This window comes from Cyclopterus lumpus, chromosome 22, assembly GCF_009769545.1.
Source record: "Cyclopterus lumpus isolate fCycLum1 chromosome 22, fCycLum1.pri, whole genome shotgun sequence".
Lineage (NCBI taxonomy): Eukaryota > Metazoa > Chordata > Actinopteri > Perciformes > Cyclopteridae > Cyclopterus > Cyclopterus lumpus.
The window spans coordinates 11,962,703-12,033,101 of NC_046987.1; the positions used below are offsets into that span (position 1 = coordinate 11,962,703).

Below are 70,399 nucleotides of genomic sequence, written 5' to 3' on the forward strand. Positions count from 1 at the left end.
GCTCATTATTGTCTTTTCCAGTCCTTGCATCACAAGGTTTTACCTTGTAGCTGAGGCCTTTGTGAATGCCTGTGAGTGTTTCCAGGAGAAGCCCCAGGGCTGTGAGAAGAGGGAAGGGGGAGCTTGGAGCAACCAGCCCCGGACGGCCCCTCCATCCTGGGCAGGCCAGACCAGGGAGGCTGGCAGTGGTTTCTGGGTCCTGATGACTAGACTCGACATTACACACCACTGAGGAAGACCTGGTGTAAAAAAGAAAATAATAAAAAAAAGAAAAAGCTGTCAACAAATTGATGGTCTTTCAGAACAAAATGAGGTTGAGAGCAAAACCAAAAAGGCAAATGCCATCAGTTTTCATTATTTAGACATTTATTATTTGACAAGGAATAACAACAAGAACTACAAGGACTACACTGCTTCCACAGTAAGGCAGACATACTTTAGGTTCTTAATCAGGCCTTGAACAACATGGTGTGACAGCAGCGGGAGGAGAACCTCGGACGCCAGCCGCTCCAGTTCCTGAAGGGTCTCTACTGGCTTGAAACAGTTCTGAGGAAGAGAGTCATGTAGTTCATGGATTCATAACTTGGTAAAGCCCACCGAGTTCAACCATGTGAACTAGTTGAGAGATAACAACACACTTATATACTACAGGAAGTATAACGATTTGTCCTAACGCGGCAGGAAGCAGTACCTGTCTGGAGAGCTGATGGTAGTAAGCTTCTAGGTAGACCAAGTAAGCTGGTATGACAGCCAGGCTGATGTCTTTCTGAACTGGATTATCAAGGTTCTTCACAAAGCCCCTCAAATGTCCCAACAAGGATGGCTGCAACCCTGTGACATGACCCCAAGACACCGGAGGAGGAGGAGGGCACTCTTCTCCCTGAGAGCTGTAGTAAAACAGAGAGGGTTATGTGTATAGGGCTGCAACTAACAAGCATTTTCATTGTTGATAATCTGTCAATTCTTTTCTTTATTAATCGATTAGTTGTTTGGGCTTTAAAATCTCAGAAACTAGTGAGAGAGGACAGTGTTGACACCCTTAATATCAACATATATCAAATTTGACAATTAATCTATTATTAGTTATAGTTGCCAGTTAATTTAACAGTTAATGTAACTTATTGATCCATTTTTGCAGCTCTAAACTTTCTAAAAAAGGATCCAAGTGTGTTGCGTGATGATTTTTTTAAAAACACTTTAATCCTAATCTGTACCTGACCATGCCAGCCTGTAGCTCCCGGTGGCAACCAGCTGTGTGTGTGACCTGCGTGAGCAGAGAAAGCAGAGCCAGGACCCGCTGGAGCTGCAGAGGCAACAGCGGATCTGAGAGGGCCAGGGCTGTGTGAACTGACTGTAAGGTCTTTGCTAAACTTGGATATAGGTCTCTGTGGAAACATAATGAAAAACAGTGTCAAGATAATCAGTACAGTAATTATGAAACGGTTCGAGGGATTCGCTGTCTCTAATCAGGCTACTTAGAAGAAGGTCTCTGTCCCTGGTGGTGAGATTGAATGGGTTCACTTGCATGTATAATGTGCAGGCCTGTCCATAGCCGGCTGCCACAGCCCACAGCCTGTAGGCCTCAGTGGTGATCCTGAGGGCCTCGGTCGGTTCCAGCAGCAGCTCACTTGGCTCAGTACTCAGCAGACAAGGCAGGTGCTCCTTCACTGCAAGAGAGTTTAACTGGAGACGGGGAGACAAAGAATAATCAAATAATTTAGATCAGAAATTGGATACTAATATGGTACACAACTATAAGTAATCCCAGAGGTTGGATTTCAGACCGATGCACATACTGTACTGGGCACAACAAATGACTTGACATGATCAATAAAGAAAGGTGTCAACAAAACACCCTTCACACACCACTGGACACTTTCATATCGGCTGCATCAGTATTGACACAGCTCATCTAGTTATTAAAGTTCTCTCTAAAACATACAGTCATTCTAAGCAATTAAACACAGAGGGCCATAATCCACTTACCAGTCTGGCACAGGTATGTCTACCAGAGGTGGCCAACACTCTCAACAGCTTCATGGCGCTGGCCAGTGGGAGTCCGTAAACAGACTGAGGAATGGAAGAAGATGGTGCCGTCCAGGAAGCTGGAAGGAACTCTGACAACACCGTCTCCATCAAACGAGGACATTCGAGCACCTGTGAGTGAAATGCAATCTTACTAAATTTGGCAAGATAACAATATAGACAACCATAATTAATTGTACTACGAGCATGTTTGACTAATAGTTGATTCAGTTAATGTTATTGTTGTCACCCGGGTGGCAGATGAGGAAGAGTGCCTCGCGATGCGAGTCAAGATCTGCAGGACGTCCTGGACCACTCGAGGAGAAGGTCGGAACACCTCGAGGATGTAACGCAGCCTGGGGAGCAGTTTCATCTTTAACAGACCCTGAAACACAGACAATAAGCATTCAATCTTTATTTTAGTTTTACAGAACTTTATACGGGACATATTTATTAGTAGTGAGTAATGGGCATACTGTAGTGTATTGAGAGGGTACCCTGTTAAACCACCGAATGGCATGCTGGGTACAGCTTGCTCTCCGTTACGCGATATATTAAATAACGTGCCAATACCCATAATACCATACTATTTAGTATGCCAGAAAAAAGATTTTGTATGTCCCAATACAAATTATGCCAAATGCAGTATGCCAAAAATACCATGATGTCCTCTGCATTCAGTCACATTTTGCAGGATGCAAGGCATCATGCTCTTCTGGCTATTCTGATTCTGACAATCCTCTGCACAGCGGATGTGAGACAGAGGGTCAAAGTTCAAGGTGCGATGTTATGACAAAGTAGTATGTCCCATAAGGACAGTAAGGACTATGTAAGGGCAGTTGCAGTATGTACTAAAAGTAAAAAGTATGCCATTTAGAGAGCCGGCAAGCTCAGCCCAGCTCGCTCTCCATCAACGTTCGCGTGCGCCTTTGCACCCAAATGACACATATACATATATTTCCGGACAGGTATGTTTTGAGTCGGCACTGCAGCTCCGGTTATTAAAATCTGGAAAAGCCAAAAGAAAACAAGTAAAAAGAAAACGTGTTTACCTTGACAACATCCTGTCTGGCCACATCATGATCAGTCTTCCTCTCCTCCTTCTCCTTAGCCGTAAACTTCATACTTTCGGGCAGCCCAGCATCCTCCTCTTCTTCCTCCTCCTGAGCAGACGGCAGCAGAGGGAAGGAGGCCAGGCCGCGAAACCAAGAGAAGGTGCAGTCCAAACACTCCTGAGAGGGCAAACAATGTACATTTGAACATGAGGGACAACACATTGGAATTTGGATACTCTTATAGATAAACAGTAACATAAAACCAAAGTGTATTATCTCTTCTACAAATCAATTGTGTGTGTGTATATATATATATATATATATATATATATATATATATATATATATATATATTGTGATAACTGGTCAATGTTACTGTGATTTTTTTGCAAACTTTATTAGTCTTTGCAGATCAAATTACACAATCACAATTGTATAGATTGTCTTACTTCATCGTCTTCACACACAAGGAGGGCTTTAAGTGCATGCACAGCCGCAGACATTACTCCCTCCACACCGTCGTCCAATGCAAAGCGGAGCAGGAAGAGCAGGCCGGCGTCGAGCAGAGTGGACACCACGCTGCCCTTCAGAACTGACAGGTACTCCCCAGCACGTGCCTACAGGGTACGAAAATCCGCCACTTGAGTGAATACAGACATGTGCCTCTGCAGTTACACTGTGTGTGTAACTGCAGTGTGTGTGTTTGTTTGTTTGTTTATATACCTTTGAGAGGATGTTGGACAGAGTGCCGAGGGCCAGACTCCTCTGCTGGATGAGCTGACTCCGAGACAGCAGGAATAGTTCCTGCAGGGAGTAACCTGCCCGCTGTAGAGAAATACTCAATGTTACGAGTAAAATCATCTCAAAGAAAAAGACCTGGAGCCTTGTCTAAAACGCTAACTTTGAGATCTATCTGGTTTTCAGTCTCACAATTATGCTTCACTTTTTTACAGGTGTCATAAAAGTAGCAATCTGTCAACGCAGAAAGTGGAAGTGAAAAGCACTTTTGGATCTATTTACAAAAACAGATCCAAGCAAAACACTGCATTCAAATGAACAAAACAGGAAATTAAAAAGACCGAGAGCAATGAGCCACCATAATGAGATTTGAAATTGCAGCTAATGTTCAGAACTAATCACAATTTAACTTTGCAATTAGCTGATACTGATACTGCGCTTTGTGAGCCAAACCCAGCTATTAAACACAAAAGAATAGATATGTTGGTGGTCAACGTTTTATTGGCGACTTTAAACATTAAGGACACAAAAATAAAAATGTACTAATATCAATGAAATGACTTATCCACTGACCTCAGGCTCCTCTCCATGATGGTGCAGGCCTAAATGTGTGGGCAGATCCTCAGTGGGTGGAATCAAGGACCCCGTGAAGTCAAACCGAGCCTGCATGGCCTATCAGTACACAGAACCACAGTTGACTCAATGTAATGCAAGCTTTAGTTTGAAATTGATCAAAATGTCCAACCAGAACCAAGAAGGTGTCCTTACCTTCTTGGTTCCTTTCCTTTTGGGTGCAGGCAAGTCTCTCATCCACTCCAGCTTCTCTGGCTCAAGCTTATCCATATGGACCCACTCTTTCTGAGGCTTCAGCAGCAGGTCCATCTCTGAATTCACACAGAAGGGTAAAAGCGAGACTCGTAACTATGTATGATTTATACATGATCTAATAATTAGTACAACTGTTGTCTGTTGTAGCCAGCACAGATAAAGTCAGAACTCTAACATGTGTCACAGCTGTAAACACAAACTACTCCTGCACTCACTGTCCTCAACACGGCAATGATTAATGATACTTTGGAAGGAGCGGAGGCAATATCTGGCTATTTATTCTCAACCGTAAAACAAGGGTTATGTTGTCTAAAAGGGAGGTAGACAAGGCAATAAATCATCCACGCAAAGAAAAAAGTAAATTGCCTTGACATGTGTCTTCAGAAAGGTCCTTGAGACCAAATAAATCGATGCAGAGGTGATAAATGGTGTGCGTGTTGCCTTCTACTCATCTAATACATCATCTTTGACCAAAATATCAGAATGACAAAACAAGCTCGCTTCATAACACATTTTGGGAAACTGTTGGTATCCATGATGTCCAAAATCTGTCTTCTTCATACGATCCATTAGCAACACTTTCATCAGGAATGGGAGTATACGTTGAATGATCTGCAGTAACTTAATTGCAGAGAGTGGCTACTTCTGGCTCAGTCTGTTCTGTCTGCTAATCAATAAAAGTGAAGTCAATGATCAGCTTTATGTCGGGGCTTTAGCCTTGCGGCAGAAGCGTTGCCCATTAATTATACGATTAAGAGAAGGGATGCTTGAGAGAAGAGAGAGTGAAGGGAGGAGAAGTGAGTGAGAAACCTCAGGAGGGAGATGAAGGCATGAATGGAGGCAGACACACAGGTGGGATAGTCTTCTTGACCGTGGCACATTTAGGAGTTTTCCCAAAACATATACCACTGATCAAAATATTTAGATAATCTCAGCAAAAAGGTTACAATTAAACATGGTGAAAGAAGAATCCAGATCCTTAATTTAAGTACTACCGCACTGTGAAATGAATTAAAAGGTATTATCAGCTAAATTTGCTGAAAAGTATCCAAAGTTAAAGGACTCATCATGCTGAAAAACTGTCACTGTCAGTGTTTTATTATTATATAAGATGTGTCTGGATTCATATTACTGCTGCATTAATGTGCATGGTGCATTTTACTGCTGTAGACGTTTACGGTTGTGATAACTTCCTATATAAACTGTTGTTCGGTAGTTTAATCTACAGCGATGCATCATTGTCTACAACATCCTCATATAATTGTAGTGACGCGGTCCTGTGAGAACCACGTATCCCTAATGAGCTCAGACAAACAGCCCTGTTTTTAGCCATGTGATGATGCATCCAAGAGGGTTATTTAATTAGGTATATATATATATATATATATATTCAACCAATATAAGGACACTTCAGTTTATCATAAACATCCATATTTGGAGATACATGGTTTCCAGTGGAGAACAATAGTGTGAGAAATTGTAATTTGAAAAGTAACTACAGCTGTCAGATGTATGCAGTGGAGTCAACAGTACAATATTTACCTCTGAGGTGTAGTTGAGAAGAAGTATAAACTTGCATAATATGTCAATATTCAAGTAAAGTACCTCACATTTGTAATTAAGTTCAGTACTTGAGTAAATGTACTTTGTTACATTCCACATCTGAAATGTAAACAAGTCTATCAAACAGTCATCCCCATAACTTTGATGCTATGGATGTATTTATATCTTCAGCAGCAGCAGAGACCAGGAACAAGGTAGACCTGATAAAAAGGTTGCTATTAAATCCATCATACCCATCACTGCAGGTGGTGGTGGCTGGTCCTCCCCTCTTTCCATCTCTACTTCTCTGGGTTTCTGAAAGTGCACAGCAGCACCAGAGGAGGCCGACTGTCTGCTCATATTTTCAAGAGGAAAATTGTCCTTGCTGCTTTCGCCCCAGGGTTGTTTGGATGCGGAGGCAGAGGACGGGACGCTCTGGGCTTTGCGAGATCTAACAAAGTCCACTAGTCTAGGATCTGGGAAGCAGAAATAATTGTGTTATACACAGCGGGACCAAAACAATTTACTTTACTAGTTTTTATACAAGCTCAACATATATCATGTCTTCATGTCAATATATATTCTATATAAATTAACCATTATGTGAACAACATGATTTCCTACCGAGCTGACATAAGAGCTTCTTCTGCTCCTGTAGTATCTCAGACTGAGACATGGCCTGGAGCTTGGCCTGGTTCTCCCTGTGGATCCTCATAGGTTCTCCTGAGCTATCTGGGGCCCCGAGCCCCTGACCAAACAGCAGACTGCGACATGAGACTGCAGTTGGCTCTGGTGAGTGGAGAACAGAGGGGGATAAAGACAAAGGGAGATACAAAATAATGTGAAGAGGGGGTTCTGTGGAGATAGATACCACAGATTGATTCCCAAATACAAAACAAAACATGTTAAATAATGACTCACGATCATCTGCAGCACCACAGTGATCTGTATCCATGTTGGTCTCAGGGGGCAGGTTCTGCCCTCTGTGTGTGTGGGCAGCTTTAGGTGCACAATGTAAAGGTGTCTTTCCTTCTTTTAGTCTCTGAGCTGCTATCTGACGTGCAAAGATACTCTTCTTTCCAACAGTGGAAGACAGTGGTGTCTGGATGTAAAGACGAATTAACTTAAAAATCAAGTCGAATGACATTTATTGTGATGATACAATGTGAGTATGGACACAGCTTGAATATTAAATCTTCATAAGTTTAAAGTATTTTTAAATAGTAACGTTTCTTACCTGACTGCTGGTTTCTGAACGGTGCAATGCTTTAGGGAAAGCCATGCCTGTAAATGCTGGTAGAGATATTGGAGTAGAGCTGGTGTCCCTCTCCTTAAAAAAAAGAGGGATGTTACAGCTCCATTGATGAAATAATAGATTAAAACTCTGTCAATTATGTCAAACTTAACAAGATGTCAGCCAACTAGGAAAAAAGTCTGCTAAACACACTAGATGCATGTATACTTGGAGAGGTTCAACAGGGGGGGAAAGCTACTTTAATAAGCACAGTCACTGATTTATACTTGACATTTGCATTCAACAACAGGTACTTACAACTATTCTGGAGAGAACAGCACTGACGTGCATGTCATGGTGGTCCAGCCTCTCCCCAGCATCCTCATCCTCGAAAGTAACATGACTGGCTTTGAATCGAGACTTCTTAGGAGGGGCTGGCGTCAGAGACGGGAGTTGGTCAGGAAGATCTGGAGGAAACATAAAAGATATTCAATAATCGTACGTACTGGTATATATGATCCATTGTTAGACATGTGTGTAACTTGTGCTTGTTAGGTACCACCGTAAACCCACTACATGTCAACTGTCGATGCGTTTTTAATCTCAATGATAAAAGAAAAAAGAAAAAAACGGACACATCTCTTACCTTCTATTGTGACGACATCCCTCAGTCTTCCTTCGTTCTCTCTGTTATATTCCCCTCCTCCTCCTTCTCCTTCTCCTCCTTCTCCTCCAGCCTCGCCTCTCCTCTTGTCAGGTCTTCGGATCACATTGGCAGCGGCCGGTGCACCGGAGGTCAGAAACTTCTCCTGCTCTCTCAGGAGGTCTGCCTCACAGTCAGATGGTTTGGGACGCCGCAACATCCCTCTAGAGGACACAAGAACATATGAAATGCATTGCCACTGTTGGGTCTAATTCTAAAGCCCGTCTTTACTTCCACACTATCCAACCTAAGCCTGACTCTGCTTCACGGAGAAACTTTAGACAAAAGACTATTCAAGTGAAAGGTGCTGATTCAAGTTACCAACTCTGGAGTAACGTTGATTAAGTTAGATGCTGCACTTCGGTTAGCTTTGCTAACCTTAAAGGCGAACCAACGTTATCTGTGAGTGGAAGAAAGGGCAGACAGCAGCATGCGTTCACTAATCAACCAAATAAATGGCAAATATCTAACGTCCGCTAAAAACCATTAACTGTTGCTTTAACATCAGTTAAGTTTAGCTGCATCCGACTCGGACCGGGGACGAGTTCAACTCAGTTAGTTAGCTACCGTTAGCTTAACGTTAGCTTGAAACGTCAACCCGTATTCAGCTGAAGGTAAAATGATCCAACATAAAAACCAAACTATGTCATTACAATGTGGCCGTATTTGTTGTTTTAAAATATGTCACAACTGTGGTGTCTAACCTTTAGTTGACGCTAAGTGTTGGGTCCGTGTTACCAGCGTGATACACAACTCTCGGTGGACCACACGGAAGATGTTTAATGTGACACCAAACTCCTCCTTCATAATAAAAGCTCGGCCCGAAAAAAAAACAGAAAGGAACGCGCAACGACGTCTTTCTCTGCATCCGACGATTACTCCCAAATATGATGAGGATAATTAGAGACATAGAAGGCATACGTAATGTATCTGAGTTGTTGACAGATATGTTAATGCATCCTCGCTGATTTATCCCATGTAACGCGCAGGGTTTCCCCCACATACCTCAGCTAGATCTCGCGTTATCCTCCTCCCTTCTTCAGGACACTGGACAGCGCACCGGCATCGGGATCATCTCGATCAACACTGCGCAGTGACCTTTTTTTGTTGTTATGTATGGTTGTATTAGATAATTTAAACTGGCCATTGACAACAATCCTCGTTTACTGCATAATGGTCAACCTCTGCTGCCTTTGCTGCGGTGAAATCCCTCAACCCCGCCCCCCTCCGTCCGGCCAGGCGGGACCACCGCGGGAACCCCGCTCCGTGCAGCAGCAGCAGCCCGCTGGCTCCGGCCCAGACGGTGTGAGGCTGAAGGGGACAACAACAAGGCGGAGCAGACCAGAGGGACCAGAGCAAGTGAATAAGAAGGATTGAGTTGATTATCTCTCTCTGTCATGCGAAAAGTGCAGCATGCTCTCCTCCGATCCGGACTCTGCGGACTCAGCGGAGGACACGGCGGCCAGTGCTCCCAATGATGCTGAGGGAGAGGAGCAGGAGGAGGAGGAGGAGGACTCGCCAGTTGAGAGTGATGTCCTGGAGGAGGTAGGGGTAGTCGTTCATTAGTTTTAAACAAAAACCTTAAAAATGACACACACCAAAATGGCAGCAGTTATCAATTGATCAGCCTCGTTACTATGATAAAATTATAAGAAAACCAAAACATTCTTGTTGTGCAATACAAAAATATATATATATATATATATATATATATATATATATATATATATATATATATATATTGTCATCTTAAGTGCAAGGTCCTTGAGCTTAGTCTGTTTAAATTAATTCCTTTAAAAAAATGCATACAGCAAATTTAGATTTAAAACACATTAGTGTAAAAATAAATATTGACATCCTCTCTGTGCCAAAGTGCAAATACTTCCACCTGCAGCCAGACAGCCTCTCTGCTTGATGAAAAGCCATAGTCCACTTCACATAGTGGCAGTAGAATCCATTGATGTGGAAAGATACTCACAAGTGCATGCATAATATTCCGAAAGAGAGTTGTTAAGCCAACAAACCAGACTACAATTTCAAGTTTTGATAAAGTGTACATGCATGTGCCTGTGTTTGCTGCACTATGGCCTCTGCCTTTACTGTCATGGAATAATTACTGTGATTCCATCTGGGGGATTGGCTGTGTGCAGCCAGCCATGCCCAGATAGTAAGAGAGCACAAATTGTATTACCTCAGAGCCATTGTCCATATAACTGCCAGGTCCTATTTTATACTACAGAGTAGATTAAATACTATTTAGTAACAAGCACGTTGTGTCTTTTTCACAAGCGTCCTATCTTTAGCCAAAAGATTTAGTTTATTAGAGATTATATTTTTGTATTGGTATAACCTTAAATTGACTAGACATGTTTCCAAGAAGACTCTTGCACATCTAAACTATGTAGTCTGTAATGTCTGCAGTCCAGAGGCCTGAACTACTGAATGCCATCCTATACACAAGAATTGCATCCCTGTTGCTCCATAAATAACTGAGGTTGAATCCGCAAAGTGACATCCTGTGTCAGCGCAGTAATGGGTGGGCTGGTTGTCAGCATAAAGTGTTTCACTCCATAAAACACCAGAGGTAGTCTACAAGAACACCCAATCTCACAGAGACGATTGTCACTACAAGAACCCAAAATAATTATTTGTTTTATCATATCCGTTAGTTTTTTTCACTTATTATCTATAAATATCAGAAAGTAGTAAAAGTTCCAAGGTGACATCTTAAGATTTCTTGTTGTTTTTTACCAACAGTCCAACACTTAAAGGTATTTCATAAAAAACAAAAACATTAAACAGGGAAAAGCAGTAAATCCTTACATTTGGAACCAAAAATATTTGGAGTTTATCCTTGATGAGTGAGGTAAATGTTTAATTATTTTTCATTTTCTGCTATTTATTCCGTGGCTAAAGCATAATTTATGTTCAAGGTGCCTATGAGGCTCCATTAAAAGATAAGCTTATAAGTAAGACGTTGAAACCCAGAATAATGTGTGTTGCTGATCAGGCTCTATTTAAACAATGAATTTTAAGGTTTTTAGGAACTTTGTCTACATATACCCAAGTGCTAACGTCTGATATTAATGTGACCACTTTAGCCAGTACATTTACCCATGTGCAATATAAATTCAATTAATTTCAAAGATCTGTGAAAACATATTTATATATGTCAGCTGCTTTAACTCATAGCCGACCAGGGACACTGGGCGGTTTAATTGATTTCCTGTGAGCTTTCTTTAGTTTGATTTACTTTGTGTTTAGGTACGGGAAAGCTTGGCAGCCTATAGTGGATCCACATTCATTTGCATTTCTACTGCATGCCACTGCCAGGTTTCATGGCCTCATTGCTTTAAGTACCTTTTTCTCATTACTCTCTCTCTCTCTCTTTCTCTCTCTCTCTCTCTGCAGCAGTGTCCAGTGAAGCAGTCCCTGGGTGCTTGCATCTGCCAGGAGTCCCATTGGCGCTGCCTGCTGCTCTCTCTGCTCATGTACAGCTGCCTGGGCGCGGTGGCCTGGTGTCAGCTGACCCGGGTCACCAAAATCAGCTTCAACTCCGCCCTAACCTCCTCCTTCACGGCCTCTTTCACCTCCTCCCTGCGTGGGGCCTCTGGGTCGGGCGTTCGAGGACAGTCAATGATCTACCACGACAGCCCTTGCTCTGACGGCTACATCTACATCCCTCTGGCCTTCCTGCTCGTACTCTACGTCTTATACATGGTGGAGTGCTGGCACTGCAGAGCCAGGAGCGAGCTACAGAACAAAGCAGACGTGGACAATGTGTATGAGCGTGCACTGCGGATGAGACAGGCCCAACCTTGCATATGGTGGAAGGCTATCAGCTACCACTTTGTGCGACGGACTCGACAAGTCACTCGATACCGTAACGGGGATGCGTACACCACCACTCAGGTGTACCATGAGAGAGTGAACACCCACGTGGCTGAGGGTGAGTTTGACTACAGCCACTGTGGGATGAAAGATGTATCGCATGACCTCATAGGCTTGGAGGGACACCCGGCAACTCGCCTGCGCTTCACCAAATGCTTCAGCTTCACAGAGGCCGGTCCAGAAAATGATTACCTCAACCAGAGAGCCAGGTTCTTCTCTGAAATCGAGGGTTTGGACGATTACATGGAGGCCAGGGAGGGGATGCAGCTGAAGAATGTGGACTTCAGAGAAAACCTAATAGCCTATATAGATCCAGACAGGATGCCTTGGTACACTTCCCAAGTTGCCTTCTGGCCGGCAGCTCTGCTGATGTTGTCCTGGCCTCTGAGAGTGCTGATAGAGTACCGCACTGCTTATGTGCACTACCGCATAGAGAAACTATTTGGGTTAGAGTACAGACCCTCTCCTCTAGATGAAGACAGGCCTTTGGGGAATAATACTGGTTGTGTTATTCCAAGAGTAAACACACTGGACAGCACTGAGATGGAGTGGCACATACGCTGTAACCGCCAGGTGATTCCCAGCTACTCAGAGGCCATGCTGATAAACTTGAGCACAGCAGACTCATTACAAGACACCTCGTCCTCAAACTGCTTCCTTCTGGACAGCAGCCAGACTGCTCAGAGTTACGGCGCTCTGCAAAGCCAGGAGGACTGTGAGCAATGCAGGGAGCCCAACGGGCGATGTGATGGAGGAGGCAGGAGGAGGACCATCACCAGCTCCAGCTGCTCCTCCATCTTCTCCTGCCGCGGAGCGCTGCTCCGCTCGCACCTCTCCTCGGACACGTCTCGATTCTCTCTGTGCCGCATGTACGGCTCCCATCGCACCGTGTCTCTGTGGAGGAGCCACAGCAGCAACCTGACTGACCCCTGCTGCATTGAGGAGCAATGCTGCCAGTCCGACTCCAGCCGGCTGGCGCTCAGCGACAGTCCACCGACTTATAGGGACGCCCGGTTCTTCCCGGTTCTCATTGTGCATCGGTCTGAGGGCTGTGGCAGCGAGGACGGGAGGGAAGTGAGGCGATACTACATACGCAGAGGGTCGTCCTGTGTGGAGACGGATCTGTGAAGGACACAGAGACACTTATTGATGAGTCAAGATAGAATAAAACCAGTATTCATGGATGGTGTTGGTCACTGTTTTCTCCATAGACAGAATTACATTAATGAAGATTTATGGAACTCTTTCAAAATATTCCACTGAAGTGAAAGAATAGTCACTTCTACTTTTTTAACACAGTCAGTAAAAGGTCAAAGAGTCCTCGTATTGAATTTTACATGTCTATATTACAGGTAAATTGTCTCTATGAAAACAGACGCAGGTGTGGTCGTAGTTAATCTAAAGCATCACCTCAGCAGTGCCGTACCCTACTTGTCGGTTGCAGTGTGTATAATGACAATAATAATCTGATCACATGGTGCAGACATGAAAACGGCTCGACGTCAGCATCCGACTGTTTTCATCCTTCATATTCCTCAAAAATCACAGGATGCAAAACTTCCCCGGTTCTTACATTGACCTTGTATGTGTTATTGTACATGTGAGGATTGTGCTCCTTAGAGGTAAGAATAAAAGTTGCATGTCATAAGTTATTGTCTTTTTAGCTGATTTATAGTGGAGCCAAAGACATGAGTTTGTTATATTTTGTTTGTTTTTCCAAAGACTTTTATTAAACACCACAACACTTTTATTGATGAGGGATATGATGAGTAGAAGCATGAATTAAAAGTCAAAATGTAAGCAATAAAAGTATTTCTGATGAATTTATGTTGTACAACAGTATTGTGACTTGTACCATGTCAAATTGAAGGGAATAATGGTGTTTTATTCACTCAAATTAGTTGTGCTATTACTGTGGCAAATTTTTATACTTAAATTTTTGGTTGCAAACAAATGTATATGGTCCCTGTTGTGTGTGCTGATAAAGAAGAAGAAGAAGAAGAAGAAGAGAGAGAGGTTTCTACTGTGATCATGTTGATCTGAGGCGACAGATCCTCAGACTTTCAGCTCACTGGCTCCTCAAGTACAACTGGAAGGAAAGAAGCACTGGAATGACTACGCTGACATTCACAGATTTCAACCAATAACCATTATTTGTGGTTGCAGAGTGTGGTTAGTACAAACAAATAAATAAATTATGCAAGCACAAGCTGAAATGCAGCATGTTGTTTGAAATAACAATACTTTTACAATGATAAAAGCAATAATGCAAAACACATTATTATCGTAAGTATTATCAGAACAATATAATTATAAAATGTTAAAATACTACGCACTAGATTACTTTCCTGGATTATTATTACCAATGTATGAATGAGTATTTAGCATTGTAGTGCTGTTGCATCATGTTTATATAAGATAACCGTGTGATTTATATTGAAAATCTGAATCTGAATACATATATCTGCCTGGTATTTCTTTCTGCTGACCACTGGATGCCACTATTGCTAAGGACTATACTAATTTATTTATATTCATATTTGTATATATTTCATCATGGGTACAGTAAAGAAAGATGAAAAAATGTAATTGCTTCTCAATTTTCCTCAGCAGTTTTTGCTCAGTTGTAGAAACTTCAGTGAGCAACATGCAATAGGCGGGAATGTGGACTGTTGAAAGCCCCAGAAAACACTTGTAAGTACACCGTGAGTTAGGGAGTTTTATCAAACCTCTATTGGTTGCTTTATGATTAGCAAGTCAGCTAATAATGTGGACTGGGTGAGTGACATATAAGTCTTTGTTCTTAAATGTGACTGCATTAGAAAATATTAAATTGTCATTTTTAAAACTACCACATAACCCAGTGGTAAAAGTTGGCTATTCAGCGAAGGCCCATTGCAGAATAGCCTATGATATAGCCTATACTGGATTAAATTAGTGATGCATTAGGTGGAGGGTATCTTGACATAATAATACACGCACACACGTGTGTGTGCGTGTATAAGTGTTGTGCATATGTGTATATGTGTTGATTATATTGCGTATTATTATGTGTATATGTGTTGATTATATTGCGTATTATTAACCTGAATGTGAAAAAGTGATTAGTAACTAAAGTTAGCAAATAAATGTTGTTCAGTAAAAAGTAGGCTACAATATGTGTAGTATACTTAGTGATCAAAGGAAGCGGCTGTTGTATTGATCGTTTGTTAAAAAGTAGTTGGAGTCGTCTCTGGACGGATCAGGATCAGGGTCTGTCCCGCACCTCTTAAGCGCGCGCCCCGCGCCGAGCGCTTCCATGACGTCACTTCCCACGCGCGCGGGATCTCATGCTAACGGTGGCTAACCAGACCGACTCAACAGAGAACTATCCGGGGGCCTTTGAGCGTTTGTCAAGACACCGTAGAGCTCCGCGCGGTTGACCGCTGACGACTCGCTTCCCCCGCGGTGTGTAGAGCCTCTGACAGCCGGGTCAGAGGCAGCTGCCCCTCGGTAGAGACCCCCCCGGTGTCCGGTTGTTGACATCCATGACGAGGACGTGTGCGCTGTGCCCGTAGCTCCAGCACGTCACTGGCTCAGCGGTACTTCTCCGCGGAAGTTTATTCTCTCTCCCTCTGGCATGCATTTAAACCCTCGCGTGGCTCCGACTCGGCCTTAAACTGGACCTCGGGTGTTTGTGTTGTCTTCCGCTGGGATGAAGCTGCAGTGTGACGTCGAGGTGGTGAATCGGATGCTCCCCTCGTTTGGGATGAAGAGTCGAGGGAAGGGGATGAGAGCGGTGCTGTCCATCGGGAAGCACTTGGACAAGACGAGTCAACGCAGCAACATCTACATGATGATCTGCACCGCTAAAGACAGAGCAGGCTGCAAGTACAAGGTATGTTGTTGTTGTTGTTGTTGTTGTTGTTTGTATGTTCTGTATATGTAGGATCTGTTTATACTTCAGTCCATCCATCCAGGTAGGGATCTTGACCCCTTTGCAGCATGTATTTGCAAGATCAATTCACCTACCAGTGGTTGACTTGAGTTGCAAAGTTTCTATTTAAAAAGACTTAGAAAGGAGAAGAAAAGTAAAAATCCCAAAGTCCATATTGTGACTGACCTCAAGAGAATGAAGAAGAAAAAAATCCCCCTCCTTTCGTTTATTGGTGTTGTATGTTTGCGGCGCAATATTATTTGTGTTTGAGTTAATGCACCTTGTTGTTGTTATTCGTCTCCTTAAACTATAATTTGAAAAAAATGTAATATCTGGATCCAATAGGGCTGAATAAACATTTGTTGAATGTAATTTAACATTTTGATACACAACATGCTACATCCAGTGTATAGGTCACATTATAACAAAGCATGTTAATGCCTTTTCTTTTTGCTTTAAGTATAATTTAATAAGACGGTAAAAGCGTTCATCAGGTCAGGGTCCTACTGTAACTTTTTTTTTTAAATAGACCGTATCAAACATTGCATTAGCAACACATTCCAGCAACTTTGACCGTTTTTGGTTTTCAGTCAACTCGAACCCATGCCATTTGACAAATGTACTTTTTTATTTATCTATTTATTACTCATCGAATGCTGCCTTCAGGTGCTCTTTAGGGGCTTCTGATTTCAAATGGCCATTTAAATAGCTCAGTAAAAATATACACCTGCATGTTGAGGAAAAGGTTCCAAAGCTTTCGCTATTCCTGTCTCCACTTGTTGAGACCGTGAATCACTCTTGGTTGAATGGCAACGTGTTCCCGCCCTGCTGTTGCGTCGTGTATTTTTCCATCACTGACATTTGCCAACTTTGTCTTGCAGCTTAAAGACAACATAGAGAAGTTCTTTACTTGGTTTGTGGAGGAAGGCAAGGCCACTGTGAGGTTAAAGGAACCTGCTATTGACATTTGTTTGAGCAAGGTATGACTTATAAGTTGTTGTTGTTGTTGTTGTTGTTGTTGTTTTCTTTAATAGATTTTCAGGTTCATGATGAAGCAACTTTAACTCTTATTTCCTTGAATGAAATGTCCCAAGACTCAACCTACTCGTTCATCAGCTAGACAGACACAGTCAGTGGTTTTGACTGCAGCTGATGCCTGGACAGTCACCATAGCAGCCTCATTGTTTCCAGTTGCTGTAAAGCCCTCCTCGCTGTTGTGAGGGCCGCGGTGACCTTTCACTTATATTCTAACATGATTCAACCTGCCACACACATGGCAGGCAGGGAGCAGGGGGAACAGAATGTCCTACATTGTGGGAGATGTGGAACACAAACTTCACACAACCTACAGGAAAAATAAATAAATAAATTGACCAGACATTTAAATGAACACCCTGATATGTCTTTGGGTGTTTTTTATCTGACGGTCTATTATTGTGGACTGCATTGGATTGTACATGTATTTACCAAAACCTTCATCATGTTTATTCAAATAAAGTGTCAAGATACTAAATTTAGATATTTCAAGGAATCTAGTCATACACAACCACCTGATACTGCGTTTTCCTCTGACTTATGAATCCATTAATCCACCTGTATCTTCATCTATTCATTTATTTATAGGCGGATGCAAATAGCTTGAAGAACTTCCTCTCGGCGGCTCGTTTAGCAGACAGAGGAAGTGACGCCAGTAGCCTTCCTCTCTCCACGCTCACTCCTGTTCGCGCCAGAGACGTAGAGCAACCCAAGAAGAAGCTCACCATCGTCTCCAAGAGGGACTACCCCCTCACCTCCAACTTCCCATACTCTCTGGAGCAGCTGCAGGTCTCCTACTGCAAACTGTCCCGGGTGGACATGCGGATGCTGTCACTCAAAGGTAGAATTAGCCGACGGGGTTGTTGGCTGCACACCTGATTTTCATTCTGTTTTTGAACTTTTAGAAGATTAGAGGGCATTAATAAGTCAAATGTTAATGAGTTTCATGGTATGCAATAGTGTGTGCACTACTAAATGGCTGCATTAAGTTGTGGTATGTATGTTTGTTTTTGTTTTTACAGCACTCCGCAAGCTAGACCTCAGTAACAACCACATCAAGAAACTCCCCGCCACTATCGGGGACCTCGGCTGCCTCTCTGAGCTCATCCTCCACAACAACCACCTGGAAGCCTTCAGCGAGGCCCTCTGCCTGTCCACCTTGCAGCGGACCCTCCTGCTCCTGGACCTCAGCCAGAATCGACTGCAGTCCCTCCCCGCTCAGTTCTGCCAGCTCAAGGAACTGGTGAACCTCAAGCTGGACGACAACGAGCTCGTCTGTTTGCCGTTCCACGTGGGCCGACTCTCGAAGTTGAGGTTCCTGTCAGCGGCGCATAACCAGCTAGCTATGTTGCCCTCTGACTTCCGTAAGCTTAGTCTGGAGAACCTGGACCTGTTTGGGAATCCGTTTGTCCAACCTAACCCTCTGGACCACAAAATGAAACTTACATTCCCGCTTCCACTCCAAGAGTTGGCTTCCAGAGCGGTGGCCAACCTCAGGTAAGAATTAAATATGCCAGTACGTCACACTGTGTGGTCCCTGGGGGTCTTACAGCGACCTTCTCATTGTGTCCTTTCTGATTCACCTCACAGGTTACCATACGGACCTCACCTCATCCCTGCCCACTTGTGTCGGGACCTAGAAGTTGCCAAGATGTGCGACTGTGGCCGTGTCTGCATAAATTTCTACATCAAGACAGCGGTCAGCATGAACCTGCACCAAGTCTCTCACACGGTGGTCCTGGTGGACGACATGGGGGGCACGGACGCGCCGGTGCAGCAGCACTTCTGCTCCCTCTCTTGCTACTCCGAGTTTTTGGACAACTCGCTCCAGAGAGGAATCAGATGAGGAAGAACAAACTCTTTTGTTTGACAGGAAATGGACAAAACTGCTGGAAATTGCTGTGGATTTTTGCAATAGATTGCAAGTTAAGAGATACTGTTGGAGGATGCAGTTTTCTGGTAATGCCTTTAAATGAAAGGAGAATATTGACTTTTTAAAAGCTTTTTTAAAGTGCTTGGAGCAGCCGGTTTTACACTTACATTCGACTTATATTGCACTTCCTTACTTCCCTAATTTTATGTAATGATAGCATCAGCCACACTGACACAACATGACTGTTTGTCATTGCTGCCGGTAAACGTCATACATCGTCTTTCCTGTTCTTCCCACCTCTTCGAGCACACTGTCGGCTCCCCTACTGACCTACTTCTACGAGGCAGCGGAATAAAACCATTAGATTCATTGGAGTTTCTTCCTGAACACAGTCCCTCTGGGTCTGTGAGCATCGGTCGAAAGGGAGTTGTTTTTTACTGTGCTAATGACCTACACGTTTTATATTCATGTGAAAAATGCAATAAAATAAAAGTATTCACATTGTTGTCCCAAGTATTTTATTCGGGGACATTTAAATGATATATGCGTCGTGTACTTGAATTAAGTGATTGAAGAGAAGGGTCAGGTTTTGAGAATAAGAACATTTAATATCGTTGAATTAAACAGTACAACTTCCATTCAAACCTGCTGTGATACAAGAAAACCACTTCACAGCCTCGTCTAAACCCTCAGTCGAGCTCATAGATCAGGGAGTTCTGGAAGATAAACCCAGCAGATGTGGAATGGTCACTAATGATCTTTTCGTTTCCATCTTTATCGATTTCCCTTAATAACACAGGTGGTGGCTCGTTGTCGCGCTCTGGTTTGTGAAGGATTTGCACCTTTGGCGGGTCATCTGGGTCGGTATTCTTCCTCCCAACCTGCTTCATTTTGTTCTGGCCATGAGGTTCAGCAGCTGTGGAAGTTTGGGTTTCCTCACTTGATTTGTGATTTAGAAATGCAGCGTCCGTTTCCACCTAGAACAGAAAAATATGAACAGCTTAGTTTGACCACACATTTACCTTCTCGTCTCCACGGTTTATGACTTTTCACGACTTCTCTCACCTCCTCCTCTCTGGCGTCTGAAGTCTTCATTTTGGGTGGTGACTCCAAACAAGAGTTCACATTGACTCCTCCCTCTTTTTCTATGCAGCTTAAATGTTCAGCAGGGATTAAACCAAGCTGGTTATCTGTTTCAGGAGTGTCCTCAACCCTCTCATTATCATCAGGCGAGGAGTTTTCATCTTCTACAGAAACATCAACGGTACCCCATTGAAAACTTAGACCAGAGTCCGTGTTGTCTTTAATTTGCTGCTTTTCCTGTTGGTTAGAGTTTCCAACCTCTTTGTCATTTTCCTGTTTCTGATCTTTCAATATCTCATCCTCAACTTCTTGGCCTTTTCTTTTCGGCTTTTTCCAGTGTGCCTCTTCCCCCAAACCAATGTTCTCTTCTTCACTATTTGCTCCTTCCCTTTTTCCTTCCAGTGTTTCCTTCTCACCCATTACCCTTTCCTCCTCTGCTACACCTTCCTCCTCTTCCCTCATCTGCTCCTCTCCTTTCTCATGACATCTTTCACCCTCTTTGTCAACATTCTCTAGCCTTGTCTGCTGCCTAAAATCCTCCTCAACAGCTCTTTGCTCCTCACTGTTCTTGCTTTCCCTCTCCTCCTTCCACTCATCCTCCTCGTGCACCTCTCTTTTCTCCTCCTGACTCTCATCATCACTAACACCAGCCGGAGCAGACCCTGAAGTGAAATCGAACGCTTCATCAGAAGGAAGAACAGACAGCGTGACTGTAAGCTGTCCTCTCTGCTTGTTGAACTTGGCCTCTCCTTTATCTTCATCCACAGGGTAGGCTAAGGGCAGCTCCAGTCTGTAGGCTGGTTTCTTAGACGACAGCAGCAGCTGCCTCTCTTTTACCTCGAGGCTGGCGTCTGAGGCCGCCTTCAGAAGTGGCATGGCGACGGTCACCACTATCTCTTTGGGCCTGGGGCTTTGGGCGGAGTCTCTCGAGTATCTGAAGTCCTGTAGATCCACGAAAGATCGATATTTTACTGTGTAGTTTGGCTTGGTGGGCTCTTTGACTTTCTCAGGTTGGACCCGTTTAGCTTCCGCATCGCTGCTGTTTTCCGTTGCAGCTGATTCTGTGGGCTTCATTTTCAGGGACACAGAAGGCCTTTTTTCATCCGGGTATGGGAATGCAAGAGGGTCCGGCTCCTCTGAGGGCTCCTTGGATTTGTATCCGGGTATGGGTTTTCGGAGGACACAAGGCTGAGGGGCACCCTTGTATTTAGTGCTCATCTCCCTCACATTGTTTTTATCCAGAGTCACTTTGAACGTGTTCTGGATTCCCTGAATGGCTGTGCTGTCCACCAAGTCCATAAACCTTTTGTTTTTGCTTGCCATGTGGACGGTGTCAGGGTGGAAGATGACATCGTGGATGTGGATCTTGTTCCCTTTGGGGTCTGTGTCTTGTCTCCCTGGGGGCAGACTGTGAGGCAGGGACCAGCTCTGTCCTCTGCGGCCGTCCTCCGACACCCCGCACTTACACGCGGGCTTTCCAACGTGTTCACTGACGCAGATGTTGATGAAACACTTCTGCGTGCCGTTCACACTCGTCCTGAGAGACCGAAACGGTTTCGGGTGGATGAACTCAATCGTGTTTCCTCTCTCCTGCTCCAGGAGTTTGATCTCCTCTTCATACCTTTTCTTATTCTCCGGGTCCGACAGTTCACGCGCGTAGTCGCGCAACATTTCCCCGAATTTCTCGTCTTTGAGCGCTTTCGTGAGTCTGTCCACTTCCTCCGCCGTCATGTTGAGATCTTTCAGCTTATCTCCAACCTCCATGCTGATGATGACGAGGAGAAATAAACGTCGTAGAAAAGTCCAGAAGCGAAGTGAGCTAATTCAAGAATGGTACGAGCTGGTGTGGTGCCGCTTTAAATGTCCGTGTGTTTAGTTTCTGACCTTCAGCAAACGGTCCTAGTTGAGTTGATGTAACCATAGCAACGCGAAAGTCTTTGGTGCAACAAGGAAACTCTTCCCTGTGAAACTTCTTTGTGTGTGACTTGTTTAGATCCGACAGGATTTGATAGTGAACATATTTAACTGAATAAATATAATTTAAACAAGGATATATATGATTTAATTCAAAAGAATAGTTGACCAAATTAAATAGTATTATGGCTGATAAAATCACAGCTGCAGTGTTTTGTTGTGTTATGATTGATCAATTCATTAAATGTATCTATTTGTATTACCTATTGGTATTGTGAATTATAAGACCTTGTATAAACAGGTTTGCATCTTTCTAAATAGGCAATTTGACTAAATAAACGGAAACATATTGCTCTAAACACCCTTAAAGATATTTTAATATCTCGTTTATTAGTGCCAATCTCCGTTAAAATTAGTTAAATGGGTTATTAATAAAGAATAGCCTTAATAAAAGTAGGCTGCATTATGTATTGAGCCAACTTTAGACTCCCTAATCTATGTCTAGTCTATGTGAAAACCACGTATTCTTATTGTCAATTTACCAACTGCCGGTGGTCATATTTTGACATAATATTAATATTATTATCATTATGTCGTTGATTTGCTTTGTGTTTGGGTTCTTAATACAAGAACATCAATAAATGTACACAATCCAGTAAACATTTTTTGCAATTAGTACCAAATGTGAAACACATTATGATCACCTATGCTATTTAACCTTTTTAACCATGTAAAACTACGATGTTATGGTGTGAATAGCGCAATTACATAAATTGACCGCAAGATGTCACTGTGGATCACTGCTCAAGTGGCAGAGAGCCAGTGGATAAGTCGGTCAGTAAGGCAAAGGGGCGGATTCAGGAAAGGGAAGTGATTGGTCGCACCCCCAACAGTTCATATTTCTCACCGTCTGATTGAATGGGGTGTGCTGTTTCTGGGTGTGGGACCACTGCCCATGAATGTGTAGGTGAGAGGGAGGGAGAGAGGATGGAGGCAGGAGGCAGCACACAGAACCACTCTGAGGTCCAGCAGCATCTATATGGTTTCTTTTTGTTTACTTTATACATTTTCCACTTGCATCCTCCCAATTTCTCCAGGTGAAAATGTCTTCTATGTTAATAATTTATATGAGCAATGATGGCCTAGACCTTATGAACATGCCCACTTTTCTACTATAATTTGTTCATTTCGTATACATTTACTGCATAAATGCACAACCTGTTTACATTACAATCTATACATTAAACTATGACTGTACACCTGTCTACCAGTGTTATATATGGTTATAGTTTATTCCTACATTCTTTTTTTAACATATTTGTATCAGTGTTGTTGGAGGGAACCTGAAAACTAAGAATTGCACGTCCAACAAGTGCTTCAATGCTATTGTTGTGCATATCACATTACTAAGAACTTAGACTTAGTACAAAAACAAGAGCCAAATTATACCAGACTGGTAAGATTTTTCCCTGAATAAAACTGAGTGGTTTATTATGCAAGAGACACACAGCCCCACCACCTCCTTGTCCCCATGTGACAGTGCTGGATAGGCTTAAGTGATCAGTTAATAAACTCTCAAACAAGGCAAACAAATCAATCTGGCTCTGAGCTAATGAACAGGACACAATGTCCTTACATAGTCTCACCAAACAGCTTCTATAACACCTAATTTCATTCAGCCAGTGGACCAAAAGAGGGCGGTAGTGGGGGGAGTCGGCGTGTGACGCACACAGGATGTGGGCAGACACCACTCTGGGAAAGATTGCTGACTCCACCTAAATCCCACACTTAGGGTTTCTGGATAGGACACTAGAAAGGTCACAAAATGCACAAAGACTGACTCACTTAATCTTGTTTTATTACAAATATGTATTAAATAATATGAAAAGTTAGACAGGGAGATATAATCAAGGTATAATAATCATAGTACTGATGGTTAATATTCATATCATTTTCACATGTTTTCCCAAAAATGACAAATATAAGCATTTTCATAGTACAACAAACAATACATTCCCAGACAAATATATATAGATATATATGTATAAATATCACATATATATATATATATATATATATATATATATATATATCAGTATCAACACAAACAAAGAGAAAGTGTTGTAGGAGGGGTGGAAGGTGAAATGTATAAGACAAACTTCATACAAAGGCTTTGGCAAGAGTGCATTGATATTATCAAATATATCAAAGTAAACAAACGAATCCTTTAAAGAAAAATACATGTACAAATGAGCAGTAGAGAGGAATAAAAGAGTCCAGTGCATGTTTTTCTGTCATTCCCATGAGTGAAATAGCAGCAGCCTTGTGTGCTTGGCTGCTCCCGGTGTCCCTGTGGTATCTTGGGAGTGGGTAGGATGGCAGTGTTCATTGTCTACTTTGAGCCTGCAGGTACCATCATGCTTAGTGTGGCAAGGCCGGGTTTTGGAGGAGGTGCCTTGCCAGCAGCCATTTTGTTCAGGCTCCGGACATCAGCCTGCCAGGAGGGCATTTTCTTTGTGGTCATGTGGCGGCGGGCGTGTTTGGTGAGGTGATCGCTGCGCATGAATCGCCGGTCGCACACGGGACACACAAACTTTTTCTCACCCGTGTGTGTCCGCCGGTGACGGGAGAGCTCATCGGAGCGGGCAAACCTCTTTTCACAGCCGTCCCAGCTGCAGCTGAAAGGCTTCTCACCTAAGGGAGGCAAACAAGGAGAGTAGGGAGTCACTAAGTGAGTCAAACTGCAGTCATAAAAACGTTACCCCGTCTGAGAGATAACAATGAGCTCATTTTCTTCTCGTCAAGTATGACAAGATATTAATGTTTCACAAACAGGATGCAACACCCATCTGTGCTCCCAATTTTTTTCCACATCCTCACAAGTATCAACCAAACCAAACATTTCTGTATGCAGTTAACCCCTCACCTGTGTGTGTTCTTAGGTGAGCCTTGAGGTGTGAGCTCTTAAAGTACGTCTTCCTGCAGCCTGGGAAGGTGCAGACATAGTTCCTCCTGCGGGAAAAGTCCATCTTTGTTGCTGTTATACCGCAGCTGGGCCCTGCTGGCACATACACAGGGGCCGGGGCCAGAGGTAGCAGCTTGGTGTTGCCCAGAGTCATGACAGTCTGAGGGCAGTGAGTTGCCTGAGAGATAGAGGATTGAGGGAGTACCAGCATCACCGTCCCCTGGGGCATCGCTGAGCCCATGATGAGTGACTGCTGGACGGGGGCGGTGTTAGCTGAGGCCGGCTGGGGGAGGATGGGTGTGGTGGCGGTCCGAATACCAGTATTGGATGTCTGAACCGCACCAGGGATGAAGGCTGAGATTATACCCGATTGGCTGGTGACAGGGAACATCTGGCAGATGATTTGAGGGCTGGGGATTGAGGGCGGGGACAGGGCTAGGGGAGCAGAGGGAGTGGGCGGGCTGCTTAGCGGTTGCATATTGACAGGAGTGGGGGTGGAGAAACTGTTCAAACACTGTGAGGGACTGGCGTAGTGCTCTGTTCTTGAGGCAAATAATGTGGGTGTGAAAGGAGCAGGAGTAAATGGAGGTCTGGTTATCTGCTCAGTCTTTGTAATACGCTGCTGCTGCTGCTGGCAGACCGGTGCAGTCATTACTGCGTCTCTGGTTTTCTTTGGACTGGGGGCCACTGGAATGCGTTGTTGGCAGGGGGTGCTGTCTGCGGTGTGGCGGATGACGCTCGTCGCCATAGCTCTGCAGGGCTGTGGCAAAGGAGGGAGGGAGGGCGTCTTTTCAGCAATGGGTGCCAGGACAGGCTGATGGAGGCCGGAACCACAGTGTTGTGAGGAAACGGCCAGGCCAGATCTTGACAGGAGCGCTGTGCTGGATGCCTCAACAAAGCTGGGGCTATGAGGGGGAGTCATACACTGCAAAAAGAAGGGAAGGGAGAACATTAGAAGATTTACCAGTGTACCCTGGTGACATGGTGATAAGCAGGGTGTCTCTAGATGTACAGGGGAACGTGTTTGCAGGGAGAAGTATCACAGGTAGCAGTAGGTACACGCAAGATGAATGATCACTGTGAGTTATAAAGAGCTATAAACTGTGATTTTTATGACACTCTGTCTTAAGGTCAAACCACCTTACAGTCTCGTGACTTTTCCTGCTGCAGCCCCTCTCATCTGCCCGAGTCTTGTGTAATAAACCATGATCCCACACTTATCTTTCCAAATTCACATCAAAAAATCATATGGTTTAATGAAACTCTCAGGATTGTTTACTCCACAAACAGCAGTAATCTGAATGGTTTCACAGCTGTGGGATATCAGTGTCTGCTGTTGTTAAGATGTGGGCAGAACTTTATGTTGCAAATCTGACATACATATTACTCAATAGTGTGACACCCGTACATGAAAAGTCCCTTACCAGGGATGAGAGGGACACAAAGTCCTTAGGGGGCTCGGGAAGTTCTGACGGCATGAGGGAGTCACAAGAATCCGAAGCTGGGGTCAGGGGTCTGGGCTTGCAGGGGTTTGGCCTGCTGCTGCCGAGGAAGTGGCCCTGGCCCCAAGAGCTCATGCACACCAGCGCTTCAGCCGCCTCCAGGTCGGTGTACTCCAGGCCACTCAGGACAGACTGTTCACTGTCATGCCTTCTTCTCTTTGCATAGGACCCGCAATGATCCATATACTCAGCCTGAAAGGAACAATAAATGCACTTCAGACAAAGGAAGCGAAACGAAAGTACTTCAGTATTGGGTCATCGGGTTTATTGTCAACTACATGATTTGCTTTGGAATAAATGCAAACTACGGTGCGCTTTCTAGTCCATTGACCAGAATGGGGGGAAATCTCTTTTTCCAGTTATCATCTGCTCTGTCACTGTTCCTCACTCTAAAGTTCCCATCCAAACTGCGCGATGCTGCCAATAAGGGAGAGGGGGTGTTGATGACTACACCCAGCCCAGCACGCACTGCCTTTGGCTCAGAGCCAGGACACCTCCCATTGCCAAATATAGACCAAACAGTGACGTGCTGCGGAGATGAGCAACGTGAAATCCCGATAAAGCGGGTTCGCGTCAGGAAGTAACTTGTTATTACGTTATAACTTTATTACACATTTTTACAGTGAACTAAGTAGATTACTGATCCTCCACGAGCACACCAGATGTAATTATTTGTCAACAATGACAGGCTACTTGTTTAATTTAAATTTTATATGACCATATAGGCAATTACTTTTTAAAGAGCAAAATCGACAAGGTTTACATTTAATATGTCTGATTTGGCACCGCTGGGACGATGACAAGACTCATATATGTATAAATATGTTGATATAGCTTATGACAAATATGTAAACAAGTGAATGTTACTGGACGGCGAAATAAATGTCGCGCCCAAATTAAAGTAACGTTAACGTAAACAGTTAAATAAATTAATCTTACCCCGTTTGAGTCCATTTCTGTAAATTTTCGCGATGGCATTGAGGAATAAAAAGTCTAAATATCACTTTGTGGTCGTCAAAGCCCGGACAGAACAAAGAGACGGCGGTTGCCAGAGCTGCTGCCTGTGCTGGGGTAGGGTTGAGGTCGCTTTTTTCTCTGACTGACTCCCTTTTCTCTCAGCTGTGTGTGTAAAACACGGGGAGCAGAAAAAAAAAGAAAAACAAAACTCACAACACGCACCGGCGGGTAGCAACACTGAGCCAATCACAATTGAGTGTGTGAGGAGCTTCAGCCAATGGGAGAGCAGAGAGCGCGTGAACAGTGCGTGCTCGCCGGACGGTTGGAGGAAATAGGGTGCGTGGCCGTTGGTGGGCGTGTCCATGAGAGTCAGCAGTGTCAGGGTAAACCCGATGAACTGCCATCCACGAACTAGGCGAAAGGTCGATCCAGTCTATGCTGCATTTAAGGGCTGTAGGAATAACATAGTAGGCATCAGTTTTGTTAACAGATCTAAAAGCTGAGCATAATTGTTCTTGATATATTTTGATAAAGAGAAATTGCAAATATAGCCAGGACTACAAAGCAGTTCAGTAACAAATATTTTACACCAAATCTTTCTTTCTATAGATGGGCAAATGCAAATTCCCAAAAATGGCCTACTGTATTGTTGCCGTGCACTTTAAAGCCTAAATGTGTTATACATTTGTGTCAATGTAGTTTTCACAATTTCCCTACTGGGCCTACCTATTTTATAATGAAACATGAGTGTGCCTATTTGTTGTATCCTGTCCATTGTGTGGCTGCTCAGGTGTGGATTACATATCATTACGTTCCCTAACCGAGGAAAGAAAGCCCTATCTCCGTTTTTGATTTAAGATGACAAAATAATCTCAACCAGCTTTTGAAGAAGTAAGTGAGTTTATAGTTAACACTCTCGGGGGAATGATTAATAAGGCTAGGTTGATTATAACACTATATAAACACAGGATTTGGTTTTAGGTTATTATAAATTTACATATTGCACTTGACTTGATTGCATATCATTTCTACTTGCCAGTGGAAAAATATCAAGCTCTAGTGTCTACTTGAAAGTGAGGGGGCATGTTGAAAGTTATTTGTACCACGTTTCTCACAATACCTGAATGCAACACCAGTGTCTCGATGAAGCACGTTTCTGTCTTGTTTTTCAGAGCTGTGTGTGCAGCTTTCTCACAGAAAAAGCAGATAAACAAGTGCTTACATGTACAAACTGGACACACACATAGTCACTAAGCTTTATATTGAGCTAAATGTTTTTTTGGTCCATCTTATTACTGTAGCCCATAACCATCTTACCAGTGTAATAATGTTTCAATGTGATTTTGCAGCAAATCAGGTCACCCAGGAGAGGCCACCAATTAAACGCTATAAATGATATATGGCAAAAATATAGCTTATATACCATATTCTTGGCATGATTTTCACACTTGTTTTTTCTGTGGGTGTAGTAGCCACTAAGGGATTCTGGGGTGTAGTCAACCTCGGTGCCCCATTATATATGTGGACTATTGTTACATTTGCAGACAAATACATTTAGTGGAAATTCAAGTGTACAGATGCACAACTTTATGTAAACGTAATGTGCGTTGGCCTTGTTTTTTCCCTGTGGCCTATTGTCTGACAATTTCTATGAGATCATTCTCACAAGCACATGTAGGAGAACTGAAATTGGTCTTGACCTACATGTGCTGTTATATCACCAACTGTAATTGGACAAAGAGAAAATGTGTCAGAGGTCCCAATGAACTTCTGAAAGCCCTGATGTAAAAAATAAAGGTCGACAAGAATTTGTAAATATTACCAATTGGTAAAAACAATATAATTTACTTTTGGTAAAAACAATAGTAGACCCATTGTCCTTTTCATGAGCATCAGACTCACAATGTTTTAGTTTCTGCTTCTAATATTCCCTGCTTCTATATAAACAAAACTCATATGACCCCACTTTCACAACTTCCTTACCATTGGTAAATTATTGTTTGTTTGCAACTTGCCAGCAGCAGAAGGTAGTATCGCAGGTGTGTTAGCCCTGGCAGCGCCTGGCTGCTAATGGAGGCCATGCCTCAGTATGACTAACGTAAGCATGACCTCAGGGAGCAATGAGGGCTTGGAACTGTGGCCGTTTAGCTGCAGTGCCAGCAGTTAGTGAGAAGAGAGGGGAAGAGGGAGGAGTTATGAGGAAAACGTGTTTGCATGCCGGCATGACAGGCAGAGCCAGGGCCTAAGCACAGCAGTCTGTTTGTGATATAAGTGGGGCAGGCCGCTTCAACTCAGTTATGGAATCTGGAGGAAAGGTTACACTGGCCCTTTCTGGGCCTCATGCACACCTCCCCTGTCCGGCCAACTCCCCCAACTCAAGAACTCCAAGAGGGGGAAATTGCCCCAGCAGGGTTAAATATATCACCCATGGGCTATATTTCACTAAAAGCCCCAGAGCTCTGACAGGCAGCCATAGGCACTGTCATCTAGACAAGAGTGTTATTCCCACACAAAGTACATCCACCCAAAATGTAAGATGTTGTCATATTTGGTAGACCGCCATTACACGTTTGAGCACAATCAACACAAAATGTATTAATGTTATGAATTGAGTTCATAAATTCCAATTGACATTGTTTTACCATAATGTAAGAGCACACACGTATGTCTCAATCAATTTTGACCATCCTAACTAACATTGAGGACTGCAAGTGCATGAAATGTTTGCAAAGATGTTGATAAAATGTTTAAAGAGAGCTGTCAAAGTGCTAATACTTAAATTAGACCACAGAAGAGCCACAAAAGTCACTTGATTATTCAATTTATAGTTTTTTATTTATAATTTCATACATTCATTACCAAGGAAAACAGGAGAGAACCAAATGCACACCTTCGTGCTTATGAAAAGTTGTGAAATCCCTTCATTGCACTCTTGTCAATGGGTTTACATTTTTGTTGTGATGGAATGCAGATCCAAATTGGATTTTTCTGATTATTATTGAAGATAATCTAGTAGCACTTGGCTCTTATGCCTCTGAAATGCATTTTTTCATTCTAACTTTTCAAGGTGTAGTGATGATATTGTATTCACAGAAGCTAATGCCAAAGTTTTACAACTATTCACTATGTTGTCAAGCATCCAGCTTGTAGTGACACAGCAAGGAGGATCATTCATCTCCGCTTCCTTCTTTTTGTAGCCTTCATTGATTGCTTTTTTAATTTAAGATAAATGTAAATACTGGACAAAGGCAGAACAAACTAGTGGACAACTCTTCTGCTCTGTGTATAAGTAGGAAAAATGGGGCGGAGAAGCACATAGAAAAGACATTCCTTTACTATGAGCATGGTAAAGAATTTTAAAGGAAACATTCAGCTTCACATGGAAATTCCATCTTTAATTACTTACTTTTATGTTTAAATCCAACTCAGCTTTCACTTCAGCTCCTTCCTAAGATACAATATGGTCATCAAATGTATCACAAATCCATATTTATTCCAGTATCTCCTACATTTTATAGTTAGGCCATGTGTGCATACTACAAAACTAGCACAAATAATTAATGAGGTACATGTTTTTAAGACCACAATTCAATAACCTGGCTACAACATACTTGGATAATGCTGTGGAAAGATTTAATGGCAGGGTGATCTGAAACAATCAGTGGAGATAGTAGTCATTTTCATTTTGCAGAGAGCAATAACTTTATAGCCTCGGATTGTTCTTTGGTGTGGTTTCCGTCAAATTACACTGAAAGAGGCATTTTTATTTGGATCTCATTGAAATTCTATCTCACTTCTTTGAAAGTAGAGAAATAAAATGTTAAAACACAACAAGAGGTCACAATGTCTGTGTTTAAAATGCCATCTATGGTACAAAAGCACAACCACGTCTGGCAGGGGTGTGAGAAAAGCTTTAATTTCCTGATAAAATTGTTGTCCTTCTTTGCTTTTGTGATTATATTATGTCTTAAATTGATTACAAAATATGCCATGATCAGTTATTGCTGGAACGGAGCCAACACAGAGATTTTTTATAACATTTTGTGCGAGTGTGTGTGTGTTGTAGATAGTAAATATTGCCTAACAACAAACACAGATGGCCTGTTGTTGGAGCCATCTCTGATAGTCAACACTATTGAAGGATGCTTTGTGTACCACACACAACATACGTGGCCCCACCCTCTCTCCTCCTACACATCAGAATGGAGGAACAACAGGGATTCCTCTACAAGCACCTGGCTCCTGATTGGTGGGAATGGGATTCTAATCTGTTGCTATGAGACACTGACTAGTGTTCTGTTGTCCTGGCAACACAAGGAACAGGAGGCAGGGTTGCGGGCTCCCTGCAGATGGTCTGAGCATGTGTGTTGCCTAATGATGAAGGCTTGGAAAGCTGGGAAATTATTAAATAATACACTTGATCTGTCTGGATGTCTGCCTGCAGGGGGATATGTTGTTCTTCTGCAATGTCTCGCCATATAATGCTTTATGAAACAAGTATACTGTTCTTTCATCATCTCTTTTCAGAGACCTACAGTAGATTATTGAACTGTAGTCCAGTTGAAGTCTGCAAATGACTCAGGCTTCCTTTTGGTCATATTTTATTAAGTGCTTTTAATGTTAATACATACCTACAATTCACTCCTTTTGTGCAGCGATGGAGATTGGAGACCTGTGGAGCTCTTTTCAGTGCACATTATGTCTTCCAGTTAATTCCTAAAAAAAAGATTACAACATGTATTGTAAATGTTACTTACACTCCACCTCGCAAGGGGAAGCATAACACATACAACCAATTGGAATTGGTCAAATAAAGTAATTTTGTTCACCTTTTACACACTCAAACAAAGAGGCAAACTACAATGGAACAAAGGAAAGGGCCTGTAGGTGCTTAAATTAAGCCGAAAAATTAGAAATGCAGTTAATTCAACATTCAACAACATTTTTGTTTCAAGAGAGCACCTTATTTTTCAATTATATTCAATTTAGTATTTTTCTATTTTGTTTGTTTTTATCGTTTGTTTTTTAATTTTCTTATTTGAAATGTTGGAAGAAACACTGAGCCGCCGTGTTTTTTTACGTTAGGCTTGAAATATGTGAGGACACCGGAGGACCTGGAGGAAACTCAAGGACAAGGGGAGGATGGGGATTTGGCATCTGCCCGTGATGTACCACTTAAAAGGCTTGATTAAACTTTTTCCCATTGCTGAAAAACCCCTTGCAACTGTGCACGTCTTTGGTCGTGGACTGAGGAGGGCAGTCAGATGGATCTTCATATTGTGCAAACCCCAGTAACTTTCTTTGAGAGCCAAACTCCTATTCAAAGTCTTTAATAACGGCCTTGTTGATTTGACTGCAGATCCAGGCACGTTGATTTCCTTCCGCAGCTTGTCTGACAGGCGTTCGATGATGTCGTTGACGTCTGTATTCAACACGTGCCAGCTGGTTGTGCAAGAGGTTTTTGTGACAAGCCTCATGGCCAGAGCAGTGAGGAGGTTGGTGATCAACCTCTCTGTTATGAGATGAGGTACCACTTGACACTGTGAAGACTCCCTTTTCTGGCCTTGAGAGTGTCTCCAGACTGGGCTGAGGTGCTGTGTGGAAAAGAGGCCGTTCAACAGATTCAGAAGTTAGACACTTCAAAATCTAACTATATCGACATGGTACCTGACATTTAAGATCATGGTAGGTGCACTCAGTATGTCTTGGATTTCGATGAGTGCACCAGAAACATTGTCTCTGTGACTTTCTTTTTCTGAAGGCTCCTTCTCCAACCGGAGCAGCACCTGCTGCAATAACGTTCACTGTGTACTCCGTCATGGCATCTAGAACTTCAGAAGAAGACTTTGTGGCATCCACCTTCCTGAGCTCAGAGATGACAGTCTCAGAGAGATATTTTTCAGTTTGAAATATGGGAATCTGATATGTCGGGCCAGCCAGCTATCAGCTTCTTCGAGAACTTCCTGATTTTGCCACTGGACATGATGGGTTCCAGTGTTTTGCGGCCGTTTGCTTCATGTTTCCATGACAGGTTTAAGTTATTAAAAAAGCTGTCCACATCTTTTTTGATGGTCTCAAAATCGACTTGAGGAGACAGCTGCCTTCTCACGCTGATCAATGTTGGCTTGCTGCTCAGAAAGCTTGCTTCAGGTATTGGGCCTCGTAGAATCTGCAACAGCTCCTAGGAGAATGCCAGCTTCATCTTGTACGAGTCTTTGCTGTTTCACACTCACAAGGAAGTCTGGTTCTTTTGTTGTAAACCCGCTCTTCAGCTCTGCCTGCATCTTTTCAAATTGATTTTGAACAAACTTGAAAAAGCTGTGTTTTTTTAACGTTTTCATTGCCTGTATCTTCTGAGGCTAAAAGGTTGTTCACATCCTTTAGTATTAAGCCCATGTTAAAATGAGCCACATTTCTCATTGTCGTGCAGGTCAGTGATTATGCTGTTGACAATTTCAAACGTTGCAAAATGAGAATTTCATTTCATTGCTTTTTCAGTCTCTTGTTTGATTTCTGGTGTCTCGCTGGACCATTTCATGAGGACCTCTCTCACAGCTTTCGTCGTCAAGGGGACAGAGATCACAGATTTTTGCTCTGAGATGATTCACATGTTTCTGGTTCTCCTGTTTCCAGGATTTGTGGTGAAACAATCTTTAAATGTTTTATGTACCAACACAATGTCAGCTTACCTAAATATATTCTCAGTCTTTTGAAGAGAAGAGAAGTTGTGTTGAAAAGAAAGCGTTTATTTTAGAGGTAGGTTACACATTGTGCACACACACTCACAACCATTGCTGCTGTGCACACACACGGAGCACTCAAATACTCCTCTCATGTGTCGATGTGCTGATGAAAATGGACTACGTAAGTATCAATACCATTTTGTCTGTGAGTGAGTGTGTGCGCGATAATAGATGAGAGACAACGCTATTTTCTGAACCTCAGCTTCCTCTTTAATTATCTGTTTTTAACAAATATTTGCTCAATTCAATCTGCAGAAACTGATAGGAAAATGAAGTTTATGTAAAAGGTCATGGTTTAACTGTGTGGGTACAGTAGGTTTGTGTATATTTTCGGAGCTAGATTGAAATGATCATATTTTCAGGAGGCTAAATAAAATTAGACTTCCTGTTATGTCACCAAGTTCACACTTGGCAAGTGAATAACTTCAAAGCAGAAGGTATTTTTTACTTTGAAGAGTGGTTTTATTAAAAATAAAAAAAGCTATGAATCATACAAAGACTAGGTGGAACCAACTGTCTCAAACAGTGAGGACAATACCGTTTTCGTGCACTATCTGTTTAATATTAGAGGTCCTTGTTGCTGTAATTGCAAATAAAATAAAAGAAGCATTGGATGGATGATTGTTAAGAACACCTTCCAAAATAAGTTGTTTATTTCTTAACTGAGTACTACTGTATGAGAAATCAGTCTTTCGGTATGAACTTAAAAAGAGATATTATTATATTTATCTGGACGTTGATACCAGATATAGAACAAGACAAATTGGTGTCAACTTGAGAAGGATTGCAGTGTTGAAGAAGGAATTTGTTTAGTTTTCTCGAGTGTGAAACTAGAGCTGCACTCTGGATGTTTGAACAGCATCAAAGTACCAGACCACTTATATGCACCTAATCTCATGGAACATTTGAATGATTAATCAAATTATTACATGGTACATTGCTCACTTTTCAACTAGGTAGCAAAGCAGAAAAGGAGTTTAAAAAGTCAGTTGTGAAATTGCGAGCATAAAAGCATTATAAACATGGCCAAAATAAAATAAAATCTGTACATTTTAATGATATCCAAGCTTTCAGTCATAAATCATCTTAGAGATCCAAGGCAATCTAAACTGAAACACTTTATTCCAGTTTACAACCTCAATGCAAATCATCTGTGCAATCCATGCGTTAACCGCTTTTTGCAGCATCGGCTATTGAACAACAAATTCACACGTAGCAGAAGACAAGTAGGACAATGAGATTAGGCAATACCCCTAAACTGACATTGTTCATTATACAACGTGAACAATGGCACATGAGTTATACTTCGGACCAAGACCCCACTCAAGAGTTTTGTAGTCTTATGACATGGTGACTAAACAAATGGAGGACATTGGATGCAATATAAGGAAAAAAACAATTGCAATGCTATATTACAGTAACAATAATGCATTGAAAAACAAAACACCAGACAAATCCTGTCTTACCTTAAAAAACCTCCATTCACTTTGTAAGTCGTAATAAAAAACACAAATTCATCCAGACAAAAAAGCAAACAAAGGTCAGTGGATATTCAATGTGTGGCCAATACCCATATTATTCTTTGTCTTCTATGATGTTGATGTAACATTTGACTGTTAGTAGTAACATGTGATGGAAAACAAGGAGAGAGCATATGCCAGTTTCCTGAACTGGTGGGTTTAAACAAGGACAAGTCAGGAGAGAATGAGAGAGACAGTAAAAGAAAGACCAGATGGCAAGTGACTAAGTTGACTAAATGTCCTTAAACGTATACATATTAGATGGAATAGCTTATAAGGGGTCACATTTCTTCTCAGGTTATTTCATTAATGTATAGACTAAAGTGGGTGCTGTGCTTTGAGCTAAATGCTAACACAACATACCACCAGTCATGAGGATGTCTGTATCAATATTAAATGGAAATCCATTTAATAGATCAGATATTTTCTGTCTGGACCAAAGTGGTGGACCGGCTGATTGACAATATCGTTCCTAGAACCGTGCCACTAATGTGACTAAAATATCAAATAGACTATTTTAACCAAAGGGTGTATGCAGGAATTTGAGACAAGGTTTCCGACAGAGCAGCTTCTCTGCATCAGGCTGTCCTGTCTGCCTGTTTCCTGCATACAGACTGAGGGTTGATGCCCAGACATCTGTTCCTGTGGACACACACAGAAGACACTGGCATGGCAAAGTTAATCTTTGCTGCAGCTCAACCCTTCAACCAGACAGATCTACTAAAACATATTGAAAACCATTTCCTATTCATAGACGGTTGTAAAAATTTACAATTTTGAGTTGAATTTGGAGGTGATGTTTGAAAAGGAATGAAATATGTCAGACAGTACAAGAGAAAACAAAGAAGAGAAGGTCTCAGACAACCAAAACAGAAGCTGCTAGAGAACTTTTATTGGGCACTTTGTACATCAAACCCATTACAAAAATCACATTAATAACTTTTTGTCCCTTGACATAGAATAACTTCATATAAAAAGAAGAAAAAAAAACATTATATTAATAGGAATAATAGAAATTTGGATATAGTAAATTTAAAAAAACAATGACCCACATCCATCTCTCAATAAATATATACACAATAAGTACTGACATACAAAAGAAGGGATCAGATAGATCCATTTTTTCAGTGGATATAAACAACAATATTTCCATTTTAAAAAATCTGTTTATCAGATAATATGTATCATATACCGTAGTTATGGCAATAGAGGAGAGGTTTTTCTGAATGTGTCTGAACCTAAATGTCATATTGCACTTCCAGAACAGCCTGACTGTACTCGACATTCATTGACCTATTTCATCAACATCCAGAAAACTACTCTACAGGAGAACGGTGGCTGTGTTTTAGCATCGTTATCGATCAATATTTAGTGACTATTTAATACTTACAAAGAGGCTATTTTTATATTGATCGAACAAAAAACATATTTTAAGTCATTTCATTCACAAACAACATGTATCCTCTGCTAAAAAAAACCATTTACATTATTCTACTCTAATTGTATGATGGTTGAAGAGTTTTGCACACTAAATACTGCCATGTTGTTTTGTATTAATACACTGAACCACTTGGGCTCCATCAACAAGTTGCTGTCTTCCTTTTGGGCACAAAATCACTGTATTTACAGATTGTAATCATCAGTGCTATGGCTTCAGGAAGCAAAAGACAAGCCGTTTCCCTCACAAAAAGAAACACTGCTGCTTGCATAGCATGAGGTATAGCAGCACCACAAATGCTCTGCACACACATTGACAAACGTAGGCATTATTATCTGAGGTGCAACTTACTGAATACAAAATAGAGATGTCATAACAATGAAACCTGTTTTCACTTGTTGATTCGTATGCACAATTATTATTATAATTTTGTTTAAATGAATCAAAATGTATAACTTCCATATCTAATCAACATTGTGATTTATTAAGAGCTAAGGCTTATTTAAATACCTCTTGTGGGACTTTAAAATTAGTTTGATGTTAATACAGCACAAAGACACCATTATTTAAGTTGGAAATCAAGTCCATAATCACTGCATAGCTACACGTGTAAACCACTACTCCTGACGGCTCCATTTCATTCGTCCTCCATCCCTCTGGTCTGGGTGATGTCACCTCCTCCCATCCAATCAGATCTCAGTGAGGGTAAGTTTGTACATGCCGCTCATCTCCTCCATGGTGATCTGGAAGGTGTCTTCGTTTGAGTAGTGCTTGATGATGTTGTCGTCCATGTGCACTAGGATCCTATTATAAAACAGATATGGTTGTTAGTGACCAGTTCATTTCATCCTCAACAAAACAAAGACTAATGCCCTCTATTAAACAGCACACACAAAAAATGGAGAAATCAATCTACTGGATGGATCTGTAAAATAATTTGACAATAATCTACTTTCAAAGCAAAACTTTAACATTTTGGGAAATGTTCTTTATTGAACATATTGCTGCAGCCAGTTAGCGTCCCTTTGATTAGAGCGAGGCTAGCTATTTCCCACTGTTTCCAGTCTTTGTGCTAAGCTAAGCTACAGCCACATTTTTGCTGCAAAAATATAGCAGTGGTGTCAATCTTCTCTTCTAACTTTAATAATGATAATAATTTCCCAAAATGTCAAACATTCCTTTAAGGTTTTGCCCAAGACCATGGCTCTACATTCAATATGCAAATATGATTACTTTAATTTACCTTCCACATCCCAATTATGTCAATCAAGCCTGTGTGGGTCTGTTCTTACAGCTCATGATTGGCTGATGTGCGTCAGAGCAGCAACGATTCTGATTGCTAAAGTTCAATTAACTCACAAATTACCAAATAAATACCCATTAGAAAGATGTTTGGAAGTTAAATCAGGCAAGATGTGTCAGTGTGGTTTGGCACTAGTGTAAAGCAGTGTTGGCCTCTCTGTCAAAGGGATATGACATAAATCAGCCAATGATGAATCTGGGAAAGCCAAGGGCTTGATTGACACTCATTATAGACTATAGAACTACATTTGGCATTATTTGCCTATTAACATTATTTTTTTAAATTTGAGAGAGCCCCTGAAGAAAATACTATTAAAGGAAGAATATAACTCATTTATCTGGTTATTAATTAATGTCAGTTTTGGTCCTTCACAAAGTGTTACACACATTGTAATGCAGTGTTAATAAAGCATACTAACCCTTTCTTGCACTTCTTATAGACTTTTTCAACCTTATCCAAAGGTAATTCATACTTCTCTGAAATCTGGTTGAAAAAACAAACACAAATCAATGTTAGATTATTGAAAGAAACATAAAAGTAGAAAATTCTAATCCTGAACTGACATCTGGTTCAACTGTTATAGCAATCGATTCCACTGTTGGTTCTCCATAATTACTGAAGCTGAAAGTAGCCTCACACCTGCCTCTTTTTATGGTTCTGTCTTTGCATTTTACCCACCCTTGTCTCACATTCTCCTCTTCTGCTCTCTCTCCAGCACTTGCACTTTTCCTAAACTTTTTTCCCACCCCCCCCCCCCCCCCCACCCCACCCCGCATTACTGCTTTAAGCATCGCCCTCTGTCCCTTTTTAACTGTCTCTCTCTCTCTCTCTCTTTCTCCCCCAATACACACTTGATTTCCCCCAATCCAGAGTCTGTGTCCTCTTACAGCTTAGTTAACCTGCCGTTGTTTCTTTGACACACAGCGGGAACTTGGTCTCAAGTGCATTGGCCCGAGACCTCCAATATAAAACTAAATCATGCAGCGCAGTTCCAGCCATAACCGGTACGATGACCTGAAGTCAACTTACAGCTTCCACCAGGCCTTTCAGCGTGGGATTCTTCAGCATGAGGGCATCAAACACCTCCTCCGTCTCCTTGCGCACGTACAGCAGCACTGTGTGGGGAAAAAGAGAAAGAAGAGATGAGAATGTGTTAAAGCAAAGTATTTTCATGGGTCGGACACAAAAGCAACCTCCTAATCTGGCCTCAGACAAAAGTCACTTGCAGGCGTGAAGCGAGCATTTGCGTCAGTCTGAAGAGCTCGACTGCTGGTTTGGTTCATTTGTGTGAGTTTGAGGATTTGTGGCTTTACTGCTTCCCTGTCTCCATTTTGAAGCGGCGAAGCACATGCACACATACAGTATGTGTAATCCATTAGTGAATTTGAAGATGTACTGTATAAACTAAACACTCCCCTGCCAGACTTTTCAGGCACTCAAAGAAGTGGCACTGGGCCCAGACAACACACACCTAGAAAGCACAATCATTATACATGGGCAGACCCACCGCTCAGTCTTCTCTAAATAGATAATGCCCAAAATAGAATTTCTCATATTGTTTTCCAACTTGTTTTGGCCTCTAAATACAACAATTATTTAAAGACGGAACTATGTGTACAGGACTTTTTTCACTTGTTTGTGCTCCAGGATGCAGCAAAACCATATAAGAAAGAAGTGAGACAGTATGGCAAGTGACTGTATGGTGGGGTTTCATAATGCTACAACATATATAGGCCACAGTTCACAATGGTCTGGAGCTGCCATGGTTAACCTTTTTTGGGACGGACATCATTTCATGGAAGCTGTTCAACAAATTGGCAGTTCTCTCTTTCACTCGAACGTCAACAGAATTCCTTTCAAACCATTGCAGCACTGACAATTTTCTAACTGGAAAAACACAACAGCTATTGTGGAAAGATTATCTAAAACTTCACCAAAACCTTTTACTCTATTTAGTTAGATTTAAGGTACATTTCAGGTGGCAAATTGACCATGCTTTTTGCTGAATAATGCTCCATTTCATATCACTTTATGTTGGAGAAGGGGAGAAACACAATTTCAGATCTTTGTCATCGAAAAAATGACAAATAAAGCTGACTGAGTTTTTGACTTTGATTTGAGATTTATTTTATGGTCGTATAGTGTAGTGAGGTATGCAGGTATATTTAAATGATCAAGTTGAAGCCTATAAGATATAACACATCTTAAAGCATGTATTAACACATTTTATTATTGAAAAAAAGCTTGCTGCTTGCCTATGATAGTATATAGAGGAAAGGGCATGGACTTGTTTACAAGTGTGTGCTGTGCACGTAGTTATCAGTGGTATTTTGTTGGTTCAGTGGAGGCCTTGGACACGTGTATGTGTTTTGAAAGACCTGGAATCACATGGCTCAGGGGGGGGGGGGGAGAGAGAGAGGGAGGGAGAGAGAGAGAGAGAGAGGGAGGAGGGCAGAAAGGAAAGAGACAAAGAGTCAGACACAGTGCATGCACGTGTGTGTGATTATTCCTAATAAGAGGCCTCCTGGTGTAAAGGTGGTGTGTGTGTGTGTGTGTGTGTGTGTGTGTGTGTGTTGCCTCTAGGGGCCAACTACAGCAAATACACACTTTAACACAATGATGTGTCCTCTGAAAAGAGCACAACTCCCCTGATGCATGTGAACAGTCAAAGCATTACATTACATGACAGCCACACACACACACACGCACACACGCACACACGCACGCACACACACACACAGTACCTTTCTTTGGTTCCCCTCCTCTCGCCATCTTGTTTGGAGTTGAACCAAACTCCTCATCACTGAAGGGTCTCTTCATGGCCGAGCTGCAATGGACACATACACGAATCAGTACTGAAATACAAACAACCAGCTAACAGGCTATAAAACTGACTCGTATGCACACAATGCCAACGATCATTTCCTAGAAACAGCATATGTAGCTCTGTATTCCTTTTACTGGGAAGGAACCAAAAGGTTGTCTCACTTCAAAACGACTTTAAAAGCAATTGTGAGAAGAGCGAGTGTAATATCAGGGCCTCTGTGAACCTACCTCTCCTCTCCGTCTTCGGTTGGGAAAGTCTGCAGAGGAAACAGAAACGGAGAAATTAACTCATATGGAAAATATGGATAAAAAACAACTACCAACTATATATAGTATCAAAGATGACTGAATTGTGAATAGTTTCAGCTGTAGATATCTGAGAGTTGTGTACCTAATATTCATGGTAAAATTATTATCCTGCAATGCACGTTTTCTTGGAGCCTTTTTTTTCAGCAACTGTAATGATTGCAGGAATTGCTTTTAATAGTATTCTATTCTGAGAGGGAACCCTGTAAACCCAGAGTTTATCAGAAACTGATAGCAGTTCAGTCAGGTTCAATGTCGTGGTAACACCAAAAATAACCTTCTGTCCCTCCCTCAGCCAGGGTAGACTTAGTTACTCAGCTGGGACAGTTCACAACGTGGCCAGAAGGGGGCAGTCAAAGGTCAGTAGTAGTCAAATGATTTAATTCCTTCATTTACTACAAATATATCAGCTCATCCTAAATATCAAAGAAGACATGAAAAGTGCCTGAAATAATGTATACAGGGCAGGCCCACACACAAACAAACACACACAAACATGTTCATCCTGACTGGAAGAAGCAAAGCTCAGAGTCCAGTCAGAGGAAGATTAAAACCTGAGAAACCGGGTCGGTAAAATCTTCCACATACAGCATCTCCACATCATCAACACTGCAGTCTGCAGTCTTCTCTCAATCTCTAAATATATCTCTTTATTTTCCTCTGAGCATACGAACACATAATTTTAGAAGAACAGGTAGTATCTTCTGAAACCCTCGGTTTGTTTTGAGTCACTGGTAAATGATTCATCCGGTGAGTAAGCAGTTTGAAATACAGCCATCAGTACGTAGGACTCAAAGCTCTAAACCAGAACTCAATGTTCCTGCCAACTAGCAAGCAAGCATGTCACCTCGACCCAGCTGCCTGATGAGTGTGTGGAGGCAGAAACTAAACTGTTTATGGACCATCTAGGATGCTCCGAATGTTGCAAAACAAAAATGTTTGTGGGCAGAAATAAAAGGCAAGACATATTGATCCATGGTGGAGTCGTGTGCGTCTGTGACTGGCACTCACATGGCGCTGGAAGGTAGAGAGGTGGATGTCAGGAATGAAAAGGACGGGCTGGGTCTCGTGGTCAGTCATCATCTTGAAGATGGTCACATCGTTGCGCTTCTGGAGGATGGGGACTTTGGCATCTGCAACTGGGAGGAAAAGACACAACAGGGAGCCGTTTAGTCTTTCATCAGGTTTCCATTATGCGTCTTTAAAATCTGCATTAATGTATTGTTATGGCCACTTGGGAGCAGCACAATAAGCTGTACAACATTGACATAGAATCCCTTTATAACGTAAAGTCATTTACACACCCCACAAACAGAGCAACTCAAGCATTTAGAGTTGTGTGTCTGGGCACATTTATGGACAATATTCACTCTATTTTAGCTGTGTTTTGGTTTCCAGCTACTCCCTACTTCGTCTGCCTGGGATGGCAGCTTACAGTGGGTTCATCAGAAGGTTGATATTGACAGGAGTGATGTGAGTGGTTCATCACTTCCAGCGTCCACTCTCACATGACAATCATTTAATTTCAAACATTCACTTACAAATTATGATTACTGCAGCTTTAAGACCAAAACTCATCGATGATTTGGGGTGAGAAAGAGCCCAGGTGTTGTATTTTTTCATCTGTTATGAAGTGTAACCGACACTAATACAGTTAAACTCTGGGATTAGGTGGGAAAATAATAGCAGTTTCAGGCCCCCGCTCATGCTTGTTATACAAGGTGAAGTACTCCTGAGTGACTCACAGGCAAGGCTAGGGTTAAGCTCGGCGACCTTCCCTTTTCGGCGGGACTGCTTCCTCTCCTCGTCTCGGATCTTCCTCTCAGCTCCCTTGTCACAGAAGACTTTGATCTGGCAGTAGGCGCGGTGGATGGGCTTGTTGCTGCGGTTGTTGTAGCTGTAGGTGTCAATCTGCAGGTTCAGAGGAAGCCCCTTCACGCCCTTCTGGGAGGAGAAGTCGGTGCTCAGGCAGTTGACGGAGATGAAGATCTGTGAAAGGAGGAACGGTTGTGTTTAAAATATGGAGAAAATGTCCAACTTCACCCGTACAAAGTTGTCGAAACAAACATAAACAATAAAATTGTCGACAAGCATCGTCTTCTATTTCTATAATAGCTGCTTCTAAATCATGAAGGTTTTCATGAATCATTCCATCATTCAGATTATCATCATAGTAAAACACTGAAGTAGGCTCTGCAGCTCTGTATTGCCCTCCATTGGTTAACTACAGTCATCACAGGCTCACTTTCTCTCGTGGAGATGCTCCCTTGTCCTCCTGGGCTTGTATTGAAAACAGGTTATCATTGTGTCAACAAAACACACTATCATAACATAACGAACAGAAAGAAACCGAGGGGTCAGCAGCAAACATCACAGATAATATAGATGTTATTGAAAGGCCAAGAAAAAAGTTATCTTAGTGAATGTATTTGTGCATGGGGTTGGTCTATTCATCGATGAATCAATGAGATATATATATTGACTTGACAGACACCGTGACATGAGCTTAATTATATATATATATATATATATATATATATATATATATATATATATAATTAAGCTCATGTCACGGTGTCTGTCAAGTTGGAATACAATCCCTTTACATGTAATTGTATTTATTAAATTGTTTGTGTGAGCTATATTTTCTACAATATTTTCATGTATTTGGGGTTTGTGGCTGCTTTATACTGTATTAAAAGCATTAAAGAAATAATTGTCATCATTTTTGATAACATCCGTTAACTGCCCCAGAGCAGGTACACATAAGGGAGGCCTTTTGCAAACACACCACAATACATATATGCTGCGGAGCAAATCACCCTTGGGGGAAAGCCAAACACCTGCTCACACACACAGAGAGAAAATGAGAAAGAGAGGTAAATATACACACACACACTTTTTCATCTGTCATCCAACACCTCAGATGCTCAAACAACGCGGCGGGGTGGTGCTTAAAAAAAATACACACAAGGATGAACATCCTATGGACACAGGCCTCGAGTCATGAGACAGTTAAAGGCACATCCTGGTGTGTGTGTGTGTGTGTGTGTGTGTGTGTGTCTGCGAGAGACATTTGTGCCTGTGACTATTTAAGTTGCAAGACACTGGAGAAGAGCAGCGGCGCCATGTTGTCTCTTCGTCTGTTTAGCTTGTTGGTCGTCCTCCACCTCGGGCTGACAGTGGATCGGTGCCAGAGAGCGCCGACACGAGGGTCAACAACAAGTGAGAAAATGGAAGTGGAAGAGAGGACAGGAGCTCCTCTTTTCAGTCATCTCTGCTACCCGTTGAACAGGATTTTATTTGTTAACTGTGTGATCCAGTCTCTGTCCCCCCCTGCTGAGTTTCCTCATTCCAGCACCCTTTGTTGCACCTGTCTGGTGTGCAGGAAAACCTTAACACACAGCATCACAATGGTCCGAGTCAAGAAAACGCTCACCGCACACTTCCAAGTCTCCGCGCAACAAAACTAAACACACAAGAGGAGGGGAGGGATGTCGTGACGGCATCCTCACGCTTCTATTTAGGCCTCGATGTTCTTTAACGACTATTTTGGAGGATCACAATGAACAAAGCTGCTGATGATCACAAACATGTTAACACCTGAAACCTAAATTCTGGTCTTTGGCAAAAAACACACAATACCTTAAAAAGAAAAGGAGGAATTTTGGCTTAAGGTTTTAGGAGTGTTGATGTGAAAAGTTCAAGGCTGGTATTAAGAGTTCAAGACAAGGAAGTTTATGAAAACCCTGTGGACCAAACACTGTTCTGAAACAAATGAAGCAGCCTTGTGGTTTGAACATGGCGTCATTCAGTTCTATATTGTGTCTCTGTGTTTTTGGTCTTACTTTGGCCTCATCATTGGTGTCCCAGGTGAAGGAAATGGCGTTATAGGAAATCTCCTCGATGTTACCAATGGTGTTGAAGCTCTCCTTGTAGTCAGCTGTCACAATAAAACAAATGTTTCGTGAATTTAATAGCAGTGTGAAAAAGTGGAAAAGTGTCGGGAAACTTTGTTTATTTATTTATGACATGCTGAGTTCTTAAAGGCTGCAGAATTAATTCATAGCAACACACTTCTTTCCTGTTAACTATACTGCTCAACTGCTAATTTGACACATTATTGCAGCACTCTTGTTCCACCAAATAGTACATATGTTTTACGTGATTGACAGCTTAAATAAAAATAGTGGTTCTTACCAATGTCCAGACACCTCTGTTTGGCGGTGTGCTGTCTGGAGTGCCAATACTTCCAGTGCTTCAGCTGATCATCTCTGCACTTCTCCTCTCCGAACACCACCATCACTACACTCTGGCAATGGATGAGCACATACAATGACAACGTCAGAGGTTAAAATGATAATTTAGCATTTGATTAACGTGATTCATCCTATGTTGTCTAGTTTTAGGTGTATTTCGTATTCTTACCCTGACTTTGGTAATGGGCTGCTGCATTCCTTTGTTGTCAACCTCCCTGAGGGTGATCGGGTAAAACTGGCCCTTGTTGAGGTACGTCATCGTCCCGTCACCTGTCTTCTGACGCAGAGACTTGGACGCCTCAAGGGTGTACTCAAAGTTATTCCTAAAAGACGATTAAAAAAAAGCAGCAGGATTAAGTAAACATCAGGAATAAGACATGTAGAAAAGGCTTTTATTTTCTTTAAAACTGGGTGACAATGCAACAATAGCATTCAAAAACCAAAGCATAATGGGGCACGCGTCATTTATCAATTGCATCTAAAACGTGGCTTTAAAATCAGTGTGCGGGGGCCAGATAACGCCCGTGTGTGCAGACTCTTGTCTTTCACACGGAGGGTAGTCCGGTGGCTCCCTTGTGACTGCCATGAATGGGGCCATTCTGCGCTGTTGTGTTAAAATGCTGAAAGGCGGTGGAAGTCCGACGGTGGGCAGGCGGCAGAGCGACTTACCCCGGCAAGGTGTTAAACTGAGTGTAGTCCTCAGGCGTCATGGAGGCCATACGTAACTGGATATCCTCAGAGAAGGAATACACCTGCAATGCACAAAGAAAACAGATAAAGAGTTAAGGCCTAGCAAAAAGAGGATATTAAACAGCTACTATGCTATGATTTTTAATGATTTATTTTCATTTTAATGGCCTTCCTTTAATCCCCCACCTCCCTCTCACATTTTTCTGTACAGGCGTTTTGTTGGGTTACTCTTCTCAAGTAATTCGCCTCCAGGTAAAATAGAAAAAGAGGAGAGAGAAAGGGCTTTGGCTATTGTAGGAGAAGAGTACAGCACTTTATTCGTGAGACAATGGCATAATAACACACTAGCCGCTATTTTGGCATGTTCAAATAAAACCAGGGAAGGCTGAGCCCACCGCTGGCTCCATGGGATCAGGTGAATATCCCATTGTGTGATGGGAGAGATCTGAGAGCGGAGAACAGAGGAAGGAGGTTTTTTTTAGGGAGAGCATTAGTGGGGTTTAGAAAGAGGGGGATCGAAACACACACCTCCTGGGAACCATCCTTGTAACTCTCGGAGAAGGTGGAGTCGGGGGGCGTACGGGAATGGGTGCTGGGACTGAACTGCACCGTGTTGTGGGTGAGCTGGCGGCCATAGACGCCCACATGGCCGTCGGTTTCGGCACAGTTGTTTGGCACGGTCACTGAGAAGCCGTGAGTGGGCATCTCTGTCTTGACGGACGGGTAGTTTGGCACGGCGGCAATGGAAACGGTGACGGTCGTGTCTGAAAAGACAAAATCAGCAAATTGACGATCAGATTTACAGTTTTTAAGCTGCTCGTGTCTGTTTATGCTATTGTTTATGCTATGTGAACAGACCTGGTAAGGGGAACTGGGCCCTCTTGTCCTGGGCCAGCTGAAGAATATTGAAGGGCCCCTTGAGGACCTGGATCCTGCTCTCCATACCACCTTCCTGATGTTGCTCTATGGGGTGGTGTCCGGCCTGGATCTGATGTCTGCAACAAAACAGCACATAGCACTGAATGTTTGGTGTTATCTGGTTTATTGTGAATCTCATTAACCAAAACTAACATTAAAAACTTGTTCTTATACCCTGATATGAGCACATCTACCATTTCAGGACCTTTATTATAATTTAAATCATATTTGAACTGATACGTGGTTGTTATTTTACTGGTACTTTACTCTTTGTGTATATGTGCTCATGAGATATGTGTTATTTATTCTTAGTTTTCACTGCTGTGCAACCAATTTAGGGACAAAAAGTATATTTATTACCCTTATACAACCAATATGAACGCATGTAATGTAAAGTAATGTATTCAGGTACTATACACCATTAATTATTTTATTTTATTCTGCTTTGAGAATTTAAAGCTCTATGTGTTATTTTTATGATATTTAAGCTTGTCTTTTGTCAATCGTTTTTTGTGCGACTGTCTGACTTTGACTGTTTTTTACTCTCAGGTTTCTCTTGAAAAATAAGTCTTGATGTCAGGGACATCACCTGATGAATAAAGTTAGTGTAACCTTGTGTTTTATAGTGTGCACATATAGTGAATTAGACTCCTAAATAAGCTAAAAACAAGGCTGTTTTTGGTCCTGAAGAGAGGTTTTGGATAAACAATGTGCTCCTTCACAAATGTATATGTGTGCAGTTCCCTTCATGCCGTGGTTCCCCTCTGCTTTTCGTGCTGTTGTTTACCTTTTGTTGGGATCCACATCACAGACTAGGCCTTCTGGCTTGCTTTGGGTTATTGTTCTCTTTTCCCTGGGCACCTGTATAGAAGGGTAAACACAGCCGCTCAGCGTCTGACCACATCACATGCAACAAGCTGGGTCATCCTGCTGGCTATAGATCAGTTACATGACATAAGCTCTGCCTCACAGATGCTGCTTAGTGGTCAGATGGCAGTATGGAAAAAGATCATATAGGTAAAGCCTGTCAGGATCCCCCCCCCCCCCTCCCCGATACAAGACGTTGCACTTTTGATTGCTTCCACATCCCTTGGTAAGTCGTTCCTATTACCTTATAGTAGTCGTACAGCAGGCCGAGAGCTGCGGCGCTGTCCTCATCCCCGTTAATGCTCATCATGGCCTTGGTGGCAGCCGTCAGCGGGTTCTCCAAAAAGGATTTCCAGGCTTCGTCTTCTGTGGTGAAGGAGCGACGCTGTCCACCACAGCCCGGCTCATTCTGGAGAACCAGGACCGCACGCTTACTGTGAAAAGACAGAGTTTCATAAGTGACGTGCAAATTAATTATTAAGATGTTAGAGCTTTTTTTCCAATGCATTTCAAAGTTTAATTTAAGGTACACTACTCATACATGTTTAAAAAACAGCAAATATAGACTCCGGGATTAATTTCTCCTTATATGAGCTTCTTCTCAAGCATTCGACAGTTTGAGTTACCTCACTGACTTCATACGAATTCACAAAGCCAAAACCTACAATCACAACAACCTCGTTCAGAACAGACAAACAGGTTATAAAAGAGAGCAATCAACCACGTAGCTGTTCTTTATATGTCAGACCTGTTGTTCAAGCTTTTCAAGGATTGTGTAACAAATCTCAGCCATCAAACCATTAAGGTGTCTCCAGCAAAAGATGCTCTACAGGCTCGTCCGGTGTGACGACTCAGGAACTTCTCATTGGCTGAGAAGCTGACCGCAAGTGACGCAACTGACCCGGTCACATTCCAGCGCCATGCTACTGTTTTCGGAAGAGAATCATGAGTTTTTATTCAAAGTCACTGGCAGCGTATTTCTCCTTCTATTCCTCCTCCATCTTGTGAGTCCTTTAGAGTCATTGCTTTGTAAACAGGACTCAGTTGGACCAATAAGAACAGACAAGCTTGTGTTTTGATGTGTCTCATCTGCTGGTAACGTGTTCATTCAAGCTCATTGAATTTAGGTAAACGTCTTAAATTTAAAAAGAAATGAATACACAATTTCAACAAGTGAGACACATTGATCATTTCAATACTGAACTCAGACTAAATTGTAATGTTTGCTCAGCTTATATTTACTTAGACGTGGTGAACCAACAAAGTTAAGTAATTAGTCGAGCTCTTGTAATTAAAGTTTCATCTATCATTAGCTTTCCTTGTCAAACTTTGGAAGCTACTCACACTTATAATACACCTTCAATCATCTGACCTCTAAATCCAACTGCCTGATTTTCTGCCACTGCAAAGTGATTATGACAAAGTTTAAACGGACGGCTCAGTTTCCATGTTGAGTATCTACAACAAATAAAGCTTTTTTTCCTCTCAATGGTCAAAGCTAAGTGATAATTAGTAATCCTATATCTAATTGTGCTATTCATAAAAGGCAACCTGATAAGATCCACTATTTACTGGCAATAAAACTCGAAGGACATGTAATCCATTACTAAAACAACAAAAAAGGAGTTTGATTGTTTTTCAGAGAGAGATTAAAATTAGATTTCAGCATTATTTCGCTTTTGTCTCTTTTAATGCACAAGAGCATGACAAAAAAAGTCACAACATTTAGAGAACTGTGCAATGCATTTGGTATCAAATGTTTGACACATTTTCGTCATGTAGTGTACAATCTACTATCCTCATATGGCCCTGTGCTTGCTTAGACTACTGTCTATGTTAGTAAAGTCGAGCCAACGCCTAGCAGGTGTACAATTTCACTCCCCTCAAAACGTCCCTCGTTATTGGCCTCAAATACCAAACAAAATATAGGTAAAGCATTTTTTTTACCAATATTCATATTATATAAAGTATATATAAATACTTTTTAGTGAAGCTAAACATTCCGTCATGAATGAACCATCTGCAGAGCCAGTTTCTTTAGCTGACATCACGCTGCTGAGGTTCATGCTTATTCCTAAACAAACATCATCGAGACTATCCACATAACTGTTAGAGCTTAAAGCAAAATCAAACAATAAACCGCCCACCTCTATCACGGGACAGTTTTTATTCTAACAGGCGCCTCTGCTCGCACAACAGGTGGAGATACACCTGTACAGGCTTGAACATGACAGGTGAAATCAGCGGAGTTACACCATGGGAAACTATGAGATACAATCGCCTTCCAGCTTGGCAGCAAAGTCTTAAAGTAAACTCACCCTAAAAAAAAAAACTATGATAAATAATCCTAAAAAGAATACTTAAATAGCAGAACACATGTTTTAAAACATCAAACAGCAGCTGCAGGTCAGAGGTGGACCGTGTTTTAAAGAATCCATCAGTACCATAAACTCACAAAAACAGTATAAAAATGTCCCACAATAGTATTTTCAAGCTTATAAAGTCTCGTGGTCGTTGTGTATGCTGTAAATGCAGAGTCAGGACACTTACTTGTCATGCTCCTGTGACATTTCGGTCGGTCGAACTGGACTTTCTAGTTGGTACTGAAAATCCGATCCGTCTTCTTTGCCGTGGAAAACTCCGCCGCTAACTCTGGATGAGGGCTGCGGCAACAAACACGGTGTCCCCTTCTGAGAGAACGGGTTTTGTCGGCTTTTCTCGCTTTTTTTGGGACTATGCTGAGAAATTAAGGCCGGTTTTACCTGTGACAGGCGCGCGGATTGGATTACAGGTGGACGGGAGGGCGGGGCCATACTGTCAATTACCCTCTCTGAGGTTGTGATTGGCTCACCTGGTGGCCTACCTGAGTAGAGGGAGCCAGAGGAGGAGCAGGGTTCACAAACAGCTGGGACTTTATCGTGTTGGGTTATTAATTGAGAAAGAAATGTGTGTTGAACTACTACATTATTTTTGAAAAGACGAGGTGACTAAAGAGTTGCAAGTAAAAAAAAGAAAAAAAAGGTGATTAAAAGATAAAAAGGACTGAAGGGTGAACAAAAACAAGGATGCACCAGTATTACAACTGAATCACAACTGATACATTACACAGACCTGTGGTGGGGTGCTCATTTAAGGACTGGAGGAGCAGGGAACAGTCTGTTGGGCATTGCCACTGCAGCATTATAATAATGGTTGTCTTTCTGGTTGAGTTATAAAAATGATCTCGTGGGCAGGTTTGATCGGATTCCTGGACTCTCTTTTCCCAAAATGTAAAATTTGTAAACATCACTGCAGGGAGCTCCTGGAAACTCATTGATAGTCATTAATGCAAGTTAACATAAGGCTAAACATTTAAATGGATGAAGAAGCTGTTTTTTAAGGGGTATGTTCAACATTTGTAGTCAGGTTCAAATGAACATTAAAAAAGGATTTGTTGTGGATAAATACATCCTTCACTAACGGGTTTCCAACATAAAAGATGTGAAACAAAATGCAGACGGCTTGATAGTACAATATGTGTTCAGAAGTTCATTTTAATATAACATGAGGCTTCAGCAGTCTGACTTCAAGTGATTATATTATATAGTTACTTACAGTCTTCTTCCAAGTCAGAGACAGACTTGAAAAGTTGTGTACCTATCCTTTAACGTCACGGCCGATACTCAGTCTGCTTAAAATGTCAGAATCAGCACCGATATCAGTCCATTTTATTGGATAGATGCATTTAAAAAATGGATTAAGGCAATTTAATATATTTGATACAGTGGTAGAGATGTGTTTGTGGTGATACTGTACTTAATTAATTGCAAGAAAAATAGAAATCTGATCATCTACAATTCAATGACAACTGTGCAAACTACATCTCCTGAGACAGATCCTGTGATATGGTCGAAAGCTCCAGAATAGAGAATATTCCATTACCTGGACTGAATAATAGCTTCAAAACATGTTGCAGATCATGAGAATCAATTGATTATTTAGACGATTTTGTGTTTTGTGTAAATTATGATATAAAAGTAGGTAAATTGAGTTTAGGTGACCAAATGTATACAGACCTTTACTCATGTGGCTATCAGTTATAGTTTTCCATCTTCCTTAAGTCAACCTTTTTCCTCATTTCACTCCCACCTGTGTCACCGTTACTGGATGACAACACAGATGTTTACATTATCTTGGAGGACAGATTAGCATCAGCCTGCACAGCTGCAGGTAAGAAAACCTGTGCCAAAACCTCCAGAATCATCCAAGAGAGCAAATTAAACGATGAATAACCATGAAACCAAATCAGGCGGCCACTCTTAACGGTGAACATCTAATTTACAGTTTAATGGAAGGCTAGAAGATTTCAACAATTAGTTTTCAACTTGACACACACATCAATGATATATTTTAAGCTGCTGTGAGCATATATGTGACATACTATATTTGCATTGCCTCTACTTTTCATATTCCTCGACAAGCTGTGATGATTATGATAAGAAAAGATTAGAAGAATAAACATACTTTAAAAAAACATAAACCCCCAAACATGAGATCAAAGAATCACCCTCACTGAAAACAAACAGCTTTGTTAGAGACATAGGGAGCTTAGAAGATGCTATCAGCAATATTCAAAGTTTCTTCCAAACAACACACACTGAGAGAGAAACTAACTGTAATCCCCCTCCCTCCCTCCACACTCACTCTCTCTCTCTCTCTCTCTCTCTCTCTCTCTCTCTCTCTCTCTCTCTCTCTCTCTGTCACTCACACAGACACAGACACACACACACACACACACACACACACACACACACACACACACACACACACACACACACACACACACACACAAACAGACACACGCACACACAGACTCAACCTCCTGCTCCTGGATCCTGTTTTACTGTTTATTTATCCCAGTGGAAAGACACCTGATTCACCTGGAGCTTGTTTGTGTTTGCACTGAGGACATGGGATAATACAGTGAGGGAGGGATACGTGGATGTGTGTGTATATGTGTGTGTGTGTGTGTGTGTGTGTGTGTGTGTGTGTGTGTGTGTGTGTGTGTGTGTGTGTGTGTGTGTAATTGCGAGGCTGGGAATATGTACCTGGGCTGCTGATGGTGGGACAGACTTAATGCTGACTTGACAAAGAGCTGAGAGGCCAAAACCATGAGGGAAAAACACACAAAAAAAGTGTTGGATCAAAGTGTGGGATCAAACCTGAGAAAAGAACGACTGAGCTATTCTCCAGAAGTAAAATAATTAAATTTGCACAGATCTTTAAGTAACAAATACTATAATGCAAAAATACCCCATTACATAACAGTAAAAGTCCAACATTCAAAATCAAACTTAAATAAAAGTTCAGAATAATCAAGAAAATCCACTGAACATGTCGAAATTAAAATGACTCTTCTAGTATATGACCTTAATACACTGTTTATAATACAAATGCAGCAATGAGAATTCTAGAGTTGTAGCTGGTCCGTTCCGTTAGGTACATCCAGTGGTTCTCAACCTAAATGTCTGGCCCCTCCAAAGGGTCCAAAGATAAATCTGAAGTGTTGTGAGATGATTAATTGGAGAGGAAAGAAGTGACTCACCTTTGTAATCACCTCTTCGACTTTTTTCTAATATTTTCTTTATTGTGAGATATTTATAATTTCGCAATAAACAAAATAGAGAGAAATGAAGAAATGTCTCTTTGGTGGAACTGATGACGATACATAGACATCTGAAACATGACAAGGACTTTTTGTAAGAGGTCACAAGCCCCAGATTAACTCTTCAACAATGCATTGAATTTAATAAACGTATCATGTATTTTTAATCTGTAACTAATAACTATTGCTGTCAGATAAATGTAATGACGTAAATACTAGAGTAAAGTAGTACCTCTCAACAACAGTATTCGAGTAAAGGTACTTGGTTATTTACCACCTCTAGGTTCGGAACCCAAAGTTCTGGTAGCTTCAAAGACAAAAGTAGTTATTTATTTAGATGAATATAATATTATAACTAAGTAGCTCTCTGATAAGATTTTTTCATCTGTAAATCTGTCCTTTGGTGTGCCCCCCTGGGTGCTGTTCTCGGTCCAATCTCCGATGCTTTGTACAAGTATTAAGGTATATTATCAATCAAAACTTTACGTATATAACACATTTCATTTTCATAACATGGTCTGATGTAGAGGTACAGTAGAGCAAGGTATTGTAAGGCTTTATAGACTAAATGTTATGATCAATTCTAAAACTAAAGTAATCCAACAGGTGTAACATGATCACTGCTATGCAGATGATATTACATTATATATATATATATATATATATATATATATATATATATATATATATATATATATATATATATATATATATATATATCTTAACCCTCAGCCCGAGCTTACCAAATATTAAAATTGGTTTGCTTAAAATTACAACGTAATGCTGATAAAACAGAGTGCCCTGTCACTCTTGTCCCTGAGGGGCAGGAAAACATGTGTTCCTTCTTTAGATGTAACTCATCTTGCAGTATATGAAGTATTTGATGTGTTGATGTTTTTTGTTTCACCTGAAGAGTTTTGCTCATTTTAAACCTCAAACTGAGATGATTATAAATGCTTCAATTTCATCCCATCTGGACTACTGTAATTCTTTCTTTGCCTGCCTTGCGTTAGCATGACTAAATATCATTTATAAGAGGCCCAGAGTGCTGCTGCAAGACTTTAGCCCAGTCCCCCGGCGATAACTTAGAGGTTGACCGCATCAGACATCTATTCCAGCCTTGTCACATGGTATGTCTGTAAGGTCCTCTGTTCACATTTAATTAGTTTTTCCCTGTTTCAAACTCAAAATCACAGCTTCTAAACTTTGCAACTCTCTCCAGTTGGATCTAAGGTATCTGCACACCTTTTGGAAGCAGCTAACGCCTTTCAGTTGTTTATAGAAAGGTGAAAAATACTCTACTCCCTTCATTCAATGACTTAAAAACAGGATTAAAGCCCCTGAACACGTGCCAAATGAGAAAGAAAATACAGCTTAATCCTGTTTGTTGTTGCTTCAATGTAAGTCTGCTCTCCAGCAGAAAGTAACCCAGGCGTGCAGTAGTTGCTGCTGTTCAATAGCCCAAAGCAAAGAGATGATCTCATGACTGTTTGGGAGAGAGACACAAACATACGGTGAGAAATGAAAGGTGCTGCAATAAACCAAAGACAAATGGACATCCGAGCATGTGTCAGCACACCCTTGATGCAACATGAAGCCGATCTCAACAGTTTCCAACGACTCAAACCCTCCAGTATGCTTTGGGACATCTTTGTCAATTTGCTTTGTGGGCTTCAGCGCCCCAGAGCTCCCTCTCATCCCTCCTTCCCACCTCCCTCTTCCTAGAAGACAGTTGGTTTTTAGTAACGTCCCGCCCCTTTGCAGGCATCAAACTGGGATGGAAATAAGATGCAAATCCATCCCACTTTTCTAGCATGTGTGCGCTTGTCTCAGCCGAAAGCACTTGTAACTGTATTGCGGTCTGTTTGAGTCATGCTGGACCGTCAGTTTAGGTTTGAAGCTTGGGAGCTCACCGTGAAGCTTGCTGTTGTTGGGTAAATAGCTGAGGAGCTCACATGAATAATCAAAGTGTTGTAATGTGTTTTGAGATCAGTATCATGCTGTTGGTCGTTAGCAAACTAAATGTTAACAGGCATCGTAAATGTGCACACATCACAGTTGAGGTTTGAAATGATGAAGTGTTGGATTATTATGATCATTACACTCTCTCCATAGTCGTGATGTTTTTAGTGGATTGCTGAGGCCGAGGTTAGATGGTATCACACTGTTCCCACTGATGACAGTAAAAACAAACACTGAGGGCACGGCAGACCCGCATGCTGCAGCGCAACTCCTAAAACACATGAGATAATGCACACACAAACACACACACACACACACACACACACACACACACACACACACAACATACACAGAGAGGAGGAAACAGGTCAGTACTTTGTCCAGGTGTTATGGGATTTTGGGATTCTTGATCCCAAAGTGTTTTGGAGTGTTTGTGTGTGTTTTGCTTCACAACTCTGCTGATGTTTAGCCCTGAGCTGTGGATGTTACTGACCATTGAATCTGTTTAAAGATTCAGATTCAGATTCAGATTCAACTTTATTGTCATTGCACAGAGTACAAGTACTAGGACAAGGAAATGCAGTTTTAGCATCTAACCAGAAGTGCAAAAAGAAGCAGTAAAAGTGCAGTGCAATGTGTTAGATAAAGGGAACACTATTATTCCATTATTATTATGCAAGTAACTCAGTTATTAAACAGAATATTAAATGGCAACTATTTTGATAACTGATTGATTGATTACAGTTTTTGCAAACGCAAAGACACAGAGAAGGGTAATTGTTGCACACTTATTTAAACCACTAACTTTTGATGTAACTCATCTGTTGGCCAGGTATATGCTAAACCATAAGCATATTGTCTGCTTAACACCAAGTTAATACACTTTTTAAACATACTACACATGGTTATCTACATTAGAAAAATCATTCAAAACAAAAAGCATGTGTGCTGTTTGCTAAAAACTGAATCATCAATCACCTGAACCCAGAATGCATATTTAAAAACATGTGTAACCAATTAAATCACTTAGAAATCAGAGCTTGAACACTAGAAATAAGATTCAAGTTTGCTCTTTTGTGTTCATGGACTGTAATTGTAATTTTGTGAGCAGTACAATACAGTAACTATGTCCATGACATCTTCAGTTAAAGTAATTGTGTTTGTGTCTTAAGTATTGAGATTAAACAAATGTGTTTGTTTACCCATTGCATTTGTGTACATAGTCTTTATTTACATTATGCTACAAATGGAAATGCAAACACTCTAGATAATATTGTTTTATATTTAGCACATCAGTGATGGAGCAATTTCATTTTGTGTTTGTGTGTGAAATTGTGATGTGTTTGCTTTCATAAGGGATTGTATAAAAAATAATATTTTGTATTGTGTGTATATGTTTTTGGTTGTGTGTGGAAATGTTTGACAAATAGGGAACTAGTTTCAGAAGTTGTGTTTTATAATTAATTGTATTGTTATTTGCAATTCCATTAATTTATTATCAAAGGCTGAACAAAGCAGGTCAATTAGTTCCATCAGATCAATATAATGTTACTGTTACATCCCGTTTATTCCCCCATCATTCATTTTATTCTAAGAAAAAAAAGAAAATAAATGTTACTGTAGAAGTTCAGATATAATAAATTATATTCGTTATCATCCTTGCAGGGAAATGTCTCTGTAGGGGGATTATGAATAGTATAACGTTGTTTTAAGTACATGTTTTAACTGACACAAAATAGACATTTTTATTATTATTAATCTTTCCACCAAACAAAGCAAACCCTTCCAATTTATTTCATTCGGTAACTTTTGCAATATTCACAGATCAATAAACCTGCTTTGAAATTAAGATCAGAAATTTACAAGTGAAATAAAGAAAACACCTTCAGGATCTGATAAATCTTGTGGGAAGTCTTCAGGTTTACAAATCAACGAGACTGGGGTTTGATTTATTAGTACAGTAGCTGCTCTGCGATGTTATATACGACCTACGTGACCCAGCTACACTCACACTCAAACCAGTTACATTCTCAAACCGCAGCAAATCCTTGATTCCCTTACACATTTAAAAACACTGTAATATCCCCCTTGTGTCAGCTTCATTTACCGAGAGATTCATTTGGAGCTGAGATAAAGATCTGTGAACTGTAAGGGATTCAGCCACATGATTGATAGAAAGGCGTTGAGGAGCAGCTCCACAGGCATTTCATGGAGCAATGGAGAAGGAGGTGTTACCCAAATTACACTCCAACATATTATATTAGAGTTATTAGAGGGAAAAGAAATGTACACTTTTATTTATCCCCGTGGGGAAATTCTTCTCTGCATTTGACCCATCCTTTGTTATTAAGGAGCGGTGGGCTGCAGTGAAGCGCCCGGGGAGCAACCGGGGGTACAGTGTCTTGCTCAAGGACACTTCGACATGCAAATATAGGGAGAGCTCATGGGGGAGAGCTCCCCCATGAGTTCTCCCCCATGAGCTCTCCCTACAGCCAACCCAAAAGGTGTGAGCTTACTTTATCTTCCCACTACTGTTGGGTTAAGTCTCTATTCTGATACACGTTTAATCCCATAGAAAAGTGACGGCGTACAAACGGTTGTATTTACAGTTAGCTATAAGTCTGAGGGGAGTGAGGTGTTGAGGAATGCTGGCAAACAGAACACACAACATTCCTACGTGATGATCGTCGCTTCAACGCACTATTTTAAGACTCACGTCCCTGGAAAAAAATCTCTCCTCTTTAATTTTAAACACACCTAGAGACATACAGTAAGTGTTGAACCACGATGACGGAAAACGTTGAAAAAATAAACAGTTTGGATCACGCTCTCCGGTTCAGATATTATCAGATGCAAAACTATTCTACTATTTTTGGTGGTGAGCGAGTGCGATTGTGCAAGACAGCCTTCGCTGCTGTAAGATCCTGATAAGATGAAATCTCATCAGTTGAAATCCCTCATCGGGCCTCAGACACAAGTGGTTTGTCTAAATCAAGAAATTCAAACGTCTTACTATCAGTTTTCAGCCTCTTTCAGAGTGGACAACGCACTCAAACTTTAGTATAATCAAACAAAATCCTCTTTCTGCATTTTCTTTCTCTTTCTCAACCTTTAAAGACCCATTGCGGTGCTGTGACTTGAGACTACACGGACAACAATGTGTGCCTTATTTATACATCACATGGGAGCTTCATAGAGCGGCGGAGGTTTATGGATGGAACCAGTGATGCGACTTGTGACTAAAGGCGGTTATTGTTGAAGAAAGCGTGGGAGACTGCCAAACAAGCTCTTCCACTTGTCACCTGGTTCAGCCTCTCAGTCTGCCTCCGACAGTTTCCTTTGTGCGGTTGATTCTCCTGCTTAAGCAGCAATCGCAGCCTCATCACTATTTATCACATTGATGACTTAAAGTCAGAGGTGAAAGTCTTTGAAAGATCCTATTTTAAAGATGTATTTACTTGATTTTATTGTATAAAGAATGAGAAAAAATAATTAACAAGGATAAAAAAATCATGATAAAGAAAATATATATACAATAAAAGATTGTACCAACTCAACTCGAATATGCAAATGTATGGGCAATGAAAAGGATTCACAGAGAATAATGTGCTGGGCATTATTCATAGTGTTGTTGATTCAATGCAATTTAAATCGTATTATCATTGGAGGATTTTTAAAGGTTGTTCTGCAAAGTAATTTGTGGCTACAGCTGTTTTAGAAATGTGGAGGAGTGAAAATAACTGTTGAAGTACTGAAATGGAAATAGATTGTTGCATGAAATGGAAATATTCTGTTGAAGTAGGAGTAACTCATAGTACTTTAGTTCAGTACTTGTAAATGTGCTTTTGTTACTTTCCTGGATGAACTATAGGACACACATGTTGTTTCACCTCAGAGAGAATCTGAACAAATCAAAGTCATCAAAAAGTAAATCAGAGCAAGAAATGGCCACACTTGTGCATGCTGTGGGACTCCATGACTCCTTCATGTACGCAGGCATACGTCGGTTCACTCTCAGCCACACACAAACACACTTGTGTGATACACTCAGTCACGCCACTCAGCAGGGAGGAATCCTTCCTGAACAGATTTGCTGTCAAACCTGAAATGTGTCTTCAGGAGGAAACAGGAAACAAAAACAAAATCTTACATGTTTCTGAAAGTTATTAAACAACAGGTCGGCAATTGGATTTGGCTGAATGTTTTTATGTAGCTTCAGTGTAATATCTCTGAAATAAATGATCTAAATTGTCTTTTTTTATTTACTTTTGACAAATCTCAAAATGTCGTGATGTATTAACACCATATATATTATCTGTTAAGTTTAACTTTATAGAGACATGATGCAGTTCCTTTTTCTGCCGGTTGGCAGAGATGTCATCAGGCCTCTCTGTATGTTTCACTGTTTCCTATGAACACGTCCCACAGAGGATACAACACTACAACCAGGACTTTGTAAGGAGTATGTTTCTCTTTCAACCACTTTTAAATGTCTTATTGCGCAAATATATGGTTTTATGTTGTTTTTAATCTATGGTTTTATTATATGATTATTTATTATTATTATGGTTATCTGATGTCTTTGTAATCTGCGTTGTTTGATTGCGATGGGAGAATTGTAATTTTGAATCTGGAAGTCTTTTATTTTGTACATAGAGGTCAAGTCCTCCTATTGATTATCATTTATCAGCTACTTTGCTCTGTTTTCACACAGGGAAATAACAAATAGTTTGACACCAGTAAGGAGAGACTTTACACATAAAAAGCAACAATCAAACACATTTTTCTTCATCGGTGTTCACAATAATCAAAAAGATGTCAAGACAAGAAAAGAGCTGTGAAGAACAAGTGCTACAGGACAAGTTTCACTCAGGGATTATTGATTTGATGTATCACAACACACACACACACACACGCACACACACACAAACACGCACACACACTCTGTGGCGAGACAGTGAGCAGGATCTCAGAGGGCATGTATAAACCTGCAGGAGTTTCTGTTGTCTTCCAGCCAACCGTTGCTTTTTGGGATCTTCATATTGTGAAGGAGCTGCTGTAGTGAAACCTATTTGTCCCCCCCCTAACAAAGTATGGTGCAACATCGAACGGGGCCCTGCCTCATCCTGAACGGGAAGGTTTTGGGGGAATCCTTGAGAAACCCCAGAAAAGACCATTTTGATGTCAGGTCCCGGCCGTGAGCGGGAGATCACCGAGGAGTTTCACTTGAACCAGAGCCAGACCTCTGAGCCTGAGGGGGTGAGAAGCAGGCCGCGTTGAGGTGATATTTACATTACAGTTACAGACAAATATAAAGTGGATTAGTGGTATTATAATAAAGTAATGAAAGACAGTAGGAAATCAGTCATCAGAACTATGTTGAATAATAAAGGAATATAATATAATCTGACCTAATCAACGACACTGAGGTTGTGTCCTAAGTATTTTGTCAGGAAATATAGGGGCTTTAGCAGTAAATTCAATTTAAATCATTTTAGCCCAACCTAATTAATTAATTTAAAAGTTCAGTATTGACTTGCAACCTCAATGTTTCTTTAAACCATCTTTTTAATCTATGGGGTTAAGAAACAGTTTGATTGCATCAGTAAAATTGCTCTAATCTTAACTTTCTTCTTTGTTTCAACATCAGGTGTTGAGTTTTAAAGTGAGAATAGACCGCAGAGGTCAGAGGGAGTGTGAAACTGCTGCTAAGACAACTTGTTTTCATGGATGTCTTTTGTTAGCTGATCCTCAGACCAGTCAAACCAGCAATACCTCGGTCCTTGGTCCATCCCAGGGTGGAGCAGAGAAATCACTGCAGTTGACAAACTGGGTGAGGCTAACTGCCACCATTGCTTTTCATGAAGGTCAGGGTTTCAATCTGTGTACTGTGGAGATGTGTTCATGTGGCACATGTATGTCAACACACACACACACACGTGCACAGAAATACTCAACTGCGTGTTCTCACAGATTATCTTGATGGTTTGAGGCATGTTTTTATAAAATCAATTGAAGCCATTGTGTCTGTTGTAGTTGCTCTATACATAAACTGAAATGGAGAACTGCTGTCTAGACAGCTGGAGTGGATTTTGATTCATCACCAGTTATCACTTCTCAGTTTAAGGACATTTTCAGACAGCAGGTCTGCACTGCAAAGTCAGTAAAACCAAAGACCTTGTTCTGATGAACTGTGAGGTCTAATGAATGTACTGTATATGCAGCCCATAGGATACATGGAAGTCATATTATTTTGGGAGATGTGGGAAATTTAGAAACCTTTTTCCATGTACAAATTTGTAATTTATGGGGAAATACACCAGGATTATGATCACTGACTACATAATGTAACATGTTTAAATAGTCCTCTTGCACAGGTAGGTACAGTTAAGTAAGTATACCTCTGAGACAACTGACACTTGAGTTGGTTGATTTTTAGAAGAAAAAAGAAATCACCCATGTGATCACTCCCTCTCTGCACTCTGAAATGTCACGTCAACAGCACCATCTTAGTCGGTGCAGCAGTGCCAGCTAAAGGACAGAAGAGGGCAGCGTATGATCACATTTATGTGACATCAACGTGCAGCAATCAACAACATTCCTCTCGTTCTGTTCCAAAAAGAAAAGAGATTGTATAACATTGATCTGTTTCAAATATCTGTTCCATCAAGCCCACTGTTCTGTTGTGCCTTAAGGCAAGAAACTGCGTTGCAGACACTCATGTGCCTCATACAACACACAGCTTCACTCAACTAAAGAGGCTTTATGTGCTCTCAGCCTTTTCTGACCCCTCTTTTTTTATGCAAATGTCTTCCTGTAGGGACAGTGTACGGACGCTCTTGTCTATGGAAATTAATAGTGGACTGTAACTGACGCTGCAGATAAAAGACCACGTTTGATATATAAAGCCTCTACACCGGGAGGCCTCTTAATAAAATTTAAAACTCACTCACACACACATGCATGCACTGTGTCTGACTCTTTGTCTCTTTCCTCTCTCTCTCTCCGTCTCCCTCTCTCTATCTCCTACTCTCTCTCCATTTCTCTCTCTCTCTCTCTCTCCCTGCCTCATGCATATTTCACCATTTTCATTCCCCTGTTGAGTTTAGTTGTTGCTGCTTCTCTCTCTAAAACCCCTATTCCTCTCTTATCTTCTTCTCCCCTCCTTTTCCTTTTCTTTCATCCTGATGAGTGCAAGGAGGGGGTTTGGTATTGATCTGTTTGTGTCCCGATCAAAGCAAAAAAGCCGAATTTATTAACACAGATTACTATATACGCAAACAGGAGGGCAAAGAAGCTGCCTAAACACCCAGGCTTCTGCAACATGACGCCTCGCTATGATATCTGAAAAAGATTTATGCCACAATTAAGCATCTATTTAAGGGGAAATCCACTCTGTGCTGCATGAAGCAGTATGATACGACAGATGGAGGATGGACAGTGTTGTCCCACTCCTCACAAGAGACAGGATATCAAGACAGGAAGTGCGGCAACAACATCATCCCTCCCCTGCTGTTCCTCTCCTCCTCCTCCTCCTCCTCCTCCTCCTCCTCCTCACAACACACTCACACACAGATGTTCCAATGTACCTCCTCTCCCTCCCAATCCCCCGCACTTGTAAAACGTTGGCGTGCCGATGGTAACCATGGAAACAGTTGTGTGCTGGGCCCTCTCGAAAATGTATTCATAAGAATCACGCTGTGATCAAAAAAAAAGGGACTATCGGACCCGCTGGAGGGAAAGAGGCTGCATTCATCACCATGACGATGGCAGTAGAGGGTGTTGATGTGGTGGTGGGCTTTACTGGACACACACAAAGTTGCGTCCAAGAATAACATGTCCTCTTGTGTCTTTTGTTTTTTGTACAATAAGAGTGTTCAAGAAAGATTGCAGCCTTTAACAACAAGAAAGATGTGTCGTTAACATTTGTATTCGTTTAATTGAATGTGTTAAATAAAGAAACGTAGGCCTTCATTTTAGGAAGGTGACGATATTGAGCCTAATAATAAATAATGAAAACCTACTTTCTCCTTCTCCCTGTCTCCAGAAAACCTCAACTGAATCCACTGTAGTTTCACAGAAACCTCAAGGTCCAGCTTTTTCTAGAGGTTCTCATCTCATGGTCTTCTTCTGTGAATGGAGTTTTTGTGTATTTGTCCACGTGGACAACCTCCATTACAACTGAACTATGAAAGACTGTAAGACCAACAGATAATATTGAAAGCAAGCAAGTTGACCACTTGTGAAAAGTTTAATTTCTTATTTTTTTCTCAAAATCTATTTTTAAATGAAACATTCCCATGGCATCTTTGTTGCAAGCCATCTCTCATCATATATACTATTTGTATCTACTAAACTTGAACACATATTTATTTTATTGCAGTCAATCAGACCTGTGCAAACTGGATAAACTCCACATCACTCCATTTCATGACTCTGCCCTGATGTTTTTGTTGTACTGTTTGAAAATATATGTTATCAAAACATAAAGTACCTGTGTGTCATTTAGTGCCATTGTTTTTAAAGATCTGTATAATTTACCGTCTCACATTATGTTCTCTCTGCTTGTTTGTACTGTAATTTGTTGATATTTCTGTAACTTTTTACTATATAATATTATCCAACATTGTGCTCCGGCCCCATGGTCAACACACACCTTCCTGTCTGGTTTCTCACACCTATCTACCTATCAGCCCAGTTAACGCCGTGGGACAGCTGTCATGGTGGAATGTAAACAGCAGTCATGGAGTCACAGCTAGACTCACAGAGGGAGAAACAAACAGTGAGCCACGGACTCACCCTTTATTCTATCATTCTCCCTTTGTGTGTGTGTGGAGCACGAGGTGTCGGACAGATTACTGACCAGTCGGTGATGACACACTCTCCTGGCATCCTCCCTCTGTCTGCCCCCCCAAATCCTGTCTGTCTGTCTGTCTGTCTGTCTGTCTGTCTGTCTGTCTGTCTGTCTGTCTGTCTGTCTGTCTGTCTGTCTCTCTCTCTCTCTCTCTGTCTTATATGCACCACTGCCAAGAGATCACACAGGATGCTAGTGAGCATGTCAATCTGTTTTTCTTACTGCCCTTGGTTTCCATGGCAACAGTCAAAGTCAGGGAGTGTGAGAGAGAGAAAGAGACACTGAGAGCTGCAGGTTCATGGAGATGAATCATGGCAGGATGCAGACCATTTGAAGCTGTGAGTGTGACTGGATAAGCTACTGACTCCGCAGTAATGGTTATGCATTTTGTTACCAGTTTATTAGGTACGCTTAGCTAAAACTAATGCTGTATCATAGGTTGTAATGTTCAGTTTTAGTTAAAGAGAAGTGTTGTTTTAACTAGTTAGAGTGAGCTGACAGGAGGCCAGGAGGGGACAGTTAATGAACAAACATTAATAATATTAACAGATAAAAGGAAGAAAAATGAAAAGATCCATACCACGTTTTTTGTAATCTTTATTTTATCAAATTAACTGACTTGACTCAACTAGATTTGCTTGGTACGAGGATATAGACACTAGATGACCTCTGTCGGGGGGGGGGGGGGGGGGGTCTGGGGATCCCATCCTGGCATACAACAAGTTCTATTAGGATATTTTGCTGCTATTTTCGGCACTCTGGCATTTGATTTACATTAAAAGTAAGATTCCCATTGCAAATCAATTTGTGTGAAAATGGTCAGTGGGCCATTTGAGAGGTGTTTATATATATGGGTTGGACAATATATTAAAAATACCTCTCGTATAATCTAAAATAGTTTCAAGAAAATAATCTATTTTGAGGGAGATACCTTTAAGGGGAAACAAGATTCGAAAAAGGGGATAAAAAAACGTGGAAGGGACTTGATTCCTGCATGATGTTTTTTTCCATTTAATTTCTAGAAATACTAAATAGATTACAATAATAGTGTCCAGTATGTAGACCGCAGAGTAAAACATGGTTTATATTGGACAGCAGAAACACAGATGACAGAGGAGAGGAACTCAGTGCAAATTAGCCCCTTTTCAAAAGCTCTCTGCTGCATCATCACAGAGCAGGGTCACCTTGGGTGAGGAGAAGAGGAGGAGGAGAAGAGGAGGAGAGGAGGAGAGGAGGTGGAATAAATAGAAAGGAGAGCAGAGTGCTCGTCATCAGAGCGGAACGTGACCTGAGGCCTGGATGCAGATTGAAGCCTCTCTCCGTCTCTCTCTCCTCTGCCGTCTGTGCTTCATAGCCTTTTAGCCAGATTACCTCGGTGTAACAAAGCCGCTGTGCCAACAGTTTTGTGCTTGTGGAAGAAAATCATTCATCACAAGTGTAAAAGCTGAAGACCACGCAGATGGAGATCTGCGTGAGGCTGATAGTGTTGCATAATCAGCACGGACGCGACAGTAGCCTCAAGTGAAAAATAAATGAATAAGTAACAGGTACCCCTGTCATACAGTGCTGATATTGTTGCAATCCTGTATATGTTTTTAGAAAAAATAATGATTAGAACATCTAAACTGATGAGAAGATGTAGAAACTGATGCAACATATGCAATAACAAAGCACCAAACATCTTATCAGATTTTCCATAAATCACTTCCTGTTGAAGCATAGTGTCCGGAAGACAATATGGCAGTACTTCCTCCGGGGTATCCTTTGTCCACAGGATATTTGTACCATGCCTGTTACTAATATAGTGTAGTGTACTAGTAAAGTGTAGAAATAGTGAATGATAAGAACATTTATCAAATGTTTTGTTTACTAATTCATCATAAAATATCCCCTAATGGTACAGATTTGTTCAATCTGATCACAGTGGAAGAGTTCGAAAGTTTACTTTAGATGCTCAGGATATCATCTCTATTTCCAATTATATTCTACAGAGCCATTGTTTTTTTAATGGCAATAGAAAGTGTGGGCAGACAGCTCACATTGCTATGGTGACCATCAGCAGAAGGTATGAGAGGCAAGAAGGAGGAATCTGTAACAAGAGAAAAGAGAGAGCAGATCAATTCATAGAATGATAATAAACCATGTTGGAAATAAAAGCAAAAACAAAGAGATAAAGGGGCTCATAGGCAAAGAGCCTCATATCATCTGTAATTGAAGTGTAATGTTAGTGGAAATGTCAGCGGCTCAATGGTATTTACAGCAAACACTTGAGCTGAAGGGCCTTGGTATGATAAAGGCCTGTGTGGCATTCAAATATGTCCGTGTGCAAACACACACACATGCAGGGAAAGGACCTTAGTATGCTAAACATGTGGGATGTTTTAGTATGTCCAAAACCTCTGTAACTATTTCATATGTACGTGAAATTCATACTATTTCTAGTGAAATATTACATGCAAACACTACGCTGGCAAGAGAGACAACAGCTAAAAGCTCTGTAACATCAATAACACTACAACAATCTAAGTGGAAGTATAAGATTCCACTTTTGGCATGATTCATTTTCTTTATCTAGTTCAGACTTTATGATTCTCACGAATGAGGTTAGCATGGTTACCATGGTTAAGGTCTCTAAACCACTCTCTAAGGAGAGGAAGTGACTTGTTTATTACGGTTAAATGGTTTCTAAAATATACAAAAGTACGTTGAGCGATGGCACACATATATTGACACGCCCCTGAAGATAGACGCTACCCTCACGTTTATTCCTTAAACATAAGGCTACAGCCAGCAGCTGGCTAGCTCAGCTTAGCACAAACATTAGAAACAGGGAGAAACAGCGAGCCTGGTTCGGCTCAAAAGTAACATAACATTCGCAACTCTTTAAATTTGAACAAAAATGAATAAAGTTTAAAAGCGGCATGTTAAAGTTTACAGCTGATTACGTACCAGACTATTGTCTGCCTGCCTGCATACCTTACATGTGTGGTGTCTTGATGTGGCCATGAGGTTTTCAGGAAAATGCATTTAAAAAATATAAGGAATTTACATTTCAGTTTTTGTATGATATAAACCAACAAGATAACATGTGAAAACCAGTGAGCTTTAGACAAGGCGGACTTTGGACAGAGCCAGGCTTGCTGTTTTCCCCTGCCTGGCTTGTGCTAAGCTAGGCTAATTAGCTGCTCTTCTTCTTATCTAACTCTTGGCAAAAAAGGAAAAAAATAGAGTCCTAAACAGTACAGATACGTACTGACAATTTATTTTTAGTCATCATTATTTCCAATAGAACCAACTCTACCTTCTTTCTTTCTGTGTTAAAGCTGACCTGTTTAACGAGCTGTGTCTCATATATTCTGGCATAAACTGCATCCCCCACTCACTCTTCCTCTTTCTCTCTGTCTCTATTAGGGCTGCAGTCTGACCCGGCTAGCTGTTGCTAAGTTTATCTCTGTGCCAATCTGTGCCCTATAGGCATGCAGAGGCAACCCAGAAAAGACAGAGTGCACTGTCAGTTAGAATAATCAGGGGATGGAGGAGGGGATGAAAACTCATGATGGCCTGCTCTGTTTATTACAACCCACAAGCTGTAATCTACTGCAGAAGAAGGGGCTGTGGGCGAGCATGTGCATGTGAGCGAGTGGAATTGAGAGCGTGTGAGTGTGTCATGGTCACCCGTGAGAAACCATAGCATCCAAAATATTAGCAGCAAATGGTAGCAGGGTGCTTTTGAATCTGTAGAAATTAGCTTGGTGCCATGTTGCTGATGACCTTTCTGCTGCTGTTTTCCTGCAAAGCTCTAAAACTGACTCAGTCACTTAATAATTAACACCAACCCCCTCCCCAAACAATTTAATGTGGTCCATGTTAATTATGCCATGAAGCACTCTACTGAGTGAATGCAAGTTACAATCGCTCATCTTTCATTTGACTTGTGGTTTGCACAAGCAGCCAAACATGACCTAAAATACATGTGTATGTCCAACACTGGCATGACCCATCAGTGAACCAGGTGGCCCAGAACAGCACAGCAAATGCACTACTCTGTTTAAACCTATGGTTTTAACTGCTGCACTGGATTATACTCCAAACCTATTAGTCAATATATTGATCCATAGTGAGGCATGCTTGTGAATAATTGAGTTTGTGACCTCTGTGCAGTGAGCTATCCTCGCTGCACTGGAAAAGCCCCTCAGGTCAGGACCGGGAGGTCTCAGTCCAGCTGGTGGTGTGCTGCATCAGGTCGAACTGAGAGCTTGATCTGATGTAGCGGCTCTCAGATGTTGAACCTTTGGTTGAGGCCTTTTAGCAGTAATACTGCACTGCAACAGAGCGTTGCTCTGTTTTTCTTTTCTTTTTTTACCTCTGATATAGTTTGAAACGGGATTGTGCAACATGTCCCTACTTATTACATAACTAAGTATTTTAAATCATCACTGGGGGGATATTGACGTGAAATTCACCTGGTCAGAACATGTTTGCTTTAAAAGGCATAGTCCAGGTTAGTGAGGAAATCCTTCAAGGTCAGTGGGACAGTTCTGAATGTTTAGTTGTGTGGTCAACACCAGCATTACAGCAGCATTACATTACACACTTTTAGTTTTTGAAAAGACAGTTTTTGAGAAAAGAATATCACATTTAGGTGTCTAAAAGTGTGTTGAGTGACTGGTTCCTGAGATAGTTGCCTGTCTTTTTGACATCTGTTTCTTAAGGCTTCCTTTCATAGATCGATGTTTTGTTTTTGAAATTGTTATTTTTGAAGATTTCAGTTTATACTGTATACACTACCGTTCAGAAGTTTGGGGTCACCCAGACAATTTCGTGTTTTCCATGAAAACTCACACTTTTATTTATCAAATGAGTTGCAAAATGAATAGAAAATATAGTCAAGACATTGACAAGGTTGGCAATAATGACTTTTTTGTAATTTTGTTCTTTGTTCAAACTTTGCTTTCATCAAAGAATGCTCCATTTGCAGCAGTTTTATAGCTTCTCTCACTAGCATAACTGTTTTCAGCTGTGCTAACATAATTGCACAATGGTTTTCAAGGGTTTTCTAATCATCCATTAGTCTTCTAGAACACAATGTACCATTAGAACACTGGAGTGATAGTTGCTGGAAATGGGCCTCTATACACCTATGTAGATATTTCATTAAAAACCAGACGTTTCCACCTAGATTAGTCATTTACCACATTAACAATGTATAGAGTGTATTTCTGATTAATTTAATGTTATCTTCATTGAAAAAAACATTGCTTTTCTTTGAAAAATAAGGACATTTCTAAGTGACCCCAAACTTTTGAGAAATAAGTAATCTAATTGAATGTAATTTAATCTAAAAATGGCTATTATGACCATCTATTTCTAAAAGCTTCACAGTCGTGCATAAATGTAACTATAACAGCAAATTTCCATAACTCATCTTTGAATTAGCCGCAGGAGCTTTCTCTCTGGGCATGTTGAAGCACAGTCAGGGCAGTGTCTATTTTTGCCTGGCACAGTATTTGAGCCATGCCCTATGACTCATAAAACACTAAAGACAACAAAAAAAGATGACATCCATACGGGCTTCAGCACTTTACAATTATGCCCATGTCTTGGTCAAACATTTGCTATTTTGTTTGCAACGCTTTGCATTTATTGGTCTTAAACTTCGCAGAAGCCACACAAGGGACACGTCTGGTCACACATTACAGTGCACGCCTGTGTCGGATACAGCAGCATGCCACTCACCTTGCCTTTGAGTAAACCACAGGGAGTGGCAGAAAAACAGCTTTAGTAACTTTCCATTTCAGTTTACCTCAC

The 70,399-nt window shown here is 41.3% G+C and overlaps 6 protein-coding genes across 7 annotated transcripts in view; 2 read left to right on the plus strand and 4 right to left on the minus strand.

Annotated features, from left to right (window-relative positions):
• rpap1 (RNA polymerase II associated protein 1) overlaps positions 1-8,902 on the minus strand; it is a 17,724-nt gene extending 8,822 nt beyond the window's left edge. The window contains exons 1-19 of the mRNA XM_034525256.1: positions 8,830-8,902; positions 8,069-8,289; positions 7,741-7,889; positions 7,426-7,518; positions 7,110-7,290; positions 6,813-6,977; positions 6,443-6,664; positions 4,587-4,702; positions 4,392-4,490; positions 3,804-3,905; positions 3,530-3,697; positions 3,078-3,257; positions 2,276-2,410; positions 1,987-2,157; positions 1,526-1,683; positions 1,215-1,385; positions 692-887; positions 437-546; positions 44-239 (exon numbers count right to left, since the gene is read on the minus strand). Of these exons, the coding sequence (XP_034381147.1) occupies positions 44-239; positions 437-546; positions 692-887; positions 1,215-1,385; positions 1,526-1,683; positions 1,987-2,157; positions 2,276-2,410; positions 3,078-3,257; positions 3,530-3,697; positions 3,804-3,905; positions 4,392-4,490; positions 4,587-4,702; positions 6,443-6,664; positions 6,813-6,977; positions 7,110-7,290; positions 7,426-7,518; positions 7,741-7,889; positions 8,069-8,285 (2,829 nt within the window). The 5' untranslated portion in view covers positions 8,286-8,289; positions 8,830-8,902. The remainder of the gene's footprint in view (positions 1-43; positions 240-436; positions 547-691; positions 888-1,214; positions 1,386-1,525; positions 1,684-1,986; positions 2,158-2,275; positions 2,411-3,077; positions 3,258-3,529; positions 3,698-3,803; positions 3,906-4,391; positions 4,491-4,586; positions 4,703-6,442; positions 6,665-6,812; positions 6,978-7,109; positions 7,291-7,425; positions 7,519-7,740; positions 7,890-8,068; positions 8,290-8,829) is intronic.
• A 636-nt stretch (positions 8,903-9,538) lies between these two features.
• LOC117725303 (transmembrane protein 151B) lies at positions 9,539-13,144 on the plus strand. Its single transcript, XM_034525401.1, has 2 exons — positions 9,539-9,670; positions 11,537-13,144. The coding sequence occupies exons 1-2, from the start codon at positions 9,539-9,541 to the stop codon at positions 13,142-13,144; spliced, it is 1,740 nt and encodes a 579-aa protein (XP_034381292.1).
• A 2,183-nt stretch (positions 13,145-15,327) lies between these two features.
• Positions 15,328-19,339, plus strand: lrr1 (leucine rich repeat protein 1). 2 transcript variants are annotated; one of them, XM_034563189.1, is made up of 5 exons: positions 15,328-15,893; positions 16,814-16,912; positions 17,556-17,808; positions 17,990-18,464; positions 18,558-19,339. In XM_034563189.1, exons 1-5 carry the CDS (start codon positions 15,711-15,713, stop codon positions 18,811-18,813), a joined length of 1,266 nt encoding a protein of 421 aa, XP_034419080.1. In that variant the 5' UTR covers positions 15,328-15,710; the 3' UTR covers positions 18,814-19,339. The 2 variants fall into 2 exon arrangements, with proteins under 2 accessions (XP_034419080.1, XP_034419081.1); XM_034563190.1 differs by lacking the exon at positions 16,814-16,912.
• Positions 19,340-19,343: 4 nt separating this feature from the next.
• dnaaf2 (dynein axonemal assembly factor 2) lies at positions 19,344-21,864 on the minus strand. The gene is made up of 2 exons (XM_034563187.1): positions 19,906-21,864; positions 19,344-19,817 (listed from the first exon to the last, which is right to left on the minus strand). Exons 1-2 carry the CDS (start codon positions 21,685-21,687, stop codon positions 19,530-19,532), a joined length of 2,070 nt encoding a protein of 689 aa, XP_034419078.1. The 5' UTR covers positions 21,688-21,864; the 3' UTR covers positions 19,344-19,529.
• Positions 21,865-23,678: 1,814 nt separating this feature from the next.
• On the minus strand, positions 23,679-27,455 carry klf11b (Kruppel-like factor 11b). The gene is made up of 4 exons (XM_034563188.1): positions 27,244-27,455; positions 26,227-26,496; positions 24,764-25,727; positions 23,679-24,531 (listed from the first exon to the last, which is right to left on the minus strand). Exons 1-4 carry the CDS (start codon positions 27,280-27,282, stop codon positions 24,230-24,232), a joined length of 1,575 nt encoding a protein of 524 aa, XP_034419079.1. The 5' UTR covers positions 27,283-27,455; the 3' UTR covers positions 23,679-24,229.
• An 8,941-nt stretch (positions 27,456-36,396) lies between these two features.
• On the minus strand, positions 36,397-50,837 carry grhl1 (grainyhead-like transcription factor 1). The gene is made up of 16 exons (XM_034525498.1): positions 50,682-50,837; positions 48,376-48,565; positions 48,052-48,125; positions 47,205-47,341; positions 46,875-47,110; positions 46,326-46,408; positions 45,826-45,979; positions 45,598-45,709; positions 45,246-45,340; positions 43,143-43,386; positions 42,409-42,536; positions 41,320-41,348; positions 41,010-41,092; positions 39,295-39,380; positions 38,684-38,748; positions 36,397-37,766 (listed from the first exon to the last, which is right to left on the minus strand). The coding sequence occupies exons 1-16, from the start codon at positions 50,699-50,701 to the stop codon at positions 37,652-37,654; spliced, it is 1,851 nt and encodes a 616-aa protein (XP_034381389.1). The 5' UTR covers positions 50,702-50,837; the 3' UTR covers positions 36,397-37,651.
• Positions 50,838-70,399: the final 19,562 nt, after the last annotated feature.

What these genes read in the sequence shown, in the direction of transcription:
- grhl1 (XM_034525498.1), bottom strand. Translation starts at nt 50,701, where the DNA reads ATGTCACAGGAGCATGACAA. An exon ending in GATGTGGATCCCAACAAAAG is followed by an intron (nt 47,342 to 48,051) that starts GTAAACAACAGC and finishes GTTTTGTTGCAG; the next exon opens with ACATCAGATCCAGGCCGGAC. An exon ending in TATAAGAAGTGCAAGAAAGG is followed by an intron (nt 37,767 to 38,683) that starts GTTAGTATGCTT and finishes GTTTTATAATAG; the next exon opens with GATCCTAGTGCACATGGACG.
- klf11b (XM_034563188.1), bottom strand. Translation starts at nt 27,282, where the DNA reads ATGCCATCGCGAAAATTTACAGAAATGGACTCAAACGGG. An exon ending in CAGAAATGGACTCAAACGGG is followed by an intron (nt 26,497 to 27,243) that starts GTAAGATTAATT and finishes TGTTCCTTTCAG; the next exon opens with GCTGAGTATATGGATCATTG. An exon ending in TCACCTAAGAACACACACAG is followed by an intron (nt 24,532 to 24,763) that starts GTGAGGGGTTAA and finishes TGCCTCCCTTAG; the next exon opens with GTGAGAAGCCTTTCAGCTGC.
- LOC117725303 (XM_034525401.1), top strand. Translation starts at nt 9,539, where the DNA reads ATGCTCTCCTCCGATCCGGACTCTGCGGACTCAGCGGAGGACACGGCG. An exon ending in AGAGTGATGTCCTGGAGGAG is followed by an intron (nt 9,671 to 11,536) that starts GTAGGGGTAGTC and finishes CTCTCTCTGCAG; the next exon opens with CAGTGTCCAGTGAAGCAGTC.
- lrr1 (XM_034563189.1), top strand. Translation starts at nt 15,711, where the DNA reads ATGAAGCTGCAGTGTGACGTCGAGGTGGTGAATCGGATGCTCCCCTCG. An exon ending in GAGCAGGCTGCAAGTACAAG is followed by an intron (nt 15,894 to 16,813) that starts GTATGTTGTTGT and finishes TTTGTCTTGCAG; the next exon opens with CTTAAAGACAACATAGAGAA. An exon ending in TTGACATTTGTTTGAGCAAG is followed by an intron (nt 16,913 to 17,555) that starts GTATGACTTATA and finishes ATTTATTTATAG; the next exon opens with GCGGATGCAAATAGCTTGAA.
- dnaaf2 (XM_034563187.1), bottom strand. Translation starts at nt 21,687, where the DNA reads ATGGAGGTTGGAGATAAGCTGAAAGATCTCAACATGACGGCGGAGGAA. An exon ending in CAGACGCCAGAGAGGAGGAG is followed by an intron (nt 19,818 to 19,905) that starts GTGAGAGAAGTC and finishes TTTCTGTTCTAG; the next exon opens with GTGGAAACGGACGCTGCATT.